At 45.1% G+C, this 69,094-nt stretch overlaps 7 protein-coding genes and 1 long non-coding RNA gene across 15 annotated transcripts; 2 read left to right on the top strand and 6 right to left on the bottom strand.

Moving 5' to 3' along the window:
* Positions 1-8,894: 8,894 nt before the first annotated feature.
* On the top strand, positions 8,895-12,120 carry LOC111255931. The gene is made up of 2 exons (XM_022823584.1): positions 8,895-10,491; positions 11,800-12,120. The coding sequence occupies exons 1-2, from the start codon at positions 8,915-8,917 to the stop codon at positions 11,885-11,887; spliced, it is 1,665 nt and encodes a 554-aa protein (XP_022679319.1). The 5' UTR covers positions 8,895-8,914; the 3' UTR covers positions 11,888-12,120.
* A 5,621-nt stretch (positions 12,121-17,741) lies between these two features.
* On the bottom strand, positions 17,742-20,090 carry LOC101755981. 2 transcript variants are annotated; one of them, XR_002677111.1, is made up of 5 exons: positions 19,922-20,090; positions 19,471-19,832; positions 18,783-18,912; positions 18,208-18,683; positions 17,742-18,115 (listed from the first exon to the last, which is right to left on the bottom strand). It is a non-coding gene; the product is annotated as an uncharacterized LOC101755981 (long non-coding RNA). The 2 variants fall into 2 exon arrangements; XR_214443.4 differs by having other exon boundaries at positions 19,498-19,832.
* A 1,739-nt stretch (positions 20,091-21,829) lies between these two features.
* LOC101755574 (MADS-box protein ZMM17) lies at positions 21,830-24,430 on the bottom strand. The gene is made up of 7 exons (XM_022823692.1): positions 24,149-24,430; positions 23,133-23,202; positions 22,877-23,038; positions 22,723-22,764; positions 22,591-22,632; positions 22,195-22,482; positions 21,830-22,083 (listed from the first exon to the last, which is right to left on the bottom strand). The coding sequence occupies exons 1-6, from the start codon at positions 24,334-24,336 to the stop codon at positions 22,237-22,239; spliced, it is 750 nt and encodes a 249-aa protein (XP_022679427.1). The 5' UTR covers positions 24,337-24,430; the 3' UTR covers positions 21,830-22,083; positions 22,195-22,236.
* A 5,544-nt stretch (positions 24,431-29,974) lies between these two features.
* On the bottom strand, positions 29,975-35,464 carry LOC101753988. The gene is made up of 4 exons (XM_022827890.1): positions 34,403-35,464; positions 32,737-32,941; positions 32,282-32,352; positions 29,975-31,339 (listed from the first exon to the last, which is right to left on the bottom strand). Exons 1-4 carry the CDS (start codon positions 35,462-35,464, stop codon positions 29,975-29,977), a joined length of 2,703 nt encoding a protein of 900 aa, XP_022683625.1.
* An 8,937-nt stretch (positions 35,465-44,401) lies between these two features.
* LOC101754360 (nuclear transcription factor Y subunit C-4) lies at positions 44,402-47,751 on the bottom strand. 4 transcript variants are annotated; one of them, XM_004951707.3, is made up of 3 exons: positions 47,602-47,737; positions 46,096-46,153; positions 44,402-45,526 (listed from the first exon to the last, which is right to left on the bottom strand). In XM_004951707.3, the coding sequence occupies exon 3, from the start codon at positions 45,484-45,486 to the stop codon at positions 44,719-44,721; it is 768 nt and encodes a 255-aa protein (XP_004951764.1). In that variant the 5' UTR covers positions 45,487-45,526; positions 46,096-46,153; positions 47,602-47,737; the 3' UTR covers positions 44,402-44,718. The 4 variants fall into 4 exon arrangements, with proteins under 4 accessions (XP_004951764.1, XP_004951765.1, XP_004951763.1 ...); XM_004951708.3 differs by having other exon boundaries at positions 44,402-45,520; XM_004951706.2 differs by lacking the exon at positions 46,096-46,153 and having other exon boundaries at positions 47,602-47,751.
* A 1,057-nt stretch (positions 47,752-48,808) lies between these two features.
* LOC101753567 lies at positions 48,809-50,604 on the bottom strand. Its single transcript, XM_004954640.3, has one exon. The coding sequence runs from the start codon at positions 50,044-50,046 to the stop codon at positions 49,642-49,644; it is 405 nt and encodes a 134-aa protein (XP_004954697.1). The 5' UTR covers positions 50,047-50,604; the 3' UTR covers positions 48,809-49,641.
* A 447-nt stretch (positions 50,605-51,051) lies between these two features.
* LOC101753700 lies at positions 51,052-58,656 on the bottom strand. 4 transcript variants are annotated; one of them, XR_214442.2, is made up of 15 exons: positions 58,475-58,656; positions 57,146-57,355; positions 56,609-56,659; positions 56,225-56,355; positions 56,015-56,131; positions 55,800-55,922; positions 55,017-55,072; positions 54,698-54,867; positions 54,022-54,075; positions 53,309-53,418; positions 52,724-52,837; positions 52,512-52,637; positions 52,125-52,187; positions 51,485-51,548; positions 51,052-51,268 (listed from the first exon to the last, which is right to left on the bottom strand). XR_214442.2 is itself a non-coding variant. In XM_004951705.2 (14 exons), the coding sequence occupies exons 2-13, from the start codon at positions 57,320-57,322 to the stop codon at positions 52,160-52,162; spliced, it is 1,257 nt and encodes a 418-aa protein (XP_004951762.1). In that variant the 5' UTR covers positions 57,323-57,355; positions 58,475-58,656; the 3' UTR covers positions 51,052-51,548; positions 52,125-52,159. The 4 variants fall into 4 exon arrangements, 1 of the variants encoding a protein (XP_004951762.1); XR_002677921.1 differs by having other exon boundaries at positions 52,125-52,637; XM_004951705.2 differs by having other exon boundaries at positions 51,052-51,548.
* A 3,989-nt stretch (positions 58,657-62,645) lies between these two features.
* Positions 62,646-67,403, top strand: LOC101753287 (glyceraldehyde-3-phosphate dehydrogenase GAPCP1, chloroplastic). Its single transcript, XM_004951704.4, has 14 exons — positions 62,646-62,875; positions 63,339-63,412; positions 63,508-63,566; positions 63,666-63,704; positions 64,044-64,144; positions 64,634-64,746; positions 65,273-65,372; positions 65,467-65,613; positions 65,759-65,819; positions 65,911-66,008; positions 66,082-66,224; positions 66,652-66,735; positions 66,820-66,909; positions 67,003-67,403. The coding sequence occupies exons 1-14, from the start codon at positions 62,801-62,803 to the stop codon at positions 67,055-67,057; spliced, it is 1,239 nt and encodes a 412-aa protein (XP_004951761.1). The 5' UTR covers positions 62,646-62,800; the 3' UTR covers positions 67,058-67,403.
* Positions 67,404-69,094: the final 1,691 nt, after the last annotated feature.

Below are 69,094 nucleotides of genomic sequence, written 5' to 3'. Positions count from 1 at the left end.
ATGAGTAGTATAATCATGGTCTTAGAAAACATGATTAACAATCAGATTAGATCACAGCGCAGGTACCGGGAAGCCATGATGACGAGCGGTGCTGACGGAACGATGATGATATTGCGAACGGATCACAGCAGCCGGCATTGAAGATGATGGTACGCCGTGACACGAAGATTGGACGGAGGACGAGCCATGGCGACGAACATAGCAGTCGCGCGGAGCGCTTCCCAAAAACCTTATTCGTCCTTTCCCGGTGCAGGATCACAAGGATGACTGGTTCCAAAGACCTGCTCTCCCATTCGTTGGTGCACGCTGACACAATGGAATGGAGAAGACTACAGTAGCGGCGCAGCAGCGTTGAAGAGGCAAATCCTAACTCGTAGAGACCACCTTAGAGATACCCTAACCTAGGGGTCTTCCCGTATAGTAGTCTATGGTGCGTCTTTTCTATAAGGAGTGGTCCGTATCTATAGGGAGAAAAACCCCCCAACACCCTCGTTTATTAGTAATAAGGGACTAATAGATGGTGTACCCCTCTTACGCTAATAGGCCTTTGAGATTTATTCATAATTATTTATATGGGCCAAGCCCATATATCTAACAATCCCCCACCACATCTTAAATACACATTTAGGTGTTTTGCATGTTTCTCACTACTGTTTGATATACCAATGTTTCAGCAAGGACTGTTAAGTTGGACTCTTGCCTAGAGCTTCAAGCTACACTCATCCACAACTTGACAATGGACTACGTCTTCAATCGCTAGTTTTGCGTGGATAAGTTTCACTCAAAGTCATAACCAGTACTTGGTTGCTAGTAACCTACTCTGCGGGTGGAGCATATACGTCGTACTCCATGGAGATCACGCAAGTCTCATAGACTGCAACGTTTAACATCCGAACTCATGTAGGTATGTTCTTTCAACATCTTCACTTATTAAAGCCAACAGAATCATATTAAGGCATATAACCAACCTGCCTTACAGTACACATGCCTTAAAACATACCCACCTTACAGCATTTGACAAAAGGGCCACCAGATTTCCCAAAAAAGGGGAGAGTATTGCATCTTCACTTAGAGAGGGTTAAATAATTACTCTCCTCAGCTAACCAAAAGCTTGTTTTTCCCGGATCCTAATTCACGGGATCTAGCGGCCCGAACCTGCCTAAATCGTGTGTTTGAGTTTACTTTCAAGTTCCAGATTTTGACGAGCCCCACTCACTAAACACTACCTTGGGCACACCCCTCGGTAGATTGCCGGGTTTAAACACCAACACTCCGATCATATAGGTTGGGTTACCACTATGGCAACTCAAGTAGGTCTCATACCCATCTCCCTCGATGCTCTTTCTATCACATTCCGTGATAGCCCTTTTTTAAAGGGATCTGCTAGGTTTTTATCTGTTTGAATATAAGTCACACTTATTACTCCGGAGTTTCTTAATTTTCTGACAAATTTCAGTCGTCTCTTAAGTCTTAACATATCTTGATGACTTCGCATTATCCTTAGCACTGTTCACTTTGACTATCACAGTTTGATTGTCACAGATTATAAGGATGGTCGGTACTAGTTTTTCAACCGGCACTGATTTTTCAACCATAGGCAAGTCCATCAAGAGCTCACGCAGCCACTCTGCCTCAACAGTAGCTGTATCTAAAGTAGTAAGTTCTGTTTCCATAGTTGACCTCGTCAAAATAGTTTGCTTGCAAGACCTCCATGATATTGCACCACCTCCATGGGTAAACACATACCCACTCGTGGCATAAAGCTCATTAGCATCAAAAATCCAGTTCGAGTCACTATATCCCTCAAGCACAGCAGGGTGCTCAGAATAGTGAATCTCATAACTCATAGTACCCATCAAGTAGCGCATAACCCTTTCAAGTGCATGCCAATGATCAATAACTGGATTTGACATGAGCCTGCTCAATTTGCTCACAGCAAAAGATATGTCGGGTCTCGTTGCGCTAGCTAAGTAAATGAGTGAACCAATAATCTGAAAATATCTTGATCTTTCGCAATTTTTTTATTCTTTCGAAGTATTACACTACGATCATAAGGAGTTGGAGAAGGCTTGTTGTTCATGTAGCCAAAGCGGCTCAAGATCTTCTCCACATAATGGGATTACGAAACAGTAATCCCATTCTCATTCTTAATCAGCTTAATATTCAGAATAACATCAGCGTCTCCTAGATCTTTCATATAAAAACTCTTTGATAGAAAATACTTGACAGCCAACATGGAGGCAAGCGGGGTAGGGGTTGAGCGGTGAGGTGTACAAGTGGCAGCTTGTGCGTTCTGACGGAATCGAGGGGCGGGCCGGGCAGCGATGGCTGGTGGAGACTTGCAGCACAACTACGACAGGAGCCGCGCCAAGATGTACGACGACTATGATGGCACACCGTTGTTGAGCTCGGGGGCTTCTCATGCTCGGCCTCTGTAGATTTATATGTGCGATCTCAGCTCTGGAAGCGGACTCTGCCTCAGCAACGGAACGTTGCCGTGTGCAGCTCCATCACGGGTTTATGGAAGGTAATGGTAGGAACGGGCTGAAGATGGACCAAGTGGGACCGGCAAGCTGACGGACGAAAATTGAGAGGAGGCGGCGGTCGAAAACAAACCTAATTGGTAGAAAACACGAAGGATTAAGACAGAGATAAGTAATACGGGACCTAAAGCTCATGTGTTGGTATGGTACCCAATTGGATCAGCTGTCTCTGGTGGCCGCTCATTGCGGTGATTGGCCTGCATGCAGCCATGCAGGCGTGCCGTGATAGGCCTGCTGCATGGTGATCGACCTCACGCGTTTGTCCGGCCACAGCGGGTTTCTTCGATGGTATGAGCTTTATTTCGGTCGTCATTATTTTGTTTTTATGCCAAATCTACGTTTCATTAATAATATCTTGTTTCTTCCACAAATATTACCATGGTTTATGGCAACTAATAGTATCATGAAGTGCCCAACCTGCCATATCCATCATCCCACCATCCAACCTTCACGTGCATTAAATTAAAAAAAACTTTTAAATTTGTAAGGTATATTGTTTCTTGGTGTGTTCACGCATTAGGTACACCAAAAATTGGCATCAGGGAACAAGCTTTGAAGGATAAACAAAGTACGTACTTGTTTCCTAATTTTAGTAGTTTTAGCATCTGATCCTGAGGCCTTGCTTGTCCATTTTTCTGACCCCATGGTGTGGCTCTGGCAAGTGGTGTGACATGCAGGTGTTGTAAACTTATTCTGGTATGGTTGTGAGAAGCAATGTGACATCAAGGAGCTTGTCGCCGGTAGCACACTAGGTCAGAGCATTGCTGGCAACTGGGCGGTGGAAGTAAACCAACAATTGGGCTAGAGGAAGAGATGAATTAATGAAGTGCGCCGTTTACTTGGATCCAACGGTGAAAAATGGTTACCATGCACTACCAGAAAACCGGAAATTCCTATTGGTTTGAACCTTCCCCGAACCTTCACCCAATCCCGTCGGATGGGGAAAACCGATAGGAAATAGCATATCAAATCCTGACAGCTTAGGGTGTGTTTGGTTTGAGGGTTGGAGGGGGTTGGAATGAGTTGGATCCTGTTAGGGAGGTGTTTGGTTGGACCTAGTTAAGAAAATATTCTCCCTAGATGCAGGTTGGATGAATCCGCCCATAACGAGCGGACGCATCCAACCCACATGCACGACGTCTCCCACTGTTTTGTCCGAGAGGAGGAGCAGGTGGGGAAAAGGGAGCGGCGGGTGGCGGCGGCCGGTGCTGGGGAAAAGGGAGGGGCGGGCGGCGGCTGCCAACGCCGGAGAAAAGGGAGGGACGGACGGCGGCAGGAGTTTCTCCGGCGTGGGCGTGGGGGAGAAGATAAGGTGGGGTAAAAAAAAAAAGAAAATGTTAGGTGGATGACATGTGGGACCTAATGGATGACAGGTGGGTCCACAAACAGTTATGGCTAACAATGTTAAAATGGTATCCATCCCAACCTTCTCAACCTCTCCAATCAAATAAAAAATTGGAATGAACCCATCCCTTTCATCCAAACACGAGATGAGTTGAACCCAACCTACAAAAGTGGGATAAACCCAACCCATTCCACATGATCCCAAAACCAAACAGTGCTTAGTAGAACCGATAGGATAGCAAGAAACAGACAGGAATGATCTAGCGGTACCTGATGGTGCACATAGAACCGACAGGAAAGAGTTCTGTCGCTGAAAAAACCGACGGGAAATCTTTCGCCACAGGTGCATGCAAAAAACCCGCACAAAAAATTCACTCGAGCACAAAAAATTGACCGGCATGCTCTATCCCGCGCTACTGCACACTCGGACCCACATACTGACAATCCACCCAACAAAATATCCACCCTTCCCTCCCCTCCGAACCCTATTCCATTCGTCGCCGCCACCTCGCGCCTTGGCCGCTTGGCCAACGTGCACACTCCTCCACGCCCGCCACTCCCCGACGCCGTCCCTCCCCTCCACACCCGTCGCTCCCCTGACACCGTCCCACCCGCCGCTCCCCCGATGTCGACCCTTACCCAACGACCGCTGCTCCCTCGCCGCCATCCTCCCTACAACCGACGCTCTGACACCCTCCGCCGCCGTCCTCCCCACAACCGACATTCCGATGCCCTCCCCCACAAGTACCGTCGCCGATGCACGCCGAAGCCTCCTGCCACCATCGTCACCCCCGCCATTGCCGCCTCCCCGACACACTCATCTCTGCTCGTGGAATCCACAAGAGGCGTAGAAGGGAGGATCCACAAGAGGCGAAGGAAGGGAGTCAGCGTTGACCACAAGATCCAATAGTGAAGCCTGCCGCCACCACCTGCATCTCAGGTGATTAATTTGTCCTCTTTCATTTGTTACTTTCAGATATAGAAGTTAATGCATTAACAATATCATGTGCCATTTTACTTGTTCATGTGTGCTTTATGGATGCCTTGATTAAGTTTTTTTTTGCTCATGTTGTGATAACCAATACGAAACATTGGATGCATAACCTTTTTTTTTTCAAATAAGCATTGTGATTCCTTGTTTTAGAGAATAGATGTAGCCATAGTAGTATTAAATCACTAACTGTAACAATTTGTGAATGGTAACAGTGAAAGTAAGCTATGGCTGAGCGTGATTGGATGTATAGTGGATGGAACAATGGTAGACCAACATTTGATTGGATTGACCATACAAAGGAATTCTTGGATTTTGCCTTCGCTAATCATAGTGTAGTACAATATGGTACCATTAAATGCCCTTGCTCTGTGTGTCGAAATTATTTTCAGCATGAAAAGGGTAAGGTAGAGCTACACCTATGTCAAAATGGGTTTAAAGAAAACTACAGAAGCTTAAGCTAAAAAGGCCTCCAAATGGCCAACAGATTCCTATTAAACCTGTTGGAGATGAGTGAGTACATCTTCTGAGACCCTTTTTCTTTTGGGAATTCATCTTCTGAGACCCTTTTTCTTTTGGGAAATTCATAGAATCGATTGGTTTCATTGCCTAGTTAATGTTTCAGTAGTGGTTCACTAGTGGTTGTCTATGTTAATGCTTTAGTAGTGGTTTGCTTCACTAGTGGATGCCTATGTTTTCTTTTCTAGTTAATGGATATGTAGTATTGCTGTCCACAAATTTTTCTTGTATAATGTTGCTTTCCTATAATAGTCTTCACTTTTTCTCGTAGACAATTTGAGTTTGTGAACGATTCATCTGATGAGGAAATGGGGATTGGTGGTCAAATAACAGCAATCCTGAAACTTGAATACCCTTCCATTGTTAAAGATGGTCCTAAGAAAACATTTTATGCAAAGACATGGGATCATTATAGTATTACCAGATATGAGGATGGGATGACTGCTGCTGATCATTTCAGAGAAGTGTTTTAGGTGAGTAAAAAAGTTCAAACGTATGTCATCTTTTTGTTCAGCTTCGTGGGATTTATTAGCATAGGTGTACATGGGCTGAGTATTCTATTTTTCAATGCAGAGTATCTATTCAGTGAGTGAGGAAGACAGATTACATGCTGAGGAAGTTCTTGAGAGGTTTGCTACTAAGCAATGCAAAAACATGATGTATGAGCTTCGTGTGAGTGCTGTGAAGGCCTATTATGACGATTTCCTAGATCGGCGGATAAATGACAAAGTGGCTCGCAAGGAAGTGCTCCGTGAAACCCAATATTTGAAGGTTCGGCCATAATGGATTTCTGATGAGGCATGGCGCAAGATATGTGCTTATTGGTGCTTACCGGGTTTCTTAAAGAAGCGTCGTCTTGCTCAAGGATCACCGGATGCAGCCTGACTTTGCTCAAAACAGAGGTGGATCTCGACCACACAGCTAGACCAAGTGATATTTGGTAAGTCAATGTGACTTTCTATCTTGTATTTTAGTTACTTCTGAATTGTGCATTCTACTATATTTTGTTACTGCCGCTGTGTTGCTGATTGCGTCTCCTATGTCCAAGGCAAGAAGTATGGCCCTGAAGCTGCCACTGACATCAACAATTACTACTGCATGAAGTCAGGTGTAAAAAATTGCGATAGCAATGGCAAAAGCGGTCCAATCCCAACAGAAAAGGCCCAAAGGCGTGTTGTAAGTTGCCAAACTGTTCCTTTCAAAATGTACATGTTTATAACCCTAATCTGAAAGATAACTTGAGCCTTTTCCTTTATTAGAATGATTATTTTGCTACTCTAGAAGCTTTGCATCCAAATGACTTTGAGCAGCGTAAGAATGATGGGAAGCTTGATGCTGATGCCCTATACCAGAGTAGTGGGAATGGCTTGGCTCATGGCCGTGTGCCAATAGCAAATGGCACTGTAAGGATAAGTGATATGAAAGCAAGTGCTAGGGCATCCAATGGTACAAGACAATCAAACTCGGGGTCTTATCAATATCTTGTGAGGCGGAACGCACAACTGGAAAGGGCTACCAGATTGGCCTAGTTTTGAGCAACATGTGCCGGTAATTGAGTCAACTCAACTTACTTTGTAGTCACCTAATGATTCTTGGAAGCATTTCCTAATCACCTTGTGTTGTAGGATCTTTTTGCCAAGATGAACATGCCAGTACCAGAAGACATAGTCGCCATTCTGCAAGAAGCAAATACTTGCGCACCATCAAGTGAGCAGTGCAGTACTACCATGCACTTTATTTGATCTTGTTCTGTACATGTTGTTGCAAATAGGATCATTGCATATCTCAGAGGATCATTAGTGTTACTGTCCTGGAATACTTTATTTGATCACTAGTGTTACATGCTGCAACTCAACTTTCTGCCCATGAACTGAGCTATCTGTTGAGCTTTTCTTGTGACCATTATAAATTTTGATTCAAAGATATGACTGTTGACAGTGTCAAATTAAAGACACATTCCAAGATATGGTCTAGTTTGCCCCCCTTGACTGTTGTAAACACATTCCAGTATGTCTAAAATGTTACTGTCCATCATGTTCATTTCTAATCTATCTGTGTTAAAATGTTACTGTCCATCATTGTGTGCTGGACGGAACTAAATTTTTGGTGCAATACTTTTAGCACTTGAGATCTAATCAGACAAGTTGAGCTTCTCATATGTAGCCAAATTTATATTGCCGTTCTTCCAACCATTCACCCTTTTGTTTTCCATCTACTTGCAGGTTAGTCAGTCGTCATCTGAAGCTGAAAATGGTGCTGGCAGCGGCACTTTAGGCAACAGGGCTTGTGGCAATGGCAACGATGCATCTGGCAACAGCATCGGCGCATCTGGCAATGGCAACGACGCTTCTAACAATGGCAACGATGACAATGAAGACGACCCTACTCTTGAATGAAATGGTGAAGGGTGCAGCATGCCTCTTTTCTTTTGTGAAGACTTGCTTTTTGTGTAGTATCATGTGGTAGAGAGTGAAAATGCCTCTCCTTTTACAAGCAGTAAGACTTGCTGCTTTTGTGCAGTTGACATCCTATGTAATCAACTCATGAACTACTGATCTTGACTTACTCCTTGGTTACAAGTGTTGGAGCTGGGCATGCTGGACATGCATGCTGCTATGCCTGAGTGCTAGCCAGACATGATGGACACTTTGGATGATTGGGTATCTGTTAGTGCTAGTTGAATTAATCTGGATGGCTCATGTGACATGTTTAATGTGTACTGTGTCTTATCGTGGATTTACATTAAATTGATGATGTTAATATATATATATATATATATATATATATATATATATATAATGCAATAGGTTTTCCCTGTCGGTCTACACTGTCAGGAACCTGACTGATGAATTCCTGTCGGCCTACAGTTCTATCCTGACGGGAGTCTTGCTGTCAGGGGAAATACATTTGTTCCTGTCGGTGTATGCTTCCTTACGGTAACTCCTGTCGGTTGTGGCGACAGTAGCTCGACCTGGCCGCCCGGCTCCTTCCCGTCAGGAACTACCGACGGGAATTGTTCCCTGTCGGCCAACCGTCAGGAGCAGTAGGTTTACTGAGTAGCTGTCCCTGTTGGTGTAGGCCTGACGGAACCGTCAGGAATTGACGGTTTTGATTGTGCTGGTGGTTTTCGGCTGTTAGGAACCTCACCCCTTGTGCTAGTGATGCGTCCAAATTGTCGAGTAGCCCATCCCTTTATATATATTGATAACGACTCGTACTTCTATTTACACAAAGTGTATACCTTTATTATTACAGTACATATCATTGTAGATATTTCTACGATGAAAATTGACGGTCATAAACATAATTTATTACCTAATTAATACTCTCGAAATAGGAATAGGAAACCACTGTAGTCTTGTTGTAGGTCACGAGGAGAACTCCAACACGGAAGGGTATAAAGGTTATTCTCTTGGTCGATGGTTCATATGTTTGGGTGGGCCGTGGCCCGAGAAGAAACTTTGCTTGTCCTCTTCCTCGTCCCCTTCCTCCGGCCGCCGCCGCCGCGTGGTACCCTATGAACATCTCTCGCGCGGAGGAATTCCTCCGGAGCCGGCAGAGGCGCTCCCGGAAGCATTCATCTCCTCCGACGCGCTCCCCTAGCCCGACCTTGGGGGAGCCACGAGAGTTTTCCTATCCGACGCTCCCCGCCGTCCTGATCTCGAGGAGGCGGCTCTCTCCGGCGCGCCCCGCCGGCTCGGGCTCGAGGAAGCAGGCCCCTTTCTCTCCGACGTACCCCACCGGCCCGTTCCCGGGGCCGACGAAGCAGCTCCCGCACTCCGCGACGCCCCGCCCCGGCTCGAAGGATTCCACCGCACGGCGGCCCCCAAGCTGGCTAATCCTCGACCGCTTCGTCCACCGCAGCAGGCGGTACGGGGTCGTCGATTGTGACGCCACGGCCTCGTACCCCGCCGAGGACTGCATCGGCAGACGCATCAGCGCCTCCCTCAGGATTGCCGGGTCTCCCGCGGTCTCCCGCCTGTATCTCCACTGGCCGAGCAGGCCGTGGATCCAGGGCATGAAGGAGCCCGCCGTCATCGCCGCCCACGGCCACTCCATCCTTTTCAAGGTCTACGTGCCCTTCTGTGATCCTCATTGCCACAGACCCTGCTTCTTCCCCATCGATTACTTCGTCTACTCGGCCCCCTGCTCGCCGTTTTCGCCGCCACGGCTCAGGCGCCTCCCAGTTTGCAAAGATGGTGTGCACACTGAGCCCGATGACAGGTTCTTCCAACCGTACCGGCGCCAGCAGCAGCGGGTCATGCTGGACCGAGGGATGGGCCTCCTCTGTCATGGTGAAGATGGTGAGTTCACTGTGGCGGATCTTACTCACTGTTACTACCACGAGGTCGAGCTCTGCGTGCTGCATGATCCGCCTCTTGGCCGCCGCGCTGAAATTGGATGGAGCGTTGAGCGGCTGCAGATCCCTCCTGACATGCATATGAGGGGCCTCGACCTCTTCTCGTTCAACTCCGACGCTGTCATCCCCATCCACGGTTGCTTCTTGGCCTGGGTCGACTACTACCAAGGCATGCTTCTTGTGGATGTCCTCCACGCAGATGTTGATCCGCAGCTCAACTTCATCCCACTGCCCGCGGAGACTCTGCTGTCTTGCCGCGTGAACTACGACGAAGGCTGTCCAGACCCAGCTAGGTGTGTCAGCGTCACTGATTCTGGCACCATCAAGCTCGTGTGCATTATCACAGGTACTTCTCCTTCTTTCACCATAGCAACATGGACTTTGGTTGACATGGACCAAGGTGTATGGGAGAAGGATGGCACCGCCATGGAGGACATCCAATTCTGGGGCCTTTACGCCGGCCTGAATCTTCCATGGGTACATCCAAGTTTTCCAGTGGTAAGCTTGGTTGATCCGGATGTCATCTGCTTCTTGCTAAAGGAGGAGGACAGCCACAATTTCTGGATGATTGAGGTTAACATGAGGACCGAGGTGCTGCAGTCCAGTGCCATCTATATTAATGAAGAAGAAGAAGAACGGTACTCCTCTAAGAAGACCCCAAGGAACTTCTTTGATGGTCATTGCTTTATCCCCAGCAAGTTCTCTGCATACTTGGAGAAGGATGCCATCACAAGGTAATTATGTTTCCTGTTTGTATGTGTTTATCCTCACCATTGCTTCTTGGCGGCAGTGTGTACGTTTTATAACGTGAAAATAACATGATATTGAAGTAGCTAGGTAATTAGCATAATGAAACATAAACTAGCAGAGGCGTCCTTGCTAAGTAAATGGTTGACCAATCTGTGGGTAATAATTTGACATGTTAAACTACAAACATATTTATCTAAATACCTGCTTAGTCATTCTTGTAATTAGCTAATCAACAATTTGGTCTTATGCTCACATCTCCACGTGTGGGCTTGCACACTGTACCCCAATTAAATTTCAATCCAATTAATTCTTTTTCGAACCAAGTTGAACAAGTATAATTTCTCATTTCGTGTGAATTGTATTGATTTTTCCAGCACATGATCATTTGTTCAGGGTTGTTTGTTACCCAATAATAACTGTGAACGAGAGAGGAGGATTGGGAACAAGAAGTCTTGATTGTAGTGTCAAACTAAAACTAATCCAACTATGCTACACTATGCAGTATGACAGCCAACAAAATGTTGTTCAGTTCAGACTTTGTTTGACAATCGGTTCCCAATTTGTAATCAGTCTGTTTTGTTCCTCTGGAGCAGTCAGTAGGCCTTCTTTTTTCCCGTGAATACATAGAAGGGCTAAGAACAAGGTGATAACACTTGGTTTGGTTTGGGCCAGAGTGGTTTTTGGAAAGTAACCTGTGGGTGAGGGTGTAGCTTGGGTTCGGTTAGTTTAGAGTTGAATCCCAAACCACAAACTACTGACTGCTCCTGCGTATTCCAGAAAAAATTAGAGCGAATACAAACTGGTAACATTTTCCCTTTAGCTTGTTTATTTTTTCATCAAGGATGGTACCTTGTGATCTTCCACTTTAGTCCCAAGCATACCATGGCGAAGAAACATGTTTAGTAAGGCCGTGACATGAAGAAGAAACATGTTTAGTAAGGCAAAGGAGTTTACAACACTTGGTAGTTTTATGATGACATAAAGAAGCCCGAGGGGAATAGTCACCAGGCCTTCCACTGAGTACTACCTAGTACCTACTACGGATTATTATTACCCAAAACCTGATGACCTATTTAAGTTTCCATGTTGCGTCCTAAAACCCTCTATGAGAGCAGAAGTTATACTGATCTGATGCACCCTACAGTCAGTGATCTCTGTAATGCCAACCTTGTTTTATTAATTCTTGTTGTGATGCTAAGTTTTTGTTGTCTGCATTTGCTTATTTTCATGTACTAAGGCAGGAACTAGTTACACACCTGCACTAATTCTTGTGATTTTGCTTTTTTGTGCAGTCAGGAACTAAGTGACGTGATGCAGAAGAAAGTAATACAGAGAAGGGCGATGCAAAAGAGTGGATTGGAGGCGCAACCGAAGAAGTGATTTTGCTGAACTGAGGATGGCCTGGTGGCATGCAGCACTACTTTTGTCTTGTGGCTTTGATGCGTGTTAACAAATTTGACACTGAAACATCTCCATGGAGATTTTTGGGAGGCTAGTTTGAAAGGAGAACTGGAGGAATGAACATTCTTCCTATGTAACCAAATATGGGGCATGCCCCCCTAACCAAAATTTGGTCTAACCACGAATATTTAGCATTCCCAAGTAAAGCCCCAGTCAAGCTAAATCTTGTTGCTTTCTCTTTTTGCTCTACGGGGCATTGATTTATTGTGATGTCTAGATGTGGCATGGTTGTATTGAGCGCCAAGCACAACTCGGCATTTGCTGGGCGATCAGACCCGAAGGTACCACGCTTTCTATGCACCGCCATGGTGTTGATACCCCCATTTTATTAGCAGGATGTAATGCATTGCGTAAATTGTTTCTTTACCCTAGTTTGCTTAAAAAAAAGGTAAACTTGGGAATCAAACCAAATGACGCCTTCTCAACTATCAAAGGTTTGCAAATGCATTTAGGCTACCAAACCAAAAACACATTCCACCTTGACCTACCAAACGAAATATCACTACTCTTGATCACAAACCAAACACCAAAAACTGCCAAAATTTGGCATTGACCAACCTTGGCCAAGCCTTTTAGGGTCTGGAGTCGAAATAGTTCCATAATGCCGATGCACGCATTGTTGCCTTCAACATTTGCTCAAGGGTGTCACAGTAATAATAAGTAAATAAAACATGTGCTGCTTGGTTTTAGGTTTGAGTTATGCGACAAGCACATCAAAGCAGGTCATGGTTAGGTCCGACCGTCCGAGTATTGGAGCTATTGATAAATGCAGCTCAACTCCAAAGGGTATTACAGCAAGTTTCAATACGTGGTTCTCGATTACAACCCTGCAAAACTGATCTACGAGACATTTCTCTCGCATGCAGACAATGAAGCGAGCAGCACACATGGATGACCTCGGGTAGCTTGTGCTTGTCCATGCCAAAAATGACTGCTTAATGCTGAAAAAACACCATCCTACTGACTGACATTGGCAATGCAAATGAGACAAGATACATCAGGTATTCCCTTTCATACCCTCACCCCCTTGGCCATTTCTTTTTACCCTTCTTACCCATGACAAGAGTAAACTGGTCGTCTTCGGATGGCGGTGGTGGGGGTTTCGGGATCGATGGCGGCGATGCATTTTTAAACAGTTGTGCAAATGTAGGTCTTCCTGGGGCTTCTTGGGTGGCCAATGCAGATTGTCCTACAGCCTTTGAAGATCCTCATGCATCCTTAGAATCTATTGCCAAAATACATCAAGGGTCAACTTAGGGGGCGTTTGGTTCCCTTTGCTTATTTTTAGCACGTGTCACATCGAATGTTTAGATACTAATTAGGAGTATTAAACGTAGACTATTTACAAAACTCATTACATAGATGGAGGCTAAACGGCGAGACGAATCTATTAAGCCTAATTAATCCATCATTAGTAAATATTTACTGTAGCAACACATTGTCAAATTATGGACTAATTAGGCTTAATAGATTCATCTCGTCGTTTAGCCTCCACTTATGTAATGGGTTTTGTAAATAGTCTACGTTTAGTACTTCTAATTAGTATCTAAACATTCGATGTGACGGGTGTTAAAAATAAGCAAATGTAACCAAACGGGATCTTAAGAGATATAAATACGCCTAGGAAGCGGAGATAATGAAATACAGAATACGGCTAAGATACAACATAAATCTGCTAACGTAGAAGCATATAAAAGCTGCTACCAAAGTACAGATGATCCTGTCATGCGAGGAATTTGACTTCCCGTTCTATTAACACAAGAAGATGCATAATCATTCTCACATTGAATTATTAACACGTGATTCTCTTACCCTTCTTATCCATGACATGGATAGATTGACTGTCATTGGATGATGGCGATTTGCCCATGGCAGAGGCTTGGGAATTGATGATTGTGGCGGCACTTTTGCTGCTGGAGCACTTTGGAGCACCGCGACCTGAAATTTCTCTTGGGCTCCTTGGTGGGCAATGCAGGCTGTTTTCCAGCCTTTGAACATTGTCCTCCATCCTTGGAACCTATTACCAAAAATCCAAAATACATCACCAAGGGTAAATTTAAGAGAAATAGATAAGCGTAATAAATAGAGAATGAAATATGAGTAACGACACAATATAAAGCTGGCTCCAACTCTGGATGAAGTTGCTCCACTCCAGAACTCCAGGTGGAGCCAGCTCTAGGTGGAGTTGGAGCGGTCTAGATAGGGTGTTTGCCTAGAAGAGTGCTCTCAACTCAAAAAAAGACCGATTTCAGTGTGGATTGACATTGTTGCTTCCCAATTCGGACCCCACTTATCATCCTCTCCATCCCATCTTCTTCTTCCTCAGAAGGCATGGCATATATCTTTTGTTATACATGCAGAATCATTATATATATCATTTTCTTTACACAAGCATGTACAATTTTCTTTACACAAATGCACATCTGATAATGCAATCCATGCCAGTTAACTTTCTCCCTCATGCATTAGGTTCGTATATATTTCGACTAAAACAATAACAAAAAAATCAATCTCCTGAAAATGTGCCATGGAAACTTGGATGGAATCCAAACATACGTCATCTCCTTCACATGTCAAAAACAGAGAGCCTATATTCAAGCGCAATACACTAATAATCAGCATAATGACATGAACATTAAAGATCAACAAGCCATTTGAAGCTGCAACGGATCGCAGGATTGAATGGACAGCGGCCGGCTGGCGGCGTGAGGGAGGGGCCACGGTGGCGCCCCCGACGGGACCACGGCGCGCCCATGAGGGAGCTCGCACAGCTGCCGAGGGAGCAGGCGCGGCTGCCCGACTGTCGCCACCGCCGCTTCATGCAGCCGCTGGCGGTCGAGCGGGGCTCAGGCAACTGGCGGTGGGGGTGGACGGTGGCCGCCGGTGTGGGTGGCGGCGGGGAAACCCTACCGGCGGAGGGGGTTGGGTGCCAGAACAGAGAAGTCACGGGGGGCAGGTGCGCGGGAGGGAGATGTGGCGCGGGGGGTGTCTCAAGAGGAATAGAAGCAAAACATTTTTTGTGTAACTAGTGGTATCGGTGGGTAATTACCCACCAACTTCACGAGGAGGTTCAAAAGAGGTGGTTTTGGAGCTGCAAAAGAGATGCTCCAAAACTCCACCCCCATTTGCACTACAGCTCCATGGAGTTGACAGCTCTATGGAGTTTTGGAGCTGGTGTTTGGCTGGAATTTTTGCTGGAGTTGCTGGAGTTCAGCTCTAGAGCCATGCCAAACAGGACCTATATACCTAACTACCCGAGGGTGAAAACTGTTGACTTTCAAACTGACAAAGCAACAACTTCAGCCAATCATCAATCAGATTGCAGATCAACTTTCTGGTTGGAAAGAGGATATGGTCACCAAGTCACCAAGGCTGGGAGAATGATTCTGGTTCGTGCTCACATCCACAGGGGCGGAGCTTGGTGGACAACAAGGTAGGCCATGCCGAGGGAGCAAGCGTGGCCGCCCAACCGCCGCCACCACTACTGCTTCGTGCGGCCATCAGCGGTCGGGCGGGGCTCGGGCGGTCGGCGGTGGGGGTGGACGGTGGACGTCGATGTGGGTGGCGGCAGGGAAACCCTACCAGCGGCATGGGGTTGGGCCCCAGAACAAAGAAGTCGCGGGAGAACAGGCGCGCGGGAGGGAGATGTGGCGCGCGGGGGGGGGGGTGTCTCATGAGGAATAGAAGCGAAACGTTTTTTTTGTGTAACTAGTGGCATTGTTGGTTACCCACCAACTCCACGAGGAGGTTCAAAAGGGGTGGTTTGTGAGCTGCAAAAGAGATGCTCCAAAACTCTACCCCCATTTGCACTACAGCTCCATGGAGTTGGCAGCTCTATGGAGTTTTGGAGCTGGGGTGTTTGGCTGGAATTTTTGCTGGAGTTCACTCCAGAGCCATGCCAAAAAAGCCTATATACTTGACTACCTGAGGGTGAAAACTGTTGACTTTCAAACTGACAAAGCAACAACTTCAGCCAATCATCAATCAGACTGTAGATCAACTTTCTGGTTGGAAAGAGGATTTGGTCACCAAGTCACCAAGGCTGGGAGAATGATTATGGTTCATGCTCACATCCACAGGGGCAGAGCTTTGTAGACAACAAGGTAGGCCACACCAACCCCCCCTATTTCTCCACTAATTGAACAGTAAATTTGCTACTGTACAATGGTGATTAATTGGTCAGTTACATGAACTGGCCCCTCCTATCAGTGGCGGAGCTTGAGCTAATATCCAGAGGGGGCCAACAACATTCAGTAAAAGAAATTAGCAATATCTCTACCTAATATTAAAGCGTGGTTGTTTCTTCCAACCGTCATGGTTGTTTTGCAAAAAAAAAAATTCAACTTTTTCATAATCAACCCGCAGTCCTTGGAATATGTCTTGATGATTTTGCAAAAAAGTCCCGCCGCCGCAATCCGCCTATCCTTCCCCTTCTCCGCATCCACCATCACTTCCCGGATGGTGTCGCCGTCGCTGAAGTGGCCAGCCAATTGGGTCCACAAGACGTTCGTCGACTACTTCGAGTCCAAGTCGCACACCCGTTGGCCGTCGAGCCCTATGATCCCCGTCGACGACCCCACGCTGCTGTTCGCCAATGCCGAGATGAACCAGTTCAAGCTGGTCTTCCTCGGCACGGCTGCCCCGGACTCGCCGCTCGCCACGCCTGCAACACCCAGAAGTGCATCCGTGCCGGGGGGAAGCGCAACAACCTCGACGATGTGGGGAAGGACATCTACCACCACACCTTCTTTGAGATGCTCGGGAACTGGTCCTTCGGCAATTACTTCAAGGAGGAGGCCATGGCTGGGCCTGGAAGCTCCTCACCGAACGCATTCTACTACCCCTGCTCTTCTCTCTTTCCTCTGTATATTCTACAAATCTGATTTGGGGGGGGGGGGGGTTGATTGGATAATTCACGGGATGCTTGGTCAGGAAAATTGTAGCTTATGCGCGGATCTGGATCTTTTGGGTTTTAGATGATTTCCTAGATATTTGTAACATAATGATTATGTGGTGATTGAGTTCTCTAATGGCGAAAGATTCAATTATTTTGGTCAACATGTGAGAAATTTAGCAAGACAATATATTCCGTTGCTCGCGTGGCCAACCCACCCCACGCTCACCAAGCACTACTGCCGCTCACCCTGGCGGGTAGCTGCTCCCTCGGACTGCATGCCCTACCCGCCACCTGGACCTAAGGGGTGAAGGAGAGAGGAGGAAGGGGAAAGGAAACAAGGACCCGAGTGCCTCCTTGCAGTCAACCAAGTAGAGCCATGTGCTAGCGAGGGCATGGCGCCAGGAGGGGGGGCAGCGGCAGTCGGTAGGCAACGCAAACAGGGGCAGAGGCAGGGACCTCACACCCCCCCCTCTCATCAATGATGTCCATCCCCTTTGGATTCGGAACTAAGGTCTCCACATCTAGCAATTAGGGGTTCGATTGTGCACTTGATTGGAACGATTTGGAGTGGATTATAGAAGGGAGGTGGATGGAAACGAGAAGAAGAGGAGAACTCACTCCTGCTCATGGTGGCCAGAGGCGCTGTGGCCTAGCGCTTGAAGCGGGAATGAGGTTAGGCACGGGAGGACAAGCGCTTGCCTAGGTGACGGTGAGGACGGCAAGATGCACAGCGCCTGGGCGACGGCGAGGATGGGGCAAGATGCGGGTGGCGCCTAAGGAATGGATAGAGCAAAGATTAAGCGGTGAATTTTTTTTTATTTTCATGTGTGGGTCCATATTAGGAACAAGTGAATAATAACATGAGAGCAAGTAAGATTCATAGCAACGCACGGCCATTTCTACTGGTAAGTGCTTAATTAAGTTGCACAAATCACTGTTACTCAAAGGGAAAATACAAAAGCAGGGGGCCCATGGCCCACCTTGGCCATAACTATCCTCCGCCTCTGCCTCCTATTTCTCAGGCCAAGCTCCGCCTCTGCACATCCATGCTGGTTACTTTAAATCATTCATTGTAATGTCTCCATTCCAGCTCTTGGACTAAGCAAATGCATGCGTGAAGCATTTAGGGAGTTAATAGGATTAAGCATCCTAGCTTAGTCATATCCAATGAAACATTTCCATCTGGTAAAGTAACCTCCACTGAGAAGTTCTCTCCATTATCACTGACGTAATTCTCCAGGGTATCAGTCCTGAAATATACACAATTTTACTATTAGTGAAAAGAAAACATTAACAAAAAGGCAAGATCTACAATGACACAAGAACATTATCTTGAACTTACTTTCCCCCGAGCAGCCGGCCACAAAGATGGACTTTAGCATTTCGCGCTATCCCATAGAACCGTAAGGTGCGCTCGGTCTCGATTTTTTTTCCAGCCCATCTGAGAAATACCTATTTGCGATTTTTGTCTTCGTCTTCTATTCATACAAGTTCATCATATGTTCTGAAGATTCATCCATGTTGAGTGTCAATACAATCAATCCAGAAAAATGCCTTATGAATACAGGAACATTTTGGCTTCTACTTCTGCAAGCATCACCATCCTGCTGGTTTTCAGTATTGCTCTTGCTGCTTGCATCAACCTGAGGCAAGTCCTCGCTGATATTGGAGGTAGGTGGAGATATTGGGAACTGATGATCTGATAGAAGAAAGCAGAAAATCTCAGGCAAGTGTACACACTTTATTACTGGCATAATACAATGTACGTTTTTCCCCCTGAAAACTCCAGCACCATTGTTCAGCAGAAACCACACAATCCTGCAGAAAGACAAAAGATAACTAAAGTAGAACTGGAAAGAGCTAAAGACCTATGCTATAATTTAACGGTTAACAGAGCAGGCTTTAAGGCGAGGATACCTTGGCTCCTGTGTTCTTGAGCTAACACCGAGGCACAAGTATTGCAGTGTTTTCTTCAGGGTCAGCTTCATTGACATCAACATTTCCCATGAGAAGAACTTTTTGTGGCATCCATATCTCCAATTCCAACCTGGACAGAGAGTCAATCAGAATAAGTCCTCCTGTAGATAGAGTTGTAGCCCTAAAACTTCACACTATTATGCACAGCGCAATTCAAGTACTATTGCGTGAACAAACTGGAGAAAATTCAGCAGCTCTTCTCTTATTAACTTAAAAGAAAAGGTATGTACGTCTCGACCTGGGACTATGCACACCGAATAATTAAGTTGCATGGTAATCATAGTAGCACATTGTGGTGGAAACACAGAATAATCATGCCTGATTGCTTTCATCAAATGAAACTTAGAAAGTGATGAGCAGTTTAGACATTAGATGAAATGTCAGCCATTAGAAGCCGCCCTACACCCCTATGGCCCTATAGAGTCAATTTACTCCTAGACACTCCAGCTCATGCATAGCATGATTAAAATTGTATTCTTTGAACCAAATTTGAGATGATTTCAGGATTGTTACTTTCTTTCAAATCAGGGACGACACGGAAGCACAGACATAAAATAGTCAATTGACATGGTATCCATAGTAGCTCACTGTATGTATGAAGAAAAACGCACAACAAAATCAGCCTTACATGCGTACAAGACAGAAGATACTCAACTGAAGTGTGCAGTGCGAAGAAGGCTGCAATACAGTCAGTGCCGGAGACTTTGGTGATTTCAACTGAACCAACACAACTGAGCGCCAAGAGCCCAAGAGGATCTTCTCATCAAGCAAGCTGAAATCAGTGCGTGCACTCTGAGCAGCCAGCTGAACCCTCGCATCAAGCAGAGTTGCTCTGGTCCGCGGCCTTCCTGGACCTGGAGGAGGAGAAGAAGCCTTGAAAGGTCCTTGGCCTGCTTCCTGAAGCTCCCAACTTTGGATGAGTTAAACAGAGCAGCGCTGTAGCAAGCCGTGATCAGAGCCTCCGGGCCGGCTTGTTTCCTCACTCGGAATCTGAAAAACATCCAACCCGAAGATGAAATTAACTTCCTTTCAGAAAAGAAAACACAGAGTGATGCATTGAACCACAAAGTACTATCTACCTCAACAAGGTCGTTGCGGTGGTTCGGCGACGCCATGGGCATGGGCTTGCCCTTTTCCATCGACCAGCGCGCGAGATGATCAAGAAGGACGCGGCGACGCCGCACCACCACCATGGCCGTGCCGCGGGCGGCGCCAAGAGGCCGGAGACGGCGACGCCGCACACCACCACGACCGCGCAAGAAGCAAGTAGCTAGATAGGTTTCCCGGTTATTCTGGGCTGCAAACTGTTGTGAGTAAGGCTAGCGGGCCTCCATTTTCGGCTTTATGGGCCGAGAGCGGCTCGGGCTTCAGGCCTTGGGTGGGCCGGGTAAAATTTTTTTTTATGCCATGAGGTAAACATTTTTTTTTGTCACATCATAATGACTAGCTGGAGCACGGCCATCAAAATATATAGCTTATGGTACGTATAATTAACAGAAATTTGCATATAGGATAAATTGAGTATTAATGCTTTCAGTATAGAAAAATACTTATAAAAAATGCAAACGCATACCTTACACCCCCCCCCCCCCCCCAACTTACCAAAAAATGCCCAGGAATGCGATCTTTCATCCTTCTTGAGAGGGTGAGCAAGGAGAAGAAGGCGAGCATGTACAGCTGATCGTCAAGAAAAGACTGCAAGAGCTCACTCGGTCACTTGCAAAGTCAAGCTTTCCTTTTCACATAAAGAAAGAAATTAAAGAAGAAAGCTGGAGAAGCCGAAGAGGAGAGACCTCTTGCAGTACGGCGTGGATTCTCTGACTTGCAAAAGCAAATTATATGCGACTTTCCCCTGCTCGGGTGTCACTTATTCTCCATCCAACGGCTGTTTAAAGATTTTAGCTTCCTCAACTCACAAGAAGTCAGCCTAGATGATGTTTTAGCCCAAATAAAGGCCCAGTTAAGCAGGGAAACGAGCCCATCTCGGAAGGGAGACTATAAACATGCAGGAATTAGTTCGAAGACATATACAAACACTTTGTTTTAGTGCAGAATTAATGAGGTATTTGACTTTAGCATTTTGAACACTTTCATACTCCAAATAACCAGGATCGCAAAAAAAAAACTCCAAATAACCAGAATTAAACAAACATTTCAGTTTAGTAATTTCAACAATTTCATGTCTTGTTGAAGTTCTATGTCACTTTGATTTTTTTTATTGAACTAGCATTAAGCAAATCTTCATCGTATTGAATCTAAGGCTGGACACTATATATATTTCCCAATATACTAGTAGATGCAAAAAAAAATCCTATATTTATTTACCAAGCCAATCAAGTGCTTCATCCACCAATAGCCAACTTATTTGTATTATGCATAATATTTAGCTTGTCACGCTGCATTTGTTGCATTTCTTCAGCATGACCCAACCATTTATTTAATATTTGTTTTTCTTTTTTGCTGAAACTGGTTGCAATAGAGAGAAAATTGTGTCTAGCGGCTGTAGAGCAGCTTACATTTCTTTCTCCTGTTATGCATTGAGAAAAGCTAAAACCTACAGCAACCGTTGGATGAAGAATGGGTGGCATCCAAGAGGGGGAAGTCACTTGTGACTTTGCTTCAGCAAGTTAGAGAATCCACGCCGCTTGCCATACTGTTCAAATCCTGGACCTTTGCTGTTCTTGCCATTTAATTTGATACGAACACACAAGGTCCCATCAGGCATCAGCTGCTCCTTTGCGCCTTGCGGGGTTCCTGGAGCTCGTGGGGTCAGCCTGAGCGTAAGGTGCTCTTCGTTAAACTGTGTATAACAAACTCTTTCTTTTCTCCTTTAGCACAAAGATGCACTTCTCTCTTGCGTCTTATGGAAAAAATACTTCACCCTCTACGATTTTAATCATCGTCATACTCACTCTATGATTCTAATCACCATACTCACAGTTTCAAAAAAATATCATCGTACTCATATAAACACTCAATTGGACCATAATTACTGTTATTATTATTACCATTGCACTGACAGGGTTCACAAACCTACTAGCTCAATCACACCAGGTTCGTCATGTCCAACCAATCAGGCTGCTATATCTTAGACGCACAACTGAATTACCCAGATACACTGCTACATACATATGTATATCTTTTCAGATGCCAACACTGATATGTATGAGCTCTCTGAAGAACACCCAGACTCCTCTTCCGCCATGCATGATAGTCTTCTCCTTCCCCATGGACAGTTCATCTGCAACAAAGAAAGAATTAACTACAGATTTATAGGATAAAAGCAGAAAGAAAGAAAAAACTATCTTGCCAGGTAGTATGAATTGATGCTTCATGATGTAAAAATACACACCTGATTGATCAGATGTGTGCATGGCGGTGCTGGGCTGACGGCTTACCACAGCTGCAGGCCGTGGCCATGGAGGCCGCCGCACGCCGGGTCCTGCTGCAGGTTGGGCTGCGCCGGCTGCAGCCGGAACCCGACGTCGGGGTGCAGCTGCGGCGCCGTGCTCGACGACTCGCCGCCGTAGTAGCAGCCGGGGTGCGGCGCCCCGAACGCCGGCGGCGGCAGCATCGCCAGCGGCGCCATCTCCCCCAGCTTCACCTCGGCGCCCAGCGCCGCCTGCTGGTTCTCGTGGATCTGAAACAACACCATCACATCCACGATCATGCATGAGCAGCAGAACAACACAACATATATACAATTAAGCTTGAAGAACAGAAGGAAGAACATTTCTGGATCACGTACCATTCGGTACAGGAAGGTGTTCTGGTCTTCCAAGATGTGCTCCTGACCATTGATAGACCAAATTGCATTCAGAACAGACAGATATCACTCATATGATCATGCGTATACGCCTGTTGTTGGATTGTGGATTACCTTGCGACGCAGGTTGTCAAGCTGTTGGTTCAGGAGCTGATGCTGCAAGAGTCGTATAAGGATTCAGACAATGATCAGTTCTATTCAGGTGGTAGTATTTACGACTGTGATAGAATAGAACTAGTGCCAAGACAAGAATCGCAACCAGCAATACCTTTCTTGCGCGAACTTTGTTGACGGCGTACTCAAGCTGCTGCTCGAGGTCGTTGATGTCGTCGAGGGTGAGGGAGGAGAGGTCGTCGCCGCTGTACCTCCTGATGCCCGTCTCCAGCTTGTCCATCTCGTTCTTCATCTGCGTCATCTCCACAAATACTTGCTGCACAAACTCGGACTGGTCATACAGCGTGCATGTATAAATTATAAGCAGTTAAATTACTAGTAGTTCTTAATTTGTTTGGTGTTCAAGCTACCTGATCCTGGTTCATCTCCTCAAAGTGGGTGTTGGTAGCGTGCTGATACTGCTCAATCAGCTCCTTCAAGCTGATAAATTGAATTTAACTTTGTCAAACATCGTCGTAACAAACATATATGTATGCATGTCAGAAAGTCTGTAATTTAGTTATCTGGATGCGATTTACAGATGCACTCATCATAGCTAAGCATCGGTGGCTAATGATGAATCTCAGTAAGAAAATTACTCGATGGAATTTATCATCTCTGGAATTTTGTTTGATTAATTTAACTGCTAGCATCAACATGGATCTGGAATTTCAGGTTTTGCACGGATTATAAGATCTTAGGTTCATAGGCTACTTAAAAGTTAAAATACACGCTAAACCAAGAAATCAGAGTACACACATTCTAATCTGCCGTCTCAGTGCTTATATGATTAACTTGCTTAATAAACCACTTCACTTTTGCATCATGAGAGCTGATGAGGAAACAAAGGTAGCTAATATATTTTTCCTAGATTGATACTTGAGAACATAGGATCATGCAAATTTCTCGCATAATAGACGCTTTATGTACACCATGTAAGATCAATCAATAATTCCCAAATTCTCAGTTAGAAGAAGCATAACTTCCTAATTCTTGTAGTGAAAATAAGTGTGCAATTAGCTAGTTCTCAACAAATTACAAAGAGCAGAAGGGGGATATGTGATGCCTATTTTGACCATGAACTCTTTGCAATTCAGCAAACAATAAAAAAACAATCAAGGGATATACTCCATTATTCTGTACATACAGATCGCTGGGAGAATCAAAGAAAAGGGGGAATTCGTTCATGAGATCTGCGCATATATGGATCATCATTGATCTGAAATTCTTGAGCCAGGAAATTAAAAACCAAGGGAATATCTGAAAGGACAGTGACTGATTGTACTTGTGCAAAGCCCTAAACACAAGGCAGAAAAATCCTGAAGAAATGAACTGTGTTTGAGAAACAAGAGACCAATCGATCGGCGGCTCGGGATGTGGATCTAACCTGCAGGCAGGGCTGCAGTACTCGAACATCTTGCCGGTGCTGGAGAAGATGACGACGCCGACGCGCGCGTCGCACAGCACGGCGAGCTCGTTGGCCTTCTTGAGCAGCCCGCCCCGGCGCTTGGAGAAGGTGACCTGCCGGTTCGTAGAGTTCTCGATCCTCTTGATCTCGATCTTCCCGCGACCCATGGCACCCGGCCGGCTACGATTGATCCAAGCAGCACGTCGATCTCTCGCTAGAGCTATCTGCCAGGGAGATCAGGATGCAAAGCGCTTTTTGCCTGCATGAGGAAGCAGAAAACAAAGGGGTTAACGCAGTAATGGACGAACACGAATTGAAAATCTTGTTTGGAGTAAGTAGCATGAGGCATATGCATGAGCTCAAAATGAACCTATTAGCAGTCACACAAAGAAAACCTAACACATAAAAGGGGGCGCAATCAGAAGTAGAAATTTTATCTAGTTTCATTGCGAAGGATGAAGAACTAGAAAAGGCTACATTTTTCTTGAAATAATCGGAGAGGAGTAGATGGAGGGAGCTAGGGAGGGAGAGAGAGGACTAAGAGCTATGGGGGTGCATACCTTGTAGAGGTGCTTGCTTGAAAGGCAAAGGCTGGAGGGGCAGAAGGAGAGACATTTATAGAAGGAGAGCAAGGTGCATAGGGGTGGCCGCGGGCAGCCTCTCGAGTTACCCTTCTGCCACAGGAAATGCCACTCGTCAGCAGTGACCTATCTTTGACTGTGATGGATACATGCTAATTTTTTTACTAATGTGCTTTTTATTTTTGCTTGCTGCAGATTGGCCATCTGCTATGTATATGTGGTTAGTATTGATATTTCCAAGCTTTAGTTTGGCACAAATTTACCAAGTACATAAAGAGTCTACAGATTAAATTGAATATATATTTTATCTCAGAGAAGTTACCAAGGCAAGCATTTTTATTAAAAAGGAACAGGAGTTTTACATAACGCACCGCGATCTCGCACCAAAGTGCGGAAAAAGTTACAGCGTAAGGAAAAAGAAGAAACGGCCTACAACTAGCACAACAAAAACTAGCCGTTTGGAGAGGTTAAAAACGACAAGCCAACCATGCTCGCCATCGCGACAATCCAGCACTGCACCTCCTCAATGACGTCATTGATCACGCTTGAAATCACCTCTACCTTACCTTTGAACACCTTATCAGTTTGTTTTGCAACCACAACGTAAAAAAACGTGGCCGGTGGGGGAAGACTGTCCCCACGGTTTTTCATTAAGAGGAAGCAGGAAGTGTAATCGGCTTTCGGCCGCGAAAAAACCCTCCAAACCCTGGTCGCGCTAGAAGGGGGATTTTATTAGTGCGACACACCGGGTTCGAGCTTGGGCAGGTGGCGCCCACGATGGGAGCACCCGTCCGCTTGCAACCACAACTTCACCAAACTATATGAGCATAGATGGGTGTCAAAAACCTTTTCAGGAATTTGCTTTTACCACTGCGGTGTAAACTCTTTTCCCCCAAAGATTGAGATTGTTCGATTAGTCATCATATCTTAAAGCAGGCAAGCATAAATGATTCACGATGAAATTCCATCGCTAGAATATTTTGAGTTATTATTAGTATAACGCATAACCATAAGGCAATCTATCAAACGTTAGTGAGGGATTAGAAACACTAAGTATATCTCATGTGTGTTTACATACAGGGGCCTGATTACCTGAGACTGAGAGCCACTCAAACGAGTCAAAGCGAGTGAGAGAAACACCCAAAATCATGAGCACGACCGGTCCACGCATATATGATACATGCATACGCTTCTTTCACATCTCTGCATATACCATGATGCGTTCCTGCACAGATGCACGAGCCCTGTGACGCACACCCGATCTTCAGATCGAACAGGCTCGTTTATTCTTCAGATCATCAGACACAGGCTACCCGCTCATGGTTCATATGCATGGGAGTGCTGCAATGCAGGCTCTGCACTTCACAGCACAATTAATCATGCGTCCTCTCGTTGCGGCTTGTGCAGTGAGGGCCTGTGCGAGGAGGCGTGTGATCTGATGAGCATGAGCTCTCTCGCGCGCGGCAAGCACCGATCTGCATGGCCGCACAAGGCACCATGGAAAGCAACGTCGAGGTGAGCTCAGTGTCCTCTCAGTGTACGCGGAGTTGTAACCGCCCTCTGACGGCGTGGCCCCGCCCGGTCCCCTCCGTCATTGCGGATCTGGGCAGGTTCTCGCGGAGGCCACGAGGGGGACGCCTCCCGCTTATGGCAGGTGACGACCCGGGAAACCCTAGCTAGCTGCTGCTAGCGCACATTGAATCGCAGTGGCTGGGTTGCTTGCTTGCTTGACTTGATGGGGACTGCATGATGCCACCTGCTTGCTCAGATGGGATGGGGGTGGTGATGGGGTTGGCCTGCACTACTCCCGTTTTGGCAAGCAGGAAATTTCCTATTGAGCTCCTTTTCAAAAAAAAAATCCTCTTGAATTTGGCAGGAATTTTTTTATGAGATTCCTTTTTTTTTTCCTTCAAGAATCATTTGATGAGCGATGCTCAATTGCCCATATGATGGATTGGCTAGGGTTCATATCTGCGCATGCGTGTCAAGTTCTGAGAGGTTTAGTGTTTTACGTGGATTTGACTTTATGTTAGCTAAAATCTTGGCTCGATGCAGGGAGTATTTTGCATCATGCATGATGTGATATGATTCTTTTTATTGCGAGGGAATAATGTACGTACTTCAGTGTTCCTTTTTGTCGGTGCATCTTAAATTCCTTCAGATATGTATTCCTGAGGTATATCCATTTGTTTCTCCACAAAAGAAAAAAATGACTATATGTGATCCATTTGTTTGAATTTATTGTATGTCTTCTAGTCCATGTGCAGGAGAGAACACTTTCCACATTTTGAGAAGCCAACTGATAAGTGTTAAATCCTTTTTCATAGACTAATCAATTCAGTCCTATTGAAGAAAAAGAAATTGCCAACTAGTTATCCTGACATTACCATTGCGGGACATCATGTCTCAATTGGCAATGCTAAAGTAAATTTTTGGAAGAAACATTAATGAACTTTCATAAGTGGCTATTCATGTTCATGTTTGAAGTGTTTACAGTGCCATTTCTGAGCACATACATATGTGCACACAGAGAGCAAGCATGTGAGCAAAAGCACAAAACTTGGGTTCATCAGAACTGTGTAAACATGCTAGTTGGTTTTTAGAAAAATCTTTCATTAACCAAAAGTAAATAATTGTACTAGTACGGTTGTCCGTTCTTATTACCCACGTATGATTGGCCACCTGCTAGTTTCACACCCAAACCAAAAAAAAAAATGAAAACTAGCTCATGGCTGTCTGCATGTAGTGCATAGATAGAAAGGGGATATGGCTTCCATTTGTGCTGTGATGATAGTGAAAAGAAACTGCCATCTTTATATAGATGACGCATGAAAATGGTAGAACAGACCATAGAGTTGAAATGTTCGCCAACTTCAGCTTTCTTCAGTTGATCATGACAAGTACGTCAATATTCTTTCTCCTATCTGGCTACTTATGGTAAAAATTCAGAGGGTGAAAGGTGTAAAAGTTAACCCAAAAGCACTAGTTGATATATACAGTTCAGATCAATTATGAAGAAAATTCGCTTCTATTTTGCACGCTAGTCCATCCAGATGATGGTTTTTTCATCAAATAATCTGGATTGACCATGCGCAATAATGTGTTGTTCACTACAAAAAGAACAAAAATATAAATCAGATTTATAATACAGGATAGGTGGTACAAGAATAATGCAGGATTTTAGAATTTGATCATGAACACCTGAAGACAGTAAGATTAACCTACTGATCGAGATGAGCTTTCAGTTGTGCTTAGGCGGACATACATATGTACGGAGGATGGATTACTCAAAACAAAATGTATGTGGACACCATTGGATACCATTTGCCATCCTGCAGTGCAAAATGAAATGGGGCCACAAATAGGAAGGTTATTATGCTGGTCTGGTGAGGAGTACAAGACGTAAAAGCATATATGACATACATGTATACGTAACTTAGCTGCGAAGTACTCCTTTTCTTTAATTACATGATGTTGTTCAAGACAAAATCATTAGTTTATATATTAAAAATGGAGGAGTAATCTTCAAATATATCAACTCTAGTATTTGTTGAAGGCGGATTTGTGATATAATAAATTAAACAAATTATTAAAAATATGATGTAGTTGTAAAAAATGGAGTCTAACTCGTGGGTCCACAATATGATGCATCAGACAAACTTTCCTAGAAAAAAGTATCATCTGACAAATGACAAAAAAACATCTCCACTAAAACGCATACTAAAAACCAGCTTTGTTTAAGATGAAACAGATTAACACATGAGTACATACTTTCGTAATGCTATTTTTTGGGCTCAAGGTGGGTTTTCCCTTGACGCATAGGATTAGTTCCGAATTCTCTTGGGTGCACACACGTGCGTGTTCAGTGGTACTGTGCTTTTCCCGCGTGCTGGAGGTATAGACGTCTCAATCTCTTCCATAAGCATGTGTATGGACGCGCACGCGCGCGTGTGTGGAGTGCGTAGGTCGTGTGCCTCCTTATTGTACCCTCTAAAAAAGTGAAGTTTCCATTTATCTACAGTAAAACATTTAAAGTTTTAGGTCTTAGCAATTGATTTAACATAGAGAGTTAAGCCATGGGAACCAACCCGATCAGCCACCACCCCATCACCAGAAAATTACATAACGAACAGGACCCCAGGGCAGTATGGCAAAGTAGGATGCTGTGCTCGACATACCTATTTCTCTACGAGTGCTACCCTTCCCCACTCCATGATTTCATCGGAGCCCGAAGCTGCCAAGGTTTTTTTTTTTCTTTTTAGGGTTGAAGCTGCCAGGCTGAGGGAAGAGACGGCAGAAAGAAAGTGGCGTCGGGCCGAACCGTTATTTGGGCTGTGAGAGAGCTTGTTTGGGCCAAGTCCAGTTATCGAGGAGCTACGAGCAAACATCGCTTTGGTTCCAGCCCGCCACCGTGACACAGTCGCAAACATTGCCGCAAACCCTCCTTGGACGCGTCGCCGCCGGCCGCCAACGGGGCGACGGCCGAAGACTGGAGCCGCGGTCCGCGGGGGCGGAGGCACGGAGCGGGCCGGGCCTCGGGCGAAGGCGGCGTGCGCAGCGCGGGAGGCGCCATGCGTGTGCGCACCAGGGGGCGGCGGGCGCACCGCGGAGAGCGCACGGAGGTGACCGGCATGGCAGTGGCAGGCGCCGCGAGCCCGCGATTGCGACAATGAAGAACGAAGACTGGAGATGGATTGGAAGGGGAAAAAGGCAACGGCAAAGGTCGAGATGAGAGGTACGTATTACAATTTTGCAATTTCTTTTTATAGTACATCGCCAGTTCGCTACACCTCAGGCAACGAACCAAAGGGAACATAAGTATTACACCGCGAAATCAGAATATACTCGTGATTTTGAGTCGAAGCCAGCCCAATAAAATCACTATTTGCGCGTGGCTGGTCCAGTCCTAGTAAACACATATGCATACATCAACACACCATTCGGTTTTCAGAACAGAGTACATAAGCGAGGCAGCTAGCTATACATAGGAAATACACATAGTAGAAGTAGCTATTATAATCACGACCATAAATGAAGCAGCATATAGTTCAGTGCCCGTTAGGCATGATGGTTGCATTGGATATTTGCCTGACTGGATCAAGTAGGAGGTAAGATTGGATATTTGCCTGACGGGATCAAGTAGGAGGCATGGAAATTAAGGGGAATGAACGGCACAATGCCATGTAGTCTTTCAGATGCCTATGCCTAAAAAAAAAATACCGTCTCAAGTTGAATATCGATGAGGACGACGCGAGGAAACTTGTTCCTTCACCGCCAAAGGTTTGTTTGGATGCTCCCCGAGTTGAGTCCTTATCTCAAGTATGTTGTCATCATGGAAACCCACAAGCCGAACTTCCTTGAGTCTGCGTATAGCGAGATCCTTTAGCCCAGAGAACTGCAGTGTGGACCCACTAGAGCAACGAGCCGTCAGCACCTCAAGATTTTCCATTGCTTTTGATCCAAAGGACACATGTAACGTGGAACTGCTGCAGGCAATATCGAGGATCTTAACATTCATATAACAGCGGGCCTCTACTTGATTCATCTCTACACGAAAATCAAGCCGCACATTGTCATCATCGTTAAGCAACTTGACATGGAGACGCAGAATGCATAGCTGTATTATCCTCCCAAGGACACCATGTATGTCAACTTTTGCTGATATGGTTATCTCCAAATCCAACTTTGTGAGCTTGTGAAGACCTCCAATCCATGCAGGCAGCCCTTGGACGAACCCAAACAGCGTAAGGCTCTGAAGGTTCTCTGGAGATAACTTGGTGTCATTCAAACGGTCATGATAATCCTTGCTCAGCCGCACTGAAAGGGATTCCAAATGAACATGGCATGAGATGGCAGAACAGAACTCATTGATATTTTTCTTGTTGACGCCGGACACTCCAAGCTTGCGTAATTGGGTGAGCTTCCTTAGTTCTTTCAGGATGGCCTTCCCTCCTGCATCACCGACGTTCACGACGCCAAGTGTGTGCAATGCTGTCAGTTTCTCAATCCCGGTAGCCACCTTAACACCTTCTACTTGTTGACGTCTTCTTAATTCAGACAATCTGGACGAACTGCTTGCTGTTTGTCGTTCCTCTGTCGGCATAACTGTTCCAGCGCGGAGATACTGCAGCTTCTTTAGCTTCGCGATGGTCACTGGCATGGTGACTATGGAGGTGTGTCTGACATCCAGAGTCTCGAGCTGCCTCAGAACACCCAGTGAGCTTGGCAGATTATGGATGTCTGTGCATTTCCGCAGGGAAAGGAACTTGAGGCGAGGCAGCAGCTTCACCATCTGCTCGAGGTCTTTATCTGTCACACCAGTCACATCCTCCAGATCAAGCACCCGAAGCACTTTCATACTTTCAGTTCCAGAGACGAAGAATGATCTCCACTCCCCAAACACTGTCATGGACCGTAGCCTCGAGAAGTTGATGTTCTTGAAGACAATCATGTCTCTGTCCCAGCTTCTGTCTATGACAAGGTGACGCCCTGTGCTTTGAGTGGTTAGGGGGCAACTGCCCTTCAGTTGAAGCACGAGCTTCTCTTCCATTGGCTGTGAGAAGATGTACTCACCAACGAAGTTGTTCACCTGGCAGAAAATCATTCTGTAATTGAGTACATCAATGGCTGAATGTGGTGGCTGTTGGATCATACTCAAATCAACGAGCTTGGAGAAGGACCACTCCGCTCTCTCCTCCAGAGAGCTAGATTCAGTGTCCATGCAGTAACCCTCTGCGATCCACCGCCTCACTAGACGCCTCCTTCGAATGGTTTGTTGCCGTGGGAAAATTGAGAGGTACAAAAGACATTGCTTGAGGTAATCTGGGCAGGTACGAATGAAGGAATCCATCCAACTGAATATTCCTCGGACACTGTCAGACAAATCTGGGTTGCTCTCCAGTTCTGGGATAAATCGGGCATTTAAATTTCTTGCGCTACTGAAAGCGGTAACTGTCTTTGTTGCCAAAACATCAACTATAGCAACTATTACTTTTGGGATTCCGCCACACTTTAAAATAAGTTCTTCTATCTCATCACAATATGCGCTACCAATCAAACCGGAGTATGGATTCCTCCGATGCACCTATATTTCAAGCAATATAAGAATTAATCATCGTTGGTATTGTGCAATTGAAATTTTAGTGTCTGAAACACAAAAAACGAAATGTGAACAGGAAACACACACACTTGATGAATGCATAATATTGAAAGGGCAATAGTTGATACCATTCAGTCTCATGCTAATTTTATCTATCCTTAGTGCAATTTTCTTTCTCAAGTTTTAAAAGCCAGAATTCTTAAAAGACATCCATCTCTCACTAGGTCACAGTACTGGATTAGTATAACAGAATTTAGACCAACACAATAATCATGGGTGAGATAGTAGTATGATGCAGTTTCGTATCCTTCATGAGTAAAAAGGAAAAGAATGGAACCCATGCATGATATGTTAAGTTTGCAGTGACATACAAGCAGCAATTTAGACAGAAATGAACATGGCAGAGAAAGCGTATCCTGCGAGTAAACCCACCTCTTTTTTGAAGACATCAATGGCAGCATCTCGTTCTAGACATTTGACGTTAAGAACGAGCTCTTCATTATCTGCACAACGCATGGCCATGCTCGCATCATTTGTAATGACGATGACAACATTTCGGGAGTTTTTATGTGCTAAGACAGGCCGTATCAAGTCCCATTCTTCGTCGGAGTGTAGGTCATCAACAACGACAAGGCACCGGTGTTCTTTCAGGATCGTACTGCACGTTCCAATGGGGTCTTCGGCTCCCGAGGCTTGAGAAGATTCTGAATGTAGGTCTGGCAGTAAACTCTGACAGAACTTCCTTAAATTGAAAGGTTGCGACACATGGAGCCAACTGTACTTGTCAAACAGTACGTCGCGTTTAGTCATCCGTTCATAGTACCAGTATTTCACAAGAGCTGATTTCCCAACGCCCGGTATCCCACACACAGACATCACTTGCCAACCTCCAAACCTTCCCTTGGTCACGAAGTTACCAAGTTGATTCCTCAGTGACTCACGTCCAACAAGGGAAAATTGCTCCAGCCATCCACGGGCAGCATCAATTCTAAGTGTGGGCATTCTGTGGAAGTGCTTAAGGCCACCTCCGTGTTTCATTTCATCCTCTCCGTCACCCTTGTATCTCCGTTCATCCTCATTGTACTGAGGAGCCTGTAAATAGGATGTAATTCAGGTTGTCAGGAGAGGGTTGAAAGAGAGTTTTTGTAAGAGAGGGATGTGGGAAGAAATTTTAGTAACGAGGAACAGATGTTAACAAAGTGACCATTTTGGTCACGTCAGTGAAACATCGACTGTTTTGCAATAACTCAAGTGACCATTTTGTGGCGTGGAGCAATCTATACCTTTGGACGAAGATATCTAGTACTACTATATCCTTTTACAGGGAGAACAATATGGTAGGCGTACAGACATGTATGCACATTCGTAGACAGAATTTATCCGAAACCAAGTCTTCACGGAGCATTCAGACTCTAAAACTAATGAACACAGAAACCAAGTCAAAGACTTGATGTCTTGCTGACTAGTCGTACATTGCCAAGATCACATGTTCGCTTCCACAAATTACTGTCAAAGAGAACTAAGGCTAATTCCAGTTTATTATATCATGGGCATCAAATAAGTTCGACATAAGATTTTTGGGTGACACGGCATGCATCTGAAGAGAAGCTTGTGCTCAGTATCCAAGACTAAAAAAATCATGTGATATGGGCGTTGGTTTAGCAAGGGATAGAAAGTAATTAGGCACGAGATAAACGAAAGTCGCCCTCTCGACGTGAGGCTTTGAGTTGATTAGGTTTAATTCTTGCTTGCTTTCCCTGATTGCCTTCCCCTCGTATATATATAGGGTTGGCACAATTACAATCTCGCAGGCTTACAACTCCTTTTCAACTCTATCTCTAACAACTGAATCCTAACAACTTATCTCTCCCAATCGTAATCCAAACAACTTCCTAAACAAATATCTAAACAAACCGACCAAACAGGACTCAGGAAGAACTCTGCTTCTTCTTGCGAGAGAACTTCCTGCCAAAGAATGCATCCATAACATCATGTGTGCTCTTTGATCCCATTATCATAGACACAACTCATGCAATAATTGACCGGGTTGGCCATACCTAGTGTAACCTTCATGCATATTAAATAGGATGATATACCATCATCTATGATGACATGACAAGATAATTATAGAGAAAGAGAGGGAATGGGTTTCATTAGGGTGAAGGTGAAACTGAGTATACATTGTTTCCAAGACAATGACAATAAGTGGGGCTAGAGAGTTTCATTTCATTCTATTGCGTCCAATAACATGCCTCACAATTAAATATTTTGGCTAGCCTATGAGATCGTGAAATGAAAACGATGCATTGGAACTTTGGGAGACCGTGTTTCACCACCTAAAATATCCTTATACGACATGGCACTATTGGAAAAAGTGCAATGAAACCCGGGGAATAGCCTAAACAACAACATCAAGATATTACTATACTTTGGGTGAGTTGTACCATATTTTCATTTGCATGATGTGGCAACCTTGAAAAATGTAGAATAATACAATGCACAGGAACTAGCTTAAGAGTACGTAACCTTTCTTTTTTTCCTAAAGTAACTTACCTCCTTGAAGAGAACACATGCCGAGTAGTGCTTCAGCTCCAACGCTCGGTATGAATCTGCGACGCACATGTTTGCAATTTCACATTGTTGCGTGCACATGATGACCAAGCTGTCATTGTTGCTATCCGGTAGGTACGTCCGGATGGCATCCCACTGTCCCATGGTGGACACATTTTCCAGGACGACTAGGTACCTCTTCTCATTTGCTTGCTTCATGAAATTATTGATGAGCCCGGCTTGCGTCGTTGCTGCCTCCTCCATACTCGCCAGTTCACCTACGTCTGCAGCGTCTCCATTTTGCAGGCAAGAGCTTGTGTAGAACTGAGCCATCAAGCTCCGTAGGACCTCATGGGGACTGAAAGGATGTGTCAGCTTAAACCAGCCACGGCATGGAAAGATTTGGCAGATATCCGGAGCTTGGTAGGCCTTCCTGACGATCGACATGAAACCAAGATCATCACCCGTCCCCCAGACCCAGATCACTCGAAGAGCATTATTATTGCCTTCATTTGTGATTAACTGGGTGAGAACACCAAAGTCTTGATGCATTTTTGCATTGGCCTTCATTTCAGTAAGCATGTCAAGGGATGATGTTTCACCCATGACAGCACTGGGCACCAGCTGCTGCTGTGTGATGGGCTTGAAGCCTGATTCACCGATAAGGTTGTAGCAAGTGTTCCTGTTGCTCACAGCCTCAACCCTTGCCTTGAGCTGCTTCAACTCGGCCACCGCCTCATCCAGGGGCCGAGCCATGCAAGGCAGGAGCCAGCGGTGCCACCAGTCGGGCTTGGTGTCCAGATGGGCGACAAACTCCATGCCATCCTCAACGTCGTAGGCCAGGTCACGGACTTGCCCCACCCAGGTTTTCACCACCTTGTTCTTGGCGCGCCTCTCGTCCACAACTTCCAGTAAGGACTGCACCATCTGGAACTCCTCGTTAATGAACGCCAGGTCACTCTGCGCAACCTGCCGCAGCTTCTTCTCCGTTTCGATCGCCGACTGAACCTTGGCCAGCGTCCCCTTCACCACCGATCTGGCAGCCCCAAGTGCGAGGTCCGCCATTGCTCTCTCAGTCTCTCCCTTGATCTCTCAGTAACTGACGGAGAGCTGGAGCTGATGCCTGATGGTAATGACTAGACTTTATCTCACCACCAACCGCGGTGAATTTTATAATGTTGGATCTCTCGCGAATCCCAATGGTGCTTTTACTTACAATTCCGGGATGCACAGCTAGCTTGGAGATTACTGTATTAATTAAACAAGATTAGTCACATCTACGAGATATTCGTTCGTAGAGCTAATTAACAAATTGACTTGCTGTAGACTCGCAGAATTACTCTCTTTAACTAAGTAGGCGATAAATTAACTAGTCCTATGAAAGCTGGTGCCTCTTGGATGGACTATCGAGATCTGCGCGGGCACAAATAATCAAGTACTGTAGACCTATTTCAAAATTAAAATAAAGAAAGAAGTACTTATCTCTGAAAAAAAAGAAAGAAATACTTATTAATAAATAATCCAGCAAGCTATTTGATGAGACGGTCGTTGGAGTTGAGACTTTTACGTATCCTGCGCGTAGGAACTGCAATTTTTGAGTTTTTTTAGAAAGCTACTGCTGACTTTTTATTTAAAAAACTAACATTACCTTTTAGAAGATGCACTAAAGTTTCCAACTTTCCGTGAGCTGCACACGGCAGTGACGAGATGGAGCAAGGAAGGCGGAACGGCCGGTGGACGCCGCATGAATCTCTAAAACGGAAATCAGTAAGGCCGAACCGTCATTTTGGGCTGTGCTGTGAGAGTTGCACTGGTGTTTGTTGATGGGCCAAGTCCCAATTATCGTGGAGCTATATATGAGCCCATGACCACTTCCATCCAGTCCAGTCCGCCACCGTGACAGAATCGCAATTCGCAAACATCACCCGCAAACACTTTTGGACGCGTGGCCAAAGGGGCCGGCGACGGGTGAAGGCCGAAGACTGGAGCCGCGATCCGCGGAGGCGGCGGCACCAGCACCGAACGGTCGCACCGGCACCTGCTTCGCGCGGCTCGAGCTCGCCGGTTCCGCACACCGGCACAAGCATGTGGCCCTGATGAACTCGCCAGTGTCTCGCGCCGGGACGACGCGACGCGATTGAGGCGGCTGGCGGCGGCCGCTTCGCGCGGCTGGAACTCGATCGGAGGGTGCAGCGCGCCGGGACCAGGCCGTCCACTCCGAGTCCGAGGCGATCGTCGTGGAGGCCACCTGGAAGGCTGACCACCCGGCGACGTCCATGGAGAAGCCAGCCCGGCTGGAGAGACCCTCCCGCTTGTCACACAGCGCGCCGGCGCCGTGATTGTCGACAACTCGACATGGAGTAGCAGGAGGCACCAGACCAATGTACTCCAAATTTTAAAAAATGTTTCAACTCAGTTTATGTGCAATTAAATACTCCCTGACTTTTCTAATTACACAGTTTTTGCTATATATATCTAGGTGCATATTAAAAGCTATGCGTCTAGAAAAAACAAAACGAATAGTAATTTAGGACGAAGGAAGTAGATGGGTAGGTGATCCCTGTTCTTAATTTCTGTTAGCCAAGTTTCCTTTCCCAATCTACTTCCTGCAAACTGTTATGCTACTTTCAGTCAGGTACATATCACGTGTCCAATTCTCCTGTAAATACTGAGTCTTCTACACAATTCCTAGCATTACTAATGCACTTTCATAAGTGTCTATTCATATATTCACTAATTCACGTTTGAAGTGTTAAGGATGAAATAACACTTAGCATTATTTTGATAGTCTATGGGTGATTGCGGACACCATAACGTATTTAAAAAAATCAAGTTAAAATACATTGCAAAAATTCCAGCATTATGTTGATAGCCTATGCCATCTAATAATAAATTTCGGTATTTTTATCATAAATTATGATGTCTAATATTATATTACAAAATTTTAACTTAATGCTCACTTGTATATGGAGAAATAAAAAGATAAACTTTACTGACCGACATAGATGAACCCAAACGTGTTTCGGAAATGCTAGGCTATAGTTGTCCGGACGCCGGACGCTCTGCGCAGGCTCACCTGTCTGATAAAACATTCTTGTCCACGCATTTCATTTGCACCGACGGGCACATCCTTATCCTCTGCTACTTCTTCTCGTTATCCTCTGCGCTCCTTACCGCCGCTGCAGCCTTCCTTCTCAATCTCCCGCGGTATGGGCCCCTTGATGCCGTTGTAGTGCATGTACAGCCCTAGAGCCGCTAGAGCCCGGCGATCGCAGGCGGGAGGCTGCTGGAGAGCCCGCGACCCTGCAGCGAGACGGCCATGACACGGCCGACAGGGTCGCAGGTGACGCCGACGAAGGATCCGCCGGAGCCTAGCGACCGCAAGCGGGAGGCTGCCGGAGAGCCCGCGACCCTGCAGCGAGACCGCCGTGACGCGGCCAGCGGGGTCGCAGGTGACGCCAACGAAGGAGCTGCCATAGGGGTCGCCGGAGGGGTTCAAGGAGCTGAGGACCTGGTCGGCCGGGTCAAGTGCCCGCCTGAGCATCGCGAGTGCGCAGGCGTCCTCTTCGTTGCGCGCCGAGGCGGCGAGGACGGAGAGGAGCATGACGGGGATGGTGAAGCGGAAGAGCGAGGCCGCCATTTTGTGATGTTGCAATATGATTTTGTGATGTTTCAACAATGACTTTTGTGATGTTTCACCTGTGATCTGCGATGTTGCATCTGCGGTTTGATTGGGATGAGATGTTTCATGCATTGACAGTTTGATGTTGAATGGTTTGTTTTTCATGTTGTTTCGGTATGTTACTTTGGATGTTGCACAACATTTTTTATGATGTTGCAATAGTTAGTTTCGGATGTTGTATTTTTTCCAATGCGAGATTGAATGTCACATGCAACATGATACAGATGTTGCGGCGAGTTTTTTTCCATCATCAATGAATCACTAAGAAGTTTTTTACACGTTCTTTGATGTTGCAAACGTTGATTTTCGATGTTACAAATGTTGATTTTCTATGTTACATACGCTATTTTTAAATATTGCAACTGACTACCGAAGCGTCCGATGGGAAGCGGATGTTCGGGCGCTAGCATATCGTGTTTATGGGATTACCTGGACTTGATCAGGATTGAGGAGTAATTTGGACTTAAAAAAAGCATCAATGAACTGCCCCAGCCCCGATCCCCGTGCGATCGACGCCAACCCTAACCCCAATCCCCGGCCATGGCTGGCCGACGGCGGCGCTGCGGGAGCGAAGGCGACGGCGAAGGCGCCGGCAACGGCCCGAACCTTTCCGACGGCTCGCGGGCGGGCATGGCTCGCAATAGACGCTTGATTCTGGGGTTCATGTACGGCTACTACGATGAGGCGCTCGACGCGCTGCCACTGGAGCGCATGCCGGCGCTTGCCTCGCGCCTCCTTGAAGCCGGCGTCTGCTTCGGCTTCGGCGACCCCGTCACCAACATCATGGCCAACACCCTCTCCTGTGCCCCCGACGACGTGGACGGCGAGCCCGCGCCCGCGCCCGACGGCGCCAGGAAGCGGAAGCGGAAGAAGGCCTCGTGGGACGCAAGAGCGAGGGAGGAGATCCTCCCCAAGATCGCCGCTGGCGACGCCCCCTCTCCTCCGGAGGCACGGACCATCGCCGAGCGCTCCCTGGAGGGCCTGGTCACCTTCCTGACATCGTATTTCCGCTACCTCCCCACCTGGGACGCGCTGCGCTACCTCTGCCTGTCCCGGGCCGATCTCCTCGTCGCCGTCCACCTCATAGAGCTACACCGCTGCCACCGTCGCGAGGACAAATTCAGCATCGACTCACATGCTGTCAAGACTGCTCTCAAATGTGCTGCTTTGTCGGCGAGGCTGCCCAATGTTGATGCATTCCTCACCGGCTCGTCTGCGCTAGTTTCTTGCCTCGACGATATGCCCGCGGAGATTTTCGGCCGCCGCCTCTCTGTTCCGGTCGTGACCAGGTTGTCTGAATTGCTGGAAGAGAAACTGGAACTGAAGAAACCGAGCATTCCTTTTGATCTGGCTGCAATTCGCTGTCAGGAATATGAGATGAAGGTCCGCCTGCGCTGAAGGAATCAGTCCGGGCCATTCTTCTCGATAGGATCCATGCAGTGTACCTCAAGGCAATTACTCAGATTCCAATTGAAGATTTCCGCAGTCGTTACCACCGCGGCTTCCTCAAAGCTGGTTACTGCTATGGTCCATTCAGTCCACTCTTCAACATCATTGTTAACACCATCTGGTGTGATACCGCTTTTCCTGCACCACAAGCACTCGAGCTTGACATGATTTGCACTCGGATTCTTATACGTGTCGAGTCTCGGTCCTCATCAACATGCTGCTGGCTTGCACCTCTGGACTGTCAGAACATGTTGCGATGATTTATTTGCTCAAGAGTGACCTGGAACTTTCTCGAGCAATTCAGATGTCGGGAAAAGATGGATATGAGACATCTAGCTGGGATGCCGCTGCATACACATCTGCAGCAGATGCATCATCGCATGCTGAACGTGAGGCATATTTGCATTTTGTGATGGAATCGCTACCTGTGGTGGAGTCTGCTGTCATGGAATTGTTGACTACACAAATACTCTCTTCCAACAAGATTCTTCAGCCCTCCATGCTGTTGTCATCTTCAAGTAGTCACCCTTCTAAATCGTTGGAGCCAACTGATGAGTTAACAAAAGATGCCCTGTTCGATGGTCTCAAGCTACAAAGAAATTTTTTTCTCTCAACAAAACTGTGTCCGCAAAAAGGTGGGAGCTACATTGCTGAATTGTGAGCAAACTAAGGTTAGTTCCTTTTCTCCTCTCTGCTAAGTAGGTAAAAGTTCACTTTTGGTCCCTCAATGTAATTTATACCCTCCACTCTGCGGTGCTGTTTAATTTGCAGCCCTTAAATTTAAAATCAGTTATTTAGTTCAAGACATCAATCTTTTTTTTGAGAAGGCGAGAAGAGCTCCGTGCCATTTTCATTAAGAAAAGAGAATAAAGTATAAAGGAGTGCAGACACTCCATACAAAATGTTTTAGGCAATCAGCTCACCCATATTGGAGATAGATTTGGAGTGCAAAATCTTTCTTCTGTTTTGCTTGGATCACATATAATTAGATCTTGAAGTAGCAGACTCTGAATAAACTCACCATATTTATCCTACAGCACCTCCACAAGTTCATAGGTCACACCTCCCTAAGAATCAACCAGAGTGCCCTTTTGAAGGAAGCCAACTCCAATTAAAAGGAGCCCCTTGGAACAAACTATTTAGCTCCCTATCTGCAAACTGGAAGATACAATCAGCCTGATAATTCTGAACTATTTCAACTAACTGGCCTCTTCTTCCTGCACTTCCCAACTCTCTAATGTTCCAAAAGAGGATCTCCATTTCTTCGTAGGCTCCCTTTCCTTACCATCAGCTTTTGGGTTAACCATTTGGGTCAACTTTTGGGGCAGTAATATGATCATCCATAGTCAGCCACTCCACCATCCTTGCATGTTCATGATATTTGCCATCTTTATTACTTTCAAACCCCACTGGATGCTCATTCTTGGCGTTGCTTAGAACTCTGAAGTAACTCCTGTTGTTAAGGTTTGGCAGACAATTTCATGTATCAGCTTAGTTTGAGTGATGGAATTTGAACTTGGTTGACACGGCTCTAAACCAGTTGCACATGGGGGGATTCTGCAGCAGTTTTTTCTCACTTCCAGTCCTATGTTAAACTAATCAAGTTTTCTTAAACACGAACAATAATCGACGCCAAAGTTGTAGGACCAAAGTAGATTTTTTTTTCCTTCTTTAAGGCTATCTTTTTCAGACGTGTCGTCATAGCTTAACTTACTTTGAATGTTTAGCATTTATGTGTTTGCTAATTTTTTACATCTGTGATTTACAGGAACAATATGAACTTCGTTTCATTTGCACTGTGAACGAGAGTGTGGGCACTAAAAAATTCAGAGACTTAAAATACCCATATTCACATGTCAATTTTTTGGCCAGTCCAAAAGATAAACCATGCCTCACCTTATTTTTTGCCCAAGTCAGTAATCATGATGAAGATAGTGAACATCATCGGTCTTTTTGTCAGCCTGTGTCAATCCTCTCAACAAGTGGTAAGGAAATCCCTACACTGGATACATCTGAATATTTGTGCCATTTTTAAATAACTTTGGATTTTAATTACTAATCTTTCTACGTTGAATCTGATTTTTTTTCCTTTACATATTTTTCCTTGCAGAAGTCCGTTGCTGGTACTAGAATTGTGCATCCAGTTGAGAGTTATTGTGGAGGTTTCATGGATTTCGAGAAGATGGCTACAGGAAGACATCCTGTCACCAATGCACGGATTATCAGTCATGTGGGGAGCTAATAGCTTGCCCAGTAGGCATATTAGGAGAGGACTACATCTATTTTGATCCTGCTCGGGACGCCAACTTTATTCGAGCTATGAACAAGACAGCTTGGGAAGCAATTAACTGGAGAGATGAAATTAGGACATTCAGTATTACAGATGGATGGAACCTTTTAATTTACTAGCAGAAATGCCCGTGCGTCGGTACGGTTCTTACTTACTCTCACGTTATTATTTACTTGTTCCTAATATGGACCCACACATGGAAATAAAAAAAATTCACCGCTTAACTTCCGCTCTATCCATTCATTCGATTTCCCCTGTACTTATCGTGATCCAGCCAGTCGCTACCCCTTCGTCCATCGGCACCACCCGCATCTTGCCCCATCCTCGTCGTCGCCCAGGCGCTGCGCATCTTGCCATCCTCATTCCCGCTTTGAGTGTTAGGCCACATCGCCTTTGGCTGCCATGAGCAGGAGTGCATTCTCCTTTTCTTTCCGTTTCCATCCACCTCCCTTCTATAATCCACTTCAAATCGTTCCAAGTGCAAAATCGAGCCCCAAATTGCTAGATGTGGAGGCCTTAGTTCCGAATCTGAAGGGGATGGACGTTATTGAGAGGGGGGTGTGAGGTCCCGACCTCCGCCCCCTGTTCGCGTTGCCTGCTGACTGCCGCTGCCCCCCCCCCTGGTGCCATGCCCTCGTTGGTACATGGCTCTACTTGGTTGACTACAAGGAGGCACTCGGGTCCTTATTTCATTTCCCCTTCCTCCTCTCTCCTTCACCCCTTAGGTCCAGGTTTGGGTAGGCGTGCAGCCCGAGGGAGCAGCTGCCCGCCAAGATGAGCGGCAGTAGTGTGTGGTGAGCGCGTGAAGGGTTGGCCACACGAGCGACAATGCATATCTTGTTCACAACAATAAACACAAGTCCAACATAGGCAAATAGCAGAGAATAGAGGTTCCAGTACATAACAAGTAGAGTGCTTTTGAAGTTGAATTCCTTATCACAGCAGTAGCATTGTCAGAGCTACTGTTTATTCAGATGATGTCTAAGCATAGGAATTGAGCAAAGGCCAACATGGTCTCCATGTCTGCGGCCTCATTAGAGTGCCCTTCTCGATAGGAACTGAGCAAAGCGAAGGGAAGAGGGAAAGAGCTAACCGGCCGGTAAACAAGCCGCAGGTGAACAACTTACGAGAGTTCGCTGGAGCCGAGGGAGAGCTGCAAAGCTTCTTATCTTGCGGGTCAGAGATGCAGGATTGCAGGTCGTCACGGCCGGAAGCTTTGCGCGTGTGGTGTGGCCGTGTGTGGCAAACCGGCGGTCTGCTGGAGGTCCGTCGCCGGCAAGCGGCGGCGTTGGTGCTCCTGTAGGCACCGTGCGGGTGGCAACACACGAGCGGGGAGCCGGTGGCAGCGCAATGTGTGAAGAGGGTCGGGGACCTTTTTGCAAAATCATCAAAATATATTATAAGAACTGTGGGTTGATTATAAAAAAGTTGAGAGACTTTTTTGTAAAATAACTACTACGGTTGGAAGAAACAACCGCACTGAGTCAGAGTTGAAAAGAGGATTCCTCGCTTCTTTCTCTCATGCAAAACTGTGCATGAGACTTTCATCTCGCACAGCTCCTAATAAGTGATAAAAGAAAGAAGAACTAGTCTTCTTTCTTTTTTATTACCTTCCTCGCGTGTGTATAAGACCGAGTTCATTCTTTTTCGAACTACTAATCCTTAACTTTTCGAGGAATCTTTCATCAATGGTTGTGAATGACTGACTTTTTTAATCCTTTGGACCTTAGTTCCGTAGGAGCAAGTCAGAAAGGTTGAGAAATAGAACAGAATCCTTTCGACCGTAGTTCCGTAGGAGCAAGTCAGAAAGGTTTTGAAATAGAACAGAGATGTAAAGATGCCTTTTGTTTCGTGGGGTTCAACATGTATTGAAATGGTACTGCCAACAAAAATTTGCACCTCATGTTATTTTCTTATGTGTATGTCCATGCTGTGTTTTTAGGTTGTGAGATGCCGATTTTTTTATGGAATCTACAAGGGTAACCAGAGTGGCCAAACTGAAGTGAAAATTTGGTGAATGTCTCCGGAACTAGAAATTTCACAGGAATCATATATAAATTGTTGCTGCCATGGATTGACTATTTACTTCCTCAATAACTAGCTTGCGACATGATACGATTGCTTCTACCGTTGAAATCAGAGTAACAGTAGAAGCAAGCGTATACTGTACTTTGTTGCCTTTTACCAAAAAAAAAAAGTTATCCCTACGTCCTGGGTAACATCCGGGAGCAACTTGTGAAAACAAGGGTGTATCTGTGGTGAAAATGCCCAGATTTTGAAAAAGGTGAAAATTCATTGAAAAGCGTATTTTAAGTTCTGAAAAAAAAACTTAGCACATTTATGTCTTGATATATTTTTTCACAAAAGTTGGGGTTTAAACTCGTACTCTATTCATACAAAACTGATAAACATTGTGGGCTCTCCGTCTGAGGCGGCAACGGCCCACCAGTACACCGCTTAGCGTGGTCACTTTCTTATTTTTTGTAAGAAACCCTCTTCATAAGACATCTAGTTTCTCAAAATTTTGTGACTGCCAGATCAGGAAGGCAAGAACAAAGATTTTTACCAAGCAAGAGCACAATGACCAACAAAATAGGCAAACACATTAAGGGCCTTCATTGGCCCAGCAGTTCAAATATTAGATTGGACAGAAAATGATAATCTTACTACATTAGTTGCAAATTGCCTACCAAATCACAATCCTTTTCTACAGCTGCCATGGCAGCATCGGGAGTCGAAACTACCATTAGGAAACTACGACCTAATTAAGGACAAATAACTGTCTCGGCCAGCAATCATGGGCACAAATGCACAATAACATAACCAAATCGTTTGTTTAGAGGCCTAAGTTCAGGGACCACCATGCAATGGCTTAGCCGTATCATCTCTTAGCTACTTTCAGGCTGACCGTTGCTGCTGCTGCTGCTCTTCAGGAGGCTCTTCCTCTTGCCCCTGAGGCTGCTGCCACATATACGTCACCTGGTGACCCTGCTGACCACCATACATCATTCCACCTCCTGGTGGCATCTGTTGTGCTGGCATATAGTAATACGGTGGATAGCTATCAGCTGACGCCCCCATAGCAGGCGGCAAGCCAACCCTTGGAAGCCCAAGTCCCTCCTCTTTCATTTCATCCCTAGGAATTATGTCCACCAGGAAGTCATATATGTCAGTCCTGGTGATGGCAGCTGCAATGTCGTTCTTCTGTAAGGTCCGGCGCTTGTTCTCTTCTGTGTGCATCCATGACCTCAATGTCAGCTCTAATATGAATACCTCACATGCCTTCGCAAAGACTACGGGAGCTTCTGCAGAGATCATCCGCACATCCTCATCAGCCTTCATTATCTTCTTTATCCTTGCAAGTGGCAAGGTGTGGTTCTTGAAGTCAGTTGTCTGATCGATCTCATCCATCTGGGTAGTCCAGAACTCCCTGAGCTGCTGCTGTTGCTGTTGCTGTAGTTGTTGGTGAAATTGCTGAGCTTGTTGGTAGACCATCTGGTGCTGAGCACTGAGTTGAGCTGGATTGGGGAATGGTGCTGCTGGCTGTGAGCCAGGAGGAACAACAGAAGGAGCTCCAGGTACCATTGCTGGAGGCACATAGGCAGCAGGATAAGCTTGTGACCCAACACCCGTCACAGGCTGTGGCTGTGAGGAGGATGGTTCCATGGAAGATCTTGTTTGTCCAAAATCAATGATCGTCCTGACCCTTGGAAAACAATTATAGATTTGATCAGTTGATTTTTTTTTTGTCATTCAGATCAACCAGAAAGATTGCAAAATTACAGGTTATGATAGTTATAAAAGTGCAGAAATTAAACTGCAGGTTATAGCATTACTTAAATTCAAAGATCGACGTAGATGAATGGAAATGCCTTTTGCGTACGAAAGAAATTACATGTATTTATCTTATACTCTTGTAGCTTGAATAGACTACGCTTGAGTGCAAAAAATAATACAACTGAAGGAACAAAAAGATGCTTGGTTGCAAAGTTTCATCCTAAGAAAAATTCATCTTAGCAACTGCACTGGTGCCATTGCTCATGAGGATAGCATTTCATCTTGATGGTCGATACCAATATCACAAAACACAAAGAAACGGAACAAACATAAATATATGGTCATATATGGTTACCCAAAACAAGTGAAATCAGAAGGGACTTATCATCATAAAACACACAAAATGATACGGTAAAGCAGACAAGATCAATAAAAATCACAACACCTATTGACCTTGTCCTTAACTCCCTATAATGCATGACAGGAAGGCAATATTACCTTTCATGCTCCCACTTTCAATAATCTATAAGTAGGTATTTGCACAACCAGTCAGTCCCTGCCAGTATTGGTCAAATAGGTTATGGACAAATGCAAAAGTATCTAAGTTCTGGACTGTTATAACAAGCCAAATTGCATGGACCAACAGCATGAATCATGCAGGGAGTTGAGAGTGACAAACAGTATGTGTACTTTGTACAGAACACAACGATGCTCAATTTATGCAGATCTCATAGTCATAGATCAACAAGAAAAGCACATAGCCCTGCACTTTCAGTTGGGATCCCCACACACATGGTATCGGTGGCTACTTAAACTAGTAAAGCAGTGTGTTTTATATTTATGCTAACCAAAAGGGAGTCCAAATTAAGGTTATGCCACACCCATATGCCGGGCTTGTAAAATTAAAATGATTACAACTGAAGTTAAGTGCAAAAGACTACTACCCTAAGCAAGTCAATGCAAGGGAAAAGCAGGCCTGCGACAAAATAACATAGCTTATGCATATGAACTTTGATGGTGGAAAAGACAATTTAGTTTGATGGGGTACTTTATCATTAGGTCTGTTAAAAATGAAATTCAGTATGTTCTGCAAGTAAGCTTAAGCTGCTGCAGCTGCCAAAATAGGATCTCAATAACATGGTAATCAGGTAGTTTTTTTGGCTAGTTGGGTTAGTGGAGTAAAGCTGACATGTGTCTAGTCAACATGACATGGACATGGCACTGGGAATGACTCCGACATCTTCACAAAAACAGATTCAATAGATGCATGGGAGCAAAGGTGTACCTATAATTAAGGATTCTAAGTTGAGAAGGGGAGGCAGCAAATTCTACTATTCTAGAGCAAATAGCATGTGAATTGTGAAAGATTGAACTACAACTCTAGAACTAAATTAATGGTCACATCTAAGAACGTTGCAGAAATGTAATCCACTGCAATCTGGAATGAGCACTTCATAGAAACACAGTAATTTGCATACTTGTTGCTTCTTAGCTCTCATTTTCACTAACGGAAATTACATGCAGAACTTAACACAACGTGCACGGCACTTGTTAAAGCTATTACAGCCAGCTATCAAAGGTAGATGAAAGCTTAATTTCTGTAGAAGTGGGTCCTTGCCAAGATTAGGGGTGTTAGTCATGGCATATGGCAAATGAATAGCAAGGTCTTCTTCGACGGCTGGAAGGAATACTCTCGACTCACGACAGTTCATGAGCAAACAAATGACGAGAGCAACATAGTATCAGACATTCAGACCTACCCACTACTCAGCCGAATAAATCTGAAACCCGCATGAGTTCAACATGCACACGTCGTCACAATTTCAGGGGCGGACCCAGTACAGGACACGGGTGTACACATGTACACCCGATAATTTTGCAAAAGAACAAAAATCGAAGTTTAGCAAGTAAATACATGGTCAGATCTGAATACAAACAGCATACGTCAGGGTTTTGGGGGTTCGATTCCGCACCGCAGGAAGGGAAGAGAATAGGAGGGCATACCTGTTTGATGGTTGTCGGCGGCGAAGCGCCCGACGAAGACCAGGCCAAGGGCGGCCGCTAGCCCCGTCGTCGGCGTCGCCGACTCGCCGCTAGGAAGAAAGGCCGAGACCCGAGAGGGGGTGTGGAGCAGAGAAGGGAAAAGGAAAGCAGCGGAGGAAAGAAGAAGATGGAACGCGCACATGTTGGGCCGTTCTGGGCCGGAAGGCAACCGAGGGCTCTTTTTGATTTTTGGGTTCAATTATGGCAGCGTAATTGGAGGAAACTTGGCCCAAAGCTTTTGTTCGGCCTTTTTTGCGTGTAAATCTCAGCTTCATTTTTTCCATACTTCTTTTACTATATGAATAACTTTCCGACTATGCACGTATAGAAGATTAAAAACTAAACAGAAAACTACAGTAGCTATCTTTCTCGTCTTCCTATAGGAACGAAGTTTGGAGTTTTGCTATTTTCCCGTCAGTTAAACAAATCGGGTAGACGTTCTGCGACCTGCAATCTTGAAAGAACATGCTAGTGCCGTCTACAATATTTTTGTTGTGGGCATTGAGAAGAAACATGTAATGTAACGGGGGTATCTAGGCTCTAGCTACTCAATCTTTCAACCAACGATCATAATCTGAATCGTTTCATAAGACAAGCAAGCAGAATATCAAAAGATGTACGAGGTCACATCCGAACCCCAAGCAATTTCGCTGCAGCAAAGAAACTGGGCCAAAGTAATGCGAAAGGTGCAGATTTTTATCCTGGTCCTGACGGTGACGGAGGAGCTGCATGGCGTGGTGTGGGAAGGTGCGGGGCGGGCCGCTGCAGTCGGCGACTTCTATCAAAAACTCCTTTCACTAGGGAAGTCACAGCCGAAAACTTTGAGCTGAAGGGACTGTTAGCTTATTCAGCCAGCTTATCAGCCACCAAACAGTGTTTTCCTCTCACAACAAATCAGCCGTTTCAGCTTTTCAGCCAGTTTATAAGCTGAAGCGAACAGGTCCTTAACAAATAAGCGAGGATGAGCCGACGAGGGTGCGGTTGTGCAGTATAGCTGCCGACCTGGTTGCTCAACCCGTAATCCAGCCCTTACTATAGGAACCGGTAGATGTTTGCCAACGGCAGATGGAGGGGCGAGGCTAGAACACGGAAATAAAATAAAGGGATCCATTTGCAAGAAGCAAGAAGAGCACGGGTATAAAAGGGAGGAATTATGTGAACATTTGGATCGCGAATTCGCTATTCAAAATAGGGGCTTTTATATAAATATATGTAGATCAAAATGAGGGGCTAATGTGCTAGTTTAGTTGACCGCGGTCTACGCTGCCATAGGCTGCGACACGGGCCGTTGGACCTTTGATCTGCGGTCTAGATTGAGCTGCTACAGCGCAAGCGACGCCACGGTTTCGCTGCTACGGTCGCCGCTCGCCTCGCGTCTCCGGCGGCCGGCGTCAAAGGCAGGACCGCAGGAGCCTGGGAGGCCTTCGCTTTCGCTGCGTCCCCTGTGTCCAGATTGAGAACATGCTCGGCGTGAAAGGCGGGCTTCGGCGGAGGACGGCAGTCTGGCAGCGGCGGGCGGGTACGCACTCAGATGAACGGACGCCCAAATCTCGCCACCGGCCGGCGTCCCTGCGTCGCGTCACGTCCGCCGATGTGCTTGCGATCGCGGTACTGATCTGCTGGCACCCGATGAGGAGAGGAAGACGACGATGTGGAGAGCCGAGCATTCCTTCCTCCCCCCTTCTCTCGATGCCATCATCAGCATCGGAGAAACGGAGGCTGACGGCGTCGAGGAAGGCAGCGCCATGGCTGGCGACACGAGCGCCAAGAACCCCTGGTGCGGCGCAAGAGGTGCACAGCTAGACAGCAGCCAGCAGTTCAGAGTTTGGAAAATTTTGCACACATAAACAGATGAGTGATTTGTGACAAGAAACCAAGAATCACCGGGCTGCTCAGTGCGTATGTACAATATAATCATGTTTCCCCTTGAATTACAGGGACGACAAGAGGATGATGCAGCGATCAAACCGGCCACCTACTCTAATTAACATCCATCTGGTACTAGCTAGCAGTCGCGACCGCTGCTTGAGCAGCGCCGGCAGAGACGGCGCCGGCGGACTGCGACGCGGCGGGGACGAGCACGAAGCGGGACGAGAAGGAGCAGCCGTAGTAGACCCGCGCGGCGTCGTCGGCGTCGCCGTCGCAGCCGCCGAGGTCGAAGTTGCGCGCGTAGCTGAGCGGGTCGTACTGGCACGCGCGGCGGCGCTGCTGCGACGACGCCGCCGAGGCCGCCGCGGAGCGCAGCGCCCGCCTGCCCCGCCGCCGCAGGCGCCGCACCAGCCACGCGAGCCCGAGCCCGCACCCACCGCAGCCGCCGCAGCACTGGCGGCCGGGCCCCGGCGCAGCCCCGGCCTCGCCGCCGAGCCGGCACGGCGGCGGAACCGCGGCGTCCAGCCCTTCCTCCATCGCCGCCCCGGCTGCTTTCTTGCTTGGTGCGGTGGGTGCGTGGGCGTGTCAGTGTGGCGTGCGCGCGTGGTGGTGTAGCTTGTTGGCTACTTGGCTGCCGGCGGGCGCCGGGCGTATGCGGAGGCCGGCGGGAGTGGCGAGTGGAGTCGGGACTTCGGGAGAGTGTGGATTCTTGGTGGGGTGGGTGGGGTGTCCCGTGTCCGTGATTTATAGGGCTGCCTACCTAATCACTCCGATTACGGGATGAGCTTGCGTTGGAGGATCCTGCATTAGCGCGGCCATGAACCGGAGTGGGAGGGAATCCGAGATGAATCGGGGGTGGATTTGATCACGCAGCGCGAGTGCTTGGATTTGGGTTGAACGCTCTCATCCGCAGCAGCACACAAGAGAGAGGGGGGATAAAAGGGAGAGTTGCTTCAAGCGGACGGCTCCATGATTAAGCAAGTGAAAAGCTCCGGCGCTTTGTCCGCCCGCGTCCAATCCTGCATCGGACAAGATCGCCGTGGAGCACGCTGATGTTATTAACGTGCTCGTATGGTACGTAATCCTCCTAGCCAGCACATCTACGTGCTAATCGGAATCTGGCTTTGCTTTGGATGCTCGCTGGGTGACTGTTGCTGCTGTGGTGAGTGGTGAGTGAGATCCATCGGGTCATCATCACGTGACCGCACGGTTTCATTTGGCGCTTATCGGCCCATTGCGTGCGTGCAACCACAAATCACTGCTCAGCGTAACAGACTAACAGCAGCAGGTAGCAGTAAAGAACAGCATTCGAGTGAGGCCGAATTGGGGCAACCGTCCATTCCATCTATCCCCGGCTGTGCAGTACAGGAATCTCATGAGTTCAGCCAGATTACAATGATAGTACGTAGCTCAAACAATCAGATGCGTCGCACTTTGGCCCACGACCACCAACAGATCTGTCAGTTATGAATGAATACAGTACAGGTGGTGGTATTGCTTGGCTTTTACTGAGGACCCGGGACCAGTGGTAACATGGCTACGTTCAGAAGTCAGAACTGTGACGACATTTCATTCATCCCTCAATCCAGGCAAAGAAACAACGTTCGGGATCAATGGTTGCAGACTTGCAGTGAGAGAGGTACAATCAAGAATCTACATCTGTTTCTGTAGGCACTGGCATGTTTTACCATCTGTAGCAGCCTAGCTCATAAACTATGGACCGTGGATGATTTTACAAATGCATGGCTTCTATGAGTTCCTACACAACAAAAGTACAACTTACAATACACCAATAAGTGGACAGGACAGGAAGACCGTTGGCATCTGATGGTAAAAAAAAGAAAAGAAAACAAATGGAACAGGAGCTGGAAAGGGCTCTATGAACGGCGACGGGTTCAATCACGTTGGTGCATTTCCCTGAGCATGAACAGAGCACGAACAGCCAAAATATATACGAATTGGCAGCCCCTGTTACCTTGTGCATCATGTAGTTCAGGCAAAGCGTGTTGCTTACCAATGCTGAACCCTTGGGAGCCAATCTGAAATGATCCACAACAGAGACTGAATTCTTGTGGAAACAATAAGCAGATGAAACAGACGGGCAAAGTGGTGGCAGATCATCTCATTACACTATTATTGATACCACCTATAGCATTCATTGATTTGACTTGGTAGATAACCAGGGTCTATAAAGAGCATTCTTGCAATAATGCACTCCAACTGGTGCTCAGTCTGGCACCCAAGTCACCACCCAATATCCTAGCAGCTGATGTAGGCACATAGCAAACAGTTCGGTGCACAACTTTACTATGGAGCATGGATTAGATGGTTTGACATAAATAAAAGCTAATAAAGCCATATGGCATTCAAGGAAATGGAGTAGGCCATCATTTCAAAATGTCCGCTTGTTCTCCAACTACCGAACAAGGAAGGAAACATTTTATACCTCAGATTCTATACTAAGCATAAAATGTTAAGTGAAAGTTGTTCTATAGTACCATATCCCTAACAGATGTTTTCATAAGATAAAACAAGAAAAAGCATGCATTCTTTGCTAAAAAATAATTGGTAATATAAATCATAATTAAAAAATAGGCTTGGAATGAAATCAATACCTTCAGTAACCAAAGACGGAGGCATATCAGCAACTTCACAAAATACAGCAGCTATTATTATCCCTGAAAAATGTACAATTTGCCACTATGGTCAGAAATATGCAGGCCAAGAACATTTATGTAATTGCTAGGTGCTAATATGGTTATCAAATGATAATCTGAGGTATAAAATTGCTTGCATTTATGAACATGTCAGAATCAATATTGAGGTTACTCAGGTGATGGAATGTCATTTTATATGTCAGAAAAATTATATGCCAATGTTGCTCCTTGGCACACTCTTGGCTGACTACTCAGTTACACAAGTTTTGATGACTCCCACGTCTCATTTTAAGCTAAAAAATTCATTGGAAAAAAATGTCAAGCAAAGTGAAAGCACAAGCCCACTTCTTTGGATCTTGATACTGTGTTAATGCCTCCAAGAATTGGTTCCAAAGTGGACCAGTCTCCTGAAGGTTAACATTCTCTGGTCCCCCGAGGTAAGCTTGAACAATGAATTCATAACTTTGTTCCCTGAACAAAGAATGCGCCAGATTTTAGTAAAACAATAGTTCATAGATCCTCTAAGATGAATATAGCTTTTCATAAGTTTCACTGACCTTCCTTCGTAATGCGACAACCATGCCAAGTAAGATGCACCAAAGTACATTGATGCAAAAGGATTGTAGAGATCATCCACAGAGATCACTGTATACGCCCTGTAACCACAATCCCTGTGCATTCAAAGGGAAGTACAGATAAATTTGCATGGAAACTGTGCGTTTATATAATACCCAGAGCAGTGACAATTATGCTTCCGATACCCTAAAACAACCAACTATTCCTAGTCCTTAGTTATTTTTCAGTCAATCCACTGATAATACTATTATCTGACTTCTAAAATTATGGATATAATTCTTGTATAGATATTATACTGATCACTGTGTACATACTTGTGGAACTGTATAGGGCAGGACTGAAGTTCAACTGCCTATGACATTGCAACACTGTGAAGCTGCATTCTTGGCAAAAGAAACAAGGACTGGTAAAACAAAAGGGAGTTTCCAGTTCGTTGGGATGAACAGTACAATTCAAAATTGAGAAGTGCTTACTGAAATTCTAGATTTGCTAATCATAATTTTTTAGATACAGTTTGCAACTTCATGGCTAGTGAAAGTATATGTTAGACACAATATCATACTTGCCTGGAAAGCCATGCAGCAGTAGGATAGTCTATTCCCATCAATCCAGTCCGGGTACTTACTCCATGAACAAAACGCATACTGCAGACCTCTGCAAGTGCCGCAAGAGCTTCCTGTGCAGATTTCAATAGGCAACAGAGAATCCAATCAGAAACTGAAATTCAAACAATATATTACTGTTAGTGGAACGCTGCTTTAAAAATCAGTAACCGGTACTTGGCTGATCACCCATCACCGCACCTAGCAGTGATTAAACATAGGTCAATACAACTGGTTTTTTCAACTCAAACTAATTCTTATATATTTTTTAATTTTTTTAGGAAGACATGCCAAGGTGATTGACTTGTGCATTTAAGGACATTTACATAATATTCAATTATTTATAGCATAAAAAATATAGAGGAAGCATTCTGGTAAATAACTACCAAATGCATCAGTGTACAATAATTTTGCATGACTGAAAACACAAAATACAATGAGCATAACATGTAACGTGATGGATTCTCATGCTTGAATAATAATTGTAGGTCTTTTAAAAGAAATCTCCAGAGCTAAATTATGCTGAATGACATGTTTTGGTTGCAAAAAAGTTTTCATATTTTGCTATATTACAAATTCATAATAAATAAGTCATGCTACAAGAGTTTATCAAATTCGATAATGGCATACATTAATCACTAGAATAACAAGCAATGGCTTCTCTATCCAAAACTTACTGGTTTTGATCCTCTAGTGGTCAAATGGCGTGATATGATTATTTCTGCAACAGCCTGAAACCATAATTCAGAATTGGACAAGTCTGAGATAAAGGGAAATTTATGTATCAGTAGCAAATTCACCAGTGTGACAATAAATATTTTCCCTGTCAAACAAGGAATGAGGTGATGGACTCTAAATAAACAGTAGAAAATGTTCCTCCGAACAATATTTTGAGGCTTAGAAGTTTTCAACCTTTTCGGACTAGTAAATGCCAAAACATTAACAAAGTATTGTCAAGATACACTGAAGACATGTAATGAGGAAACAGCTGAACCAGTCGCATACGTATAGACTTGACCATAACGAAATGTCTGAAGTGCATGGTAAGCAGCAAACAACTATGCCTATACTGCAAGTCTGCAACATGGGCTATGCAAAATGATACAGTATTCTGTTACATGCCATCCACATGAAAGGTGACATCAAAATCACAATCTACTAGGTTAAGAGTATTAAGCAGTTGAGTACAGTTTCTGTGATCTCCTAACTATCTATATTTTATAAATCATAAAGCTGGTGGTGTAAGCAAAAGTGGCTGTACTCCTGAGCTTCTAGTGTACAAAAAACACATGTTATTCAAGACTTTGGAAAAGAAATGCAGAAGTTAGTGCAAATGTTTATAACCAGATTTACCTTCACCTCCACGCGAGAAAGGTAAGGCCTCTTCTTTGCATCATGGGAGAATCGTACATTTCCACGTCGCTCACCGGATTTTGTCCACTCCTTATACACATCAGGATGTTTCCACATTGCATCCATATCAGCCTCTGATACCTTGGAATCCCAATATATCAACTGTGCTTCTGACTCAAAAATGATGACAAGATATTAGGCAGTTGTTTTTATGTTGGAAGAAGACCATATATAATTATTTTTTGCACATGACTCAAAACTACATGTAGCTAAAGCAAGAAAGCCAAGGGGAAAAATAACAACACAGCAAAAATGTAACCTGTGCTTGATAAATTTTCAAGGTCAGGAGTGATCTCGTTGCAAATTTCTGGTTGTCTGCCAAAAAACAGTGAGAAACATTCTGTCAACAGGGTCAAATTTCCGAAGGAAATGTATAGAAGTGCATAGATGAAGCTGGATATAAGTTCTAGCTTTAAACAAAGACACAGCTTTATCTGCAAAACAATCGTATTTGGACTTTAATCCATTGTGTAGTTTCTATTGCACTAAGATGACTTGATAAGTAATGAGATGTAGGGAGTTTTAAGGCAATGAAAGTTTAGACGAGATACAAATACAATCCATGTAGCATGAAGTTCTGAATACTAGGTCTATTTCATGATACATTCATCATGGGAAAAAATATCTTAAAAACTGCTTAGTTCATTGGCATGTCAGATTAACAGAAATGATCTTGATGTCCTGTGTAGGTTACTATATTCCATTATAATAGTATAATGATATGTAGAAGCATTCTCCTTTTTTACGATAACAAAGATGTATTAGCATCATTTTAAGGCTTTATAACATTTTTTGTGAACTAAAATATTTTAGAGGTTTAAAACTTGACATGAATCCTACTGCCGGCTTAAATACTGTCAAAGCTGTCAAGTTTGGCACAGGGCCCTTCTTTGGATGGCCACACCAATCTTCTTCCAACTTAGGCCAACTAGTTTCACACAAAAGTCAAGCTCTGTAAAAGCAGGTCCTTCATGCACCACAAGTGCTAAGATAAATAAATTTAGTTATGCATGATATAGAAGTAAGCTATTAAGAAAGACACCTTATAGACAACAAGCTCTCTTTCACATAAAGATAACGCTGGAAAATGGGGGAAGTTGATTTGTGAGAAGCCTTCTTTTTGCCACCCTTATATGCTCTAACTACAAATTCTTCAGTTCTTTGTCTGCAACATTTGTAAGATATAATTGCATCTTAACTGTTGACAGATCAGAGATGATAATATCATTAAAACAGTGTGCCAAGTGAAATGCATACTTGTCATCACAAGAGAAGAGCCATTTGGCATAAGCAGCACCAAAGTAGACATTTACAAGAGGCCAGTAGAGCAAATTGGTATCATCTTCAATATCATATTTCTTGTAACCCAATTCCCTTAAAAATAACGAAGACAATAAATTTAATTTCAGAACATAGAAAGGAAAAATATAGTAACTTAATTGTGTTAACCAAGCTTGTGATGATTACCTTCCAAGCCATTGAGCAACTTCAGGTGCTACCTGCATTATGCCAACCTTGGTCTCTTTTGTCTTGCGATCATAGGTATCTACAAAGAGTCTCCTTCCACTTGCAATTTCCGCAAGTGCGCCTATCATATACTGCACGAGAAGAAAGTCAAGCTCAGCAGGTCGTCAAGGATACCTACCGCTCTACCAGTAACAAGGTAGCTGGATATTATCTTCACTTTGTCTCACAGAATTTGTTTACTATTATCTTCTCACTCCAGAGAACCATAACAGCCAACGCGTTGTAGTTAGCATGCAGCTGTATTCACTGTTGGACGTGATGACTACAGAAAGTAAAAAAGGGAAGTGCATATACTGGTTGAACATAGAGAAATTGAACCAATACCGGGTCTAGTTGTGATTTGAAATGTCTATGAACAATGATTGAAGCCACCGCCTGAAAGAATCAATGGATGTACACAACAATCAGTATAAAGCCACAGTTGCATAAAGAACAGATGGAATTTGAATAAAGAATACCTTTGTTATCTATTTTTCTATACCTTAGCAAACTTATTTCAAACAGCTTTGCAGAAAAAACTCCTGACCAATAATACTCAGTAACCACTTAGTTAAATATAGCAAAAGAAAACAATATGGCTGCAACTAAATTCACACTGTTGGTAGTTTCTTTGCCTTCAGCAAATCGAGTGAAAATTTGGTAGCTGCTACTGATAGCCTTCTTAAGGAACTTTGAAGGCAGTTGCATCATAGAATTGACTAGCCAAATGAGCCAAATAACAAACAGACAGAGACCTCATGTGTTGAGAAAACAATATTACATGTTGGAAAATATGTTATCATTTATTTAGCAGGTTCATTATGATTTACATTATTCTGGAGCTAGTGCTATCAAAATTACATAACTCAACTGACCACTCACCATCATTTCAGTTTGTGTGAGATATGCCTCACCATCAGGGTCCCGTGAGAGATGAACTTTCTGTCCCTGCTCTTCTCCAGCATCAGTCCACTCTTTACTTACAACAGGATCTTGCCACATTAATCTCATATCCTCTGGATCCAAGCAGTCATCCCAATATTTGAAGCTTATTGGCATTTTGTACCAATCAGTAGTTGTTTATGTTGATCTCTGTTGGAGAAGAAAGAAAAAGGGGTTAAAGATGACATATGGTATCTTATTTTCTTTGAGTAAATGAAACCCGATGCCATCTGCATTATGTTCTGGACTTGTATAGAAGGTGAAAAAGGTTTTAGGTGTTTAGCAGGAGACAGTGATGGATATTTCGCATAAAGTTGATGACAGGATAACCATAAAAGAGTATGTGTTCATTGAATCCTAATAGATAGCAAGAGCAATCAAGTTTCTGACCAATATGCATTCACTTGCAGATGAAAACACTTCTAGTTTTCAAATACTCCTATCTGACAAACACATAAACATAACATGAAACCAAACAATACCAGTTAACAAAAAAACAGAGATACAACAAACAAACAAATGATACCAGATGAGCGTCCAGATTTCAAGTCAGACATTGAGTAAAAATATGCAGAATCTAGCAAAGCAAACCATTTCATTAAGAAGGAGCGAGAATTTACAACACACACGACCTGACAACAAGACAAAAAATAAATAAATTACAGAGAAAGGAAATATAAAACACGACCTACAACTAAGGACAGCATGCACACAAAGTTTGAAATGGTGATCTAATCTGGCCGAAGAAAAAGGACTCAACATGAACATAACACTGCAAGCTCTTTCCGCCACAACAGAACATTAAGCATCAACGCTTCGGCACAGAAGCGCAGACCCGAATCCAGCAGACCAGCACTGACGCACGCACAACGCAACAACAGTCATCAGCACCACCACAAGAAATGGAGCGCCACGCCGCCACCCATTAAGCATCAGACGATGAGAGCCGCACGCAATGCGAATGGAGCGGCCACCCAGAGACATCCCCACGCCACCGTACCTGCCGCGCCGTAGCGTCACGCACACGCCGCACAGTGAGGCCACCAGAACATCAATAGCCTGCCCGCATTGGCACCACCAGCGCTCCCACCAAACACAGGGAACGCGCAAGCAGCAAGCATCCCGTGCAATAGCGCACCTCGCAATCTAACGCGAAAACAAGAATCTAGAAACGATTCCTCCCTAAACAGACTTCGCTCCGTCTCGCCAAATCAACGAAGAGAACGGTGGAAAAACAATCGAGCGCGGTGTGTCGCGAATCGAGCTCACCAGTGCGCGGGCGCGCGGGATTGGGAGGCGATTGGGGGAGATCCCGCGCACGGGTGCCTCTGGAAGCTCGGACTCGACGGGGATTCGGGAGGCGCGGTGGCTTCGCGGAATGGGGAATCGCCGGATCGGCCGGGACGGAGGGAGAGACGAGAGGGGGAGGGGCGCGTGAATTGGAAGAAGAGGGGAAGGGAAGGGAGGGATGGGTGGCGAGCGGGACGTTTAAATGTGGGGGCGCGCGGCGCGGGCACACGTGGCGGGCAGCAGCGACCCGGTGGCTGCCTGGCTGGTGGGTCCGTGCCTTTCCGATCGGATTCGTGGGTTGGAGGGCCGAGGGCGGACAGAGGGTGGAGACCAACCGCGTCGCGTCGGACGGAAGCGAAGGCGTTGCTGGGTCATCTCTGACTCTGAGCTCTCCTGTGCTGCGATGAACTGATGATCTCTTGGACAGGACCAGGTGTCACGTCAAAGTGACGTTGCATCCCGCTACGGCTGAAACATCAAATAAAGCATGGCCCGTCGGTGCACCAGACTTGCACGGCGCCTGCACTGCACAAATCATGTCCTTCTCGTGTGCAGCCTCCTCAACCGCTTGCCTTGGGAGCTTGAGGCCATACCGTTAGCTGGAGGCATATACAATGATAAGTTGCCCATGGTTTCTTGATTTAAATTAGGAGAGATGTTTCAAAATATTGTTTGTTTAAATAAAATGTAGGAGCTTTGCTATATCATATAAGAACATATAAGAAGGGAAGTAAGTGAGTTGGTACGTTATGATATCATATATAATATAAAAGTAGCTCATAAAACTCTGTTAACGTAGATAATATGAAAACCACAATAGCTCAGCCCTCCGCAGGCCATCTTGCACAAAAGCAATCTCTTCCTTAACCTCTTTGTTCCACTTGAAACTTTGTCATATGTCGGTCTTCAAAAACACGCATATTTCTCGCCTTTCATATGGTCCAATTTCACGCTGTGCATGAGCACAAAATATTGTGAAACAAGAGTATTGGATATACTCGTTCACTTTACGCAGGTAGACACGATCGCCTATAATCTTGGGCATCGTATTGAAGTGTTGTTTGTGTGAGCTTTATTTCCTGATCTTTCAAAAAGGAATTAGTAATTCCTTATATTTGAAAAAAAGAGATTTAGGCATTTAGCCATTCCTGAGTTTTAGCAACACCTGGAACGCATTCTCCGTTCATTGGCGATATCCTTTTGTCGCCTTTTTGCCTTTTGGCTTGTTGCTCCAGCATTGGAGGAAGTCACGACGCTCCCCAATTCCCCATCGAACTGACAGAACTCGACAAGGCCTTTTTCGTTTTTTTTTCCCCCAGGTCCGGCGGGTTTGAAATATTTATTCCGAGATGGTGGGCTGCGCATTTGATTGGCGGGCTGCTGCCTCAGCGAATTGCTCAAACGCCCCGACGGAGGTTTCTAGGCTTTTTTCGGCCCAATTCCAAAGCTGCACGACAACGACTGCACTCCCTCTCACGCCTCTGTTGATTTTTTTTTAGGGCGCCTCTGATGATTAGGCTTTGATTACGAAAAATAACCTGCTGCCATCCGCGATGAAGACAACGCATAACCTAGTAATTAAAACTTAAAAGGAATGGCTTTGTCTTGATAGCTCATAGTCGCCATCGACCGACCGGCGTATGGGGGGCACTTTTCTCGTAGCGATCGAGTGGGGAATCGAATCTGCAATCTTTTCTTTTCTTCCTCTTTTGCACAGAGCAACGGCGACCGGTTGCTAATGCCTTTCATTACCAAAGTTCTGATTCTAGCGTGGGCAACCAGGCACGAATTTGTTCTGATTACCAAAGTTGCCTGTCTGCTTTCGCTGAAGGTGACATTCGTTTGCACGCTGTGCTTCCAAAGTGCTACTGTGTGACTGTTTTCCAACTTAGCCTCTGATGGTGCATCTCAGCTCTCGAGCAATCGAGGGTGAGCACTGAGCAGCCAAATGGTATTCTCGACTTGCTACTTTGGTACGTGACACCCTAAGAGCGGGAAGTGAATTGGATGTTCTAAAAACTAAGGCTCCAAGCACGTATAAAAATCCATTTTAAAATCTATTAAGATGTGCACTAGGTTTTTCTATGTGTTGCTATCTTTACCGTAAAAAAGTTTTGCATCTTAGGTTCCAATTAAACACTGAATTATAAGTGCAATAAGAAATGAGGAAGTAAATGAGGTAGAGAATGCAAACTCCCGGCGTGACAACACGACGATTTTTACCGAGGTATCGGAAAGCAAAACTTTCCACTACTCCTCGTTATTGGAGCCCCTCTCAAAGGGAATGCCCGCGCAAGGGTATAAACTCCTCGGTCATGTAACTTCATAGGATAGCCGACGGGCCTTCCCCACGCGCAAAGTGGATCTCCGCCTAATCTCTCCCGGATGCTCCTTGCCGCTCTTCACTTGGTAGAGTTTCGGCAAAAACGCCTAGGGCCTCTCCTCCCTATCACAAGCACCGGCGGCCACTCCACAAACGCGGTTGGAGAGTCTCGCAAAGACTTACAAGCCCTGGATTTACAACTCTTGGTGCGTACAAGCACCGATACAAAGGAGTTGTGCAAACCTCGTCTAACTCTAGGCTAATCCCTGAAGCAAAGCGCTAATAGGTCTAAACTAGCATTAATCAAGATCTAAGCCTTATACTAATTGTCTTAATCTTCTCTTTAGCACTTTGGTGGATAGAGAACTTGTGTGTATGTGAGAATCAAGCCTATATCTTCTCCAAGCTCTAACGCCCTTCAAAAAGCCAAGCAATTGGGTATAAATAGCCCAACTCAAAAAACTAGCCGTTGCCAACCATTGCAACTTTCTGCTTTAAGATCTTCTAGGATCTTGTACATGTCCTTTTTGACTTTTGTTCCATGTTGTTTGATTCCCCAAGTCAATCACTTGCATCCATATGACTAAACCTTGTATACTCGCAAATGTTGTTAGTTCATAGGTTAGTGTTGACACACAATCAACAAAATCAATGATAGCCTAAGTGCATTTTCCTTACACATACATTGATCATCCTACTATATGAGGTGTTAATAATTTTAACCGAGTGCATTCCGAGTTGACATAATGATTAAAAAAAATAGTAGTTCAAACTTACCTCCCCAGAACTTGTGCATTTTGAAATTGTTATAGCAATGCTTTGTGGCGTATTGGCGATGACTAAGAGCTCCTGATCGTAGCATGTCGCGCTCTGGAGACATCGTTTCTATATTTATTCATTTCGATCCTTTAATTTATGATTGCCAAATTTTTATGCACTTTTATTTGTATGAGTGATAACTATGAAATGATTCCTCCTCCGAAGCTGGAATACTTTTCCATTATCCAAAAAGTAACATAAAAGAAGGAAAACACCTACTCTCTTACTCATCTGTGTTTTAGGTCACATAAGGTCACCACCGATCTTTTATAGTTACCTTCATTAATTTATATGAGTAGTTTCTTTTTCAAAGATGGCATATTTTAGAAAAATAAATATATAACATATTTTAGTAGAAATAATAAATATATTAACTGAATTAAAGAGAGTCGGTAATGAACTTTATGAGTACAGATTTAGACTCATAATCCGTTTTACAGGTGATGAAAATTCCTGTGCTCCAAAATGGAGCTAGGATGTCGGTGTTTGCGAGCGAAGCCCAAACCCTAAGTAACCACTTAGAAAACTAATCACCAAACATGAGAGGAGAGCAAGCCAAAATCGAAATCAATTGGCTGGTAGATTGGTAGAAAGGCATCGATGTAGTCAAAGGCAGCTTGCATAGAGCCATACAGACGAATAGAAATCGATCTCTTTTCTCAATAATCAAAACCCTGATGGGGCCCTTAATTGTCTTTACCGGAGTGGTTAGCAGTATATTAAAGAGCCCAGAGCCTCGGAAGGTTTGGTGGGGGTAGGCGACGCACGCAACGCATCGCATCGCAAGCGCAGGGAAGAGGGAACACGAGCAGGGAACGTGGAGGAGCGCCGCGGCGATCGCACGCACGGGCACCCGCCACCTACCCCCGGGCGGCCGGGACGCCGCGCTGCACGTTGCGTTGCGCGGCCACCTTTTTGTTTTTTCTCCTCCTCCTCCTCCTCTTTTTTATACGAACGAGAACACGCTGAACGGCTGAACGCCCCGCCGCCACCTCCCCCCTGCTCGCCTCCCTCCCTCCCTCCCTCCCTCCCTCCACCTCTTCCGCGCCCCCGAAAGGCAAAACCCTCCCTGCCCCGGTGCCCCCGGTCCCCTCCCCGCCGCCCTGGTCAAACCCTAGCAGGCGGACGCGCAAACCCGCCCGCATCCCATTCCACATCTCCCCATGGCGGCGCTCTCCGTGCCCCTCCGCGCCGCGGCGGCCGCCGCCGGATCCCGCGCCGCCGTCGACCCCATCAAGGTATACTACTCGGCTGATGCCTGTACTCTCTCTCTCTCTCTCTCTCTCTCTCTCTCTCTAGATTCCACTGGCGATTTACTGGAGCTCGCCCGGGTGGTTGCGGGTTCCTTAGTTCCTTTCATGGATCCATTGCTGCGCCTAGATTTGGCTCCGATCCTAGTTTGGTGTGACTGCCAACCGCGCCCCTGGCGAAAATTACGGTGTGCTTTTTCCTGCGGTTTCGTTGTATGTTTGGGCGTAAAATCGTACCATTTGGGCTTGGAGGGACTGGGAGCTTTGTCCTTGTTTCTGGGGCCCGAATTTTGTCCCAAGTTCTGTTCGCATGCGCCAGCAGTTCCCTCTTTGTCCCTGTCCCCTCGCAAGGACCTCGGTTTACTGTTTGATTCCAATGCCCTCACCCCTGATGTGTAATTTCCAGGACATTGCGGTGCCCCACTGATGCGATTTGGCTGCTATGTTGTAGGTCTCGAGCGTGAGGAGCACCGGCTCGGCACACTTTGGCTGCAGGTTCCCCTCCATCGCGGCCTCCTCTTCATCGTGAGCAACCACTCCTGATTCCCTAGTTGCCGTTGCCTTTGTAACTGTAATTTTTGTATATTGATGTGGTCTGCCAAACTTCTTGTGAACTGAAGTGCGAGGAACGTCGAGCCGCTGAGGGCGATAGCTACACAGGCACCCCCTGCCGTCCCACGTAAGTAGCTGTTGGGCTCACCGACCAGAAAAATTCCGAGAGAATTGTGCAGCTTGTGGTGGATTTATAAATTTGTTGTTCTTTTATTTTTTTATGTAGAATATTCGAGTGGGGAGAAGACAAAGATTGGCATCAACGGTGAGTTCTAAATGACATTGTTGGAATTAAGTTGATATAAAAACTATTGTAATCTGAATGATCAAATATAGACCTCCTTGGGCTTTGCTGGTCAATGCATTCAGTCTTAAGTCCTGGTCAATGCAAAAACGAAATGCACTTCTTTAGATATCATGTTGTGAGGTATTACAAGGGCAGTTTCTACTTTCTAGCTCTCAGTTGACTATTTTGTGCACTAGCTAACTACATTGAGCAATTGAATCGTTCTCATCTTTCTTTGTTAATCTGCAGTTCGTTACATAGAGTATAAAGTAGGAGAGTAGTTCTGAGTTGTACTTGGCCCTTTTCTTGTTACTGTAGGGTTTGGACGGATTGGCAGGTTGGTCCTGCGAATTGCAACCAGCAGAGATGATATTGAAGTTGTGGCTGTGAATGATCCTTTCATTGATGCTAAGTACATGGTAAGGGAGCAATGTGAAATTATTTAATTATAATATCTCAAATTTTGGACTCTGCACAATTTGTTTAACAGCAACCACTGATTAAAAGTTTGCTTGAATTTTCCTTCTGTACCTTTGAGAGCTGCACAGTTACTTCAAGGTTTTACTACATTAATCGAAATTATACTGTTTAATCTAATGCTAACTATATTTCTGTTGGCTCATGGATGTTATGCTTTATCTGCTTTCACACAGTTGCTTAAATATGACATGAAATCGTTGGCTTTACAAGATAATTGATGTATGATCATACAAAAGCATTGTTTCCATTTTTCTTGCAACTTTTGTTTCCATTTATTTTTTTCACAACTGTCTTCCCTATCTTATCTGTTCAGTGAATGCATATTATCCAGTGGAACAATGCAGTGCATTTGAATCTACAGATTTTATTCTACTATTACATTCTTTTTTTCACTGTTGGTTTAACAACTTAATCTTACCCTTCTCCAGGCCTATATGTTCAAGTATGACTCCACTCATGGTCCATTTAAGGGTTCTATTCATGTCGTGGATGAATCAACCCTGGAGATCAATGGGAAGAAGATCACAATTACAAGCAAAAGGTAATGCTGACATTTGACACTGCAGGATTATCTGATTTGATTGCTACTGTTCCCAATCTTAGTATTATATTTGTTTATTCTACATGGCATTGCACTCTTGCAATTGTGGTAACAAGGTTGGATTTTTGGCTTCTTATGGATACGTACCTCTCTGTTTCGGTGACATTAGATGGCTTGTACTTGAATTACTTTTGAATCACTTGGCAAATGTTTATTCCAGCCTGCTTCAAAGGCACACCTTATTAGCAAGCATGTCATTCAGCATCACAGATTTCTTTGACCTGTTACCATGCACATCTTTTTCATGTAAATGCGTAATGTTCTCAACATACTTATGCTATTTTCAGAGCACAAGCACTCTGTTGTATATTAGCGTAATGCACCATTCCAATCTTTTGCACTTCTTATCGTCATATAATTATTTGTTGTGCTTCTTTGTTCTGTAGCTTTTTACAATTAGCAGTCTTAGATTCTTAGTTTAGTGTTTGTTTTAAGAATTTGCAACTGTTTGCTTCAATATTTCCAGAGATCCTGCAGAGATTCCATGGGGTAACTATGGAGCTGAATATGTTGTTGAATCTTCTGGTGTTTTTACGACCACGGACAAAGCATCAGCACACTTAAAGGTTTGTGTACCAGTTCTTCAACAATGCCATCTAATTAGCGAGTGCATACATTTTGATGTCAAACAAAATGGTGAGTTTTCTGCTTTATTTACAGGGTGGTGCCAAGAAAGTGGTGATATCTGCGCCATCAGCAGATGCTCCCATGTTTGTTGTTGGAGTTAATGAGAATAGCTATGACCCAAAGATGAATGTTGTTTCTAATGCAAGTTGCACCACCAACTGCCTTGCTCCACTTGCCAAGGTTACTTTTCTTGTTGCTTTCTTTTTACAAGTCCTCAGTTTCTGTCAAGCAACAGTTGATGGCAATCACAATAAATGGCTTCTGTGGCTCATATTTTCTACCTTTCCAAACACACTCATTTGTATTACGCTGTGGCGCTGCGCAGGTTGTCCACGAGGAATTTGGCATTGTGGAGGGTCTCATGACAACTGTTCATGCCACAACAGGTTGGTTGCTGGTTGTTCTCCAGTGTGTTTTATCTGTTAAGTCATTTGTTGAAGCTTAGTTGTCATGAAAATATTACTTTATCATGTTCAGCCACCCAGAAGACTGTTGACGGTCCTTCAATGAAGGATTGGAGGGGAGGACGTGGTGCTGGCCAAAACATAATTCCTAGCTCCACTGGTGCAGCAAAGGTACCTTAAAGTCAAAGGCGCATCTTGTTCCTTTTAGAACTTGTGTTTTTTGGCTTACTTGTTTTGCTTTTAGGCTGTTGGAAAAGTCCTACCTGAGCTGAATGGAAAGCTCACTGGCATGGCCTTCCGAGTTCCAACACCAAATGTCTCTGTGGTGGATTTGACATGTCGGATTGAGAAAAGCGCTTCCTATGATGATGTGAAAGCAGTCATCAAGTACGTAGAATTCTCTCATTTGTTACTACCGTTTGGTTCCTTTTTCAATACCTTTCAGTTTCTGGTTTGTCATCCCATTGAGTAATACATAAGCTTTCACACAAGTTTATTGATAGAGGAATCCTAATTTGGTCCCAATTTGAGGGCCCACATGGTCATACTACAGATCCCTGAGTGCATGTTGCACATTGATTGGAGGTAGTTGTAGCCTGTGTTGGCTGCTGAGGGGGTATAAAATATCTCAGTTGCTCACTAGGTAGCTCAATTGTTTGCTCATGAAACTCTGGCTGCACAAGAAATTCTGTGTGGACTTCATTTGAAGTGTGATCTGCTGCAGTATTCCTACCACTAGGATTTATGCAGAGCAATCATGTTCATATTATCTGCTGACCTACAGTGGATCTTATACATCACCTCATTTTTTCAGGGCGGCATCAGAGGGTGCACTCAAAGGTATCCTAGGCTACACAGATGAGGATGTTGTTTCCAATGATTTCGTCGGTGATTCTAGGTGATTACTTGTTTCTAGGTTCATAACCTAATTTTCCATGTCTGGGAAAATGTAGCTGAAATCGCATCACTGTCTTTGTACCAGGTCAAGTATCTTTGATGCCAAGGCTGGTATTGGACTGAGCTCGTCTTTCATGAAGCTTGTGTCTTGGTATGACAACGAGTGGGGCTACAGGTGAGAGTTCGCTGCTTATTTCTTTGCATTTTTAAATGTTATAATTCTCCAATTGGCCCAAGGATTCATTTATCTTTGTTTGGTATGCTTCAGCAACCGGGTTCTGGACCTGATTGCCCACATCGCTCTCGTCAGCGCCAAGCACTGATGTGCGGAGATCCCTACTCATTCCTCCAGTAGCCTAGTAGGAAAGGCTGCAATTTTGACGGCCATTTTCTTCGTAGCTCTTCTTTGGAATAAGATGATGTGGACCACTTCAAACTGAGAGCATAAATGGACTCAGATCCATGACTTGTATGTTAGTTGTTGAAGGGGTAAAGTTTGGTCGTAGTGCCAAGGCATGCATCTGCGGAATTGAGTGAACCATATGGCCCGTCGACTCGATTCGTTGCTTGTGATTTGTGCCCTTTGTGTAAGGTGGTATAATTTGGCAGTCCATGTTTGGAGCCAAGCGTGATGATAGGATGGCATTGAGCGATGACCAATTGGATCTATCTCGTTTTGTTTGAACCATCTGCGTGTGGCCCATAAGTCATCAGCGTGAGTTGTGCGGCCACAATGCATCTCTCGTACGTCTCGCCGTCAGCGCGCCCTCAAGGTGCTCATGTAGGCGTGTTTGCCGTGTACTTCTATCGTCATTGCTCATGTGGCCGAGATTCCGTGCCTGCCAGTCTGGCAGGCAATGAGTTACCTCCCGATCACGAATCGAGCCGTTATGTATCGACTGTCGACGCATGCATGTTTAACGAATGGGCATGAGCAGATGCGGAACTTGATGATTTACTCAGCCATCGCGAGGGAGATCAGCAGCATGGCGCTAAGGGCATTGCATCGCGTCGCGGGACACCGAGCTCGGCGTCGCCTGACTCCAGCAGCAGCCGGACTACCCAGAGCGTGGCTGACGAGGTACGTGGGCGGCCGGCGCGGCAGGGTCGAACTGGAACGCAAGAAAAAGAACTGCCAAAAAACAAAATGGAGATGCGGGGTATCAATCCCCCCGTACCTCTCGCATGCTAAGCGAGCGCTCTACCATCTGAGCTGCATCCCCTCACGGATTTGGGATCGTAACGAAACTTGATAATCATGTTAATATCCCCAGCTCCAGTTATAGGACCAACGGAATAGAGATCTCAACCCAATAAGCCATAATCAAGAGGACATCGTGATGAAGGCGCTGCCACAGAATTAACGCTTTTGCATTTCGAGTCAGAAGCTTGATTAGAAGTTGGACGTTCAATTAAAATCCACCTTAAATTTCTAAATTGTTTGGTTTTTTGAATTTTGTCAGTCAGTCTCACAATATTTAGTTACGCACTAAAGCAAGACTTTCACAAATGGAGTTATAGACAGTGCATCGTCTCTGGCCACAAACAAGTTGCAAACATAGGTGGATAATTAATTTAGGAGAAGGTATTAGGGTTTTTTGGCTCATATTTTAATATTAATAAAGGTGGGTTAGAGACATGTTAGATCCAATTGTTATGGTTTTCAACTGATGATTATATTCTATCAACTGAATGGCTGGATTTTTTTTATTTTTTAATTAATATTATATGACTCCTCTCTTATTTTAGTATGTTTCATTAGAGGAATAACATGGAGGCTCTCATATTAATGTAGCCCTCCTTGCTTAACAATAATTCATCTAAAAAGTGCTACATTTTTTTAGATAATGGATAAAAAAATCCGGCTTCAACCACCTCGTAGAGGAGGGATCAGTCCACAAATTATTACATGTAGTATGCTTGCACTATATGCGAGCATGACTATTGTTTATATGTTCATCACGCATGATTAAAAATTAATCCGTAAACTAAAGGGTCATCCATGGGAGGCGAAGAAATGAAGCGCCGAAATGTCCAACATCGGGCATGTTTGGATCATCACTTCCTTTTACTCATTACGACGCTGTAACTGCACCCATCATTGTCGGAGCCAATAAGTTCCCTGAACAAGACCTGCATAAAAGTTTTCGGTTGACATTTATTAAAAATCATGCCATTTCTCGTTAGCCAAATTGCCCAAAATAAAAGCTGCCACCCCTGTCAATAAGTCTAAGTTTGGTTTTTGTCCCCCCATTTTATCCAATTATCGAATAGATCATCGGTATTAAAAGGAGGAACAATACCAAACACAATATGTATAACCCTCCACAGGAACCTAGCATATGCAGTCAAAGAACAGG

The sequence above is a fragment of the Setaria italica genome, chromosome I (genome assembly GCF_000263155.2).
Source record: "Setaria italica strain Yugu1 chromosome I, Setaria_italica_v2.0, whole genome shotgun sequence".
Lineage (NCBI taxonomy): Eukaryota > Viridiplantae > Streptophyta > Magnoliopsida > Poales > Poaceae > Setaria > Setaria italica.
The sequence above is the reverse complement of the archived record's forward strand: the minus strand, read 5'-3'. Positions and strand labels throughout refer to the sequence as shown.

Excerpts from the sequence above, each read along its gene's own strand:
- LOC101754360 (XM_004951706.2), bottom strand. The coding sequence starts at position 45,486 with ATGGAACCATCCTCCTCACAGCCACAGCCTGTGACGGGTGTTGGGTCA.
- LOC101753567 (XM_004954640.3), bottom strand. The coding sequence starts at position 50,046 with ATGGAGGAAGGGCTGGACGCCGCGGTTCCGCCGCCGTGCCGGCTCGGC.
- LOC101753287 (XM_004951704.4), top strand. The coding sequence starts at position 62,801 with ATGGCGGCGCTCTCCGTGCCCCTCCGCGCCGCGGCGGCCGCCGCCGGA. Across the intron at positions 63,705-64,043 it reads GACAAAGATTGGCATCAACG|GGTTTGGACGGATTGGCAGG; the intron begins GTGAGTTCTAAA and ends TTGTTACTGTAG. Across the intron at positions 66,009-66,081 it reads GCTCCACTGGTGCAGCAAAG|GCTGTTGGAAAAGTCCTACC; the intron begins GTACCTTAAAGT and ends TTTTGCTTTTAG.
- LOC111255931 (XM_022823584.1), top strand. The coding sequence starts at position 8,915 with ATGAACATCTCTCGCGCGGAGGAATTCCTCCGGAGCCGGCAGAGGCGC. Across the intron at positions 10,492-11,799 it reads GAGAAGGATGCCATCACAAG|TCAGGAACTAAGTGACGTGA; the intron begins GTAATTATGTTT and ends TTTTTTGTGCAG.
- LOC101753988 (XM_022827890.1), bottom strand. The coding sequence starts at position 35,464 with ATGGCGGACCTCGCACTTGGGGCTGCCAGATCGGTGGTGAAGGGGACG. Across the intron at positions 32,942-34,402 it reads CATGTGTTCTCTTCAAGGAG|GCTCCTCAGTACAATGAGGA; the intron begins GTAAGTTACTTT and ends TCCTATTTACAG. Across the intron at positions 31,340-32,281 it reads TTGATGTCTTCAAAAAAGAG|GTGAACAACTTCGTTGGTGA; the intron begins GTGGGTTTACTC and ends ATTTTCTGCCAG.
- LOC101753700 (XM_004951705.2), bottom strand. The coding sequence starts at position 57,322 with ATGCCAATAAGCTTCAAATATTGGGATGACTGCTTGGATCCAGAGGAT. Across the intron at positions 56,660-57,145 it reads TCACACAAACTGAAATGATG|GCGGTGGCTTCAATCATTGT; the intron begins GTGAGTGGTCAG and ends TGATTCTTTCAG. Across the intron at positions 55,073-55,799 it reads GAGAGCTTGTTGTCTATAAG|ACAACCAGAAATTTGCAACG; the intron begins GTGTCTTTCTTA and ends GTTTTTTGGCAG.
- LOC101755574 (XM_022823692.1), bottom strand. The coding sequence starts at position 24,336 with ATGGGTCGCGGGAAGATCGAGATCAAGAGGATCGAGAACTCTACGAAC. Across the intron at positions 22,765-22,876 it reads ACAAAGTTCGCGCAAGAAAG|CATCAGCTCCTGAACCAACA; the intron begins GTATTGCTGGTT and ends CGACTCTTGCAG. Across the intron at positions 22,483-22,590 it reads ACACCTTCCTGTACCGAATG|ATCCACGAGAACCAGCAGGC; the intron begins GTACGTGATCCA and ends GTGTTGTTTCAG.